We start from the raw sequence: 67,154 nt of genomic DNA, 5'->3' as shown, positions 1-67,154 counted from the left end.
AGCGCCAGTCAGAAGGTAGATTAGTCCACCTCCTAGCACGAGGGAGGCTCCACACCTGTGACCTTACCCTCCCTATCCCAGCGCCAGTCAGAAGGTAGATTAGTCCACCTCCTAGCACGAGGTAGGCTCCACACCTGTGACCTTACCCTCCCTATCCCAGCGCCAGTCAGAAGGTAGATTAGTCCACCTCCTAGCACGAGGGAGGCTCCACACCTGTGACCTTACCCTCCCTATCCCAGCGCCAGTCAGAAGGTAGATTAGAACAGAGGTAGATTTGACATGGGATTAGATAAGAATGGTCGATATGGTTGGAAAACAAACGTTGTAACTGGGATTGGAACTGACAAGATGGTTGGTTTCAGCCTGTGTATATTTGGTATTATAATTCTTCAAGTTTTATGGCTAAAACATCCATGCAGTTATGTACAGTGGTGTTTTAAATGATGTACAGTGAATTTTAGAGCAGAAGGTGTTACTGTACCAAAGCCTACTGCTGTGTATCATAATGTGATCTTGCAGACATGGATTCAGCTTTGCTCTAACTTCATTAAAGGAGCACCATTCAGCTGTATTCTAACTTTATTAAGGAGCACCATTCAGCTGTGATCTAACTTCATTAAGGAGCACCATTCAGCTGTGATCTAACTTCATTAAGGAGCACCATTCAGCTGTGATCTAACTTTATTAAGGAGCACCATTCAGCTGTGATCTAACTTCATTAAGGAGCACCATTCAGCTGTGATCTAACTTCATTAAAGGAGCACCATTCAGCTGTGATCTAACTTTATTAAAGGAGCACCATTCAGCTGTGATCTAACTTCATTAAGGAGCACCATTCAGCTGTGATCTAACTTTACTAAAGGAGCACCATTCAGTTGTGATCTAACTTCATTAAGGAGCACCATTCACCTTTGACCTAACTTTATTAAAGGAGCACCATTCAGCTGTGATCTACTTCATTAAGGAGCACCATTCAGCTTTGCTCTAACTTCATTAAGGAGCACCATTCACCTTTGACCTGACTTCATTAAGGAGCACCATTCAGCTGTGATCTAACTTCATTAAGGAGCACCATTCAGCTGTGATCTATCTTCATTAATTAATAACTTCTTATGGCTGCAGTCCCGGTAACTGGACCGATATGACAACAGCCAGTCCAAGTGCAGGGCGCCAAATTCAAAACAACAGAAATCTCATAATTAAAATTCCTCAGACATTCATGTGTCTTATATCATTTTAAAGGTAATCTTGTTGTTAATCCCACCAAAGTGTCCGATTTCAAATAGGCTTTTCAGCGAAAGCACTACAAACGATTGTTAGGTCACCACAAAACCACAATAAATCACAGCCATTTTTTCCAGCTAAAGATAGCTTCACAAAAACCAGAATAGAGATAAAATGAATCACTAACCTTTGATTATTTTCATCAGATGACACTCACAGGACTTCATGTTACACAATACATGCATGTTTTGTTTGATTCAATTCATATTTATATAAAAAAATCTGAGTTTACATTGAGGCGACTAGATTCACTAAATGCAAAAACATCAAGTGACTTTGCATAGCGCATCGTTTCAACAGAAATACTCATCATAAATATAGATGATAATACAAGTTATACACATTGAATTATAGATATACCTCTCCTTAATGCAACCGCTATGTCAGATTTCAAAAAAGCTTTACGGAAAAAGAAATGCACGCTATAATCTGAGACGGCGCTCAAAAATAGCATACCACAGCTGCAAAGATGGCGTCACCATAAACACAAAAATACATGATAAATATTCCATTACCTTTGATGATCTACATCAGAAAGCACACCAGGAATCCCAGGTCCACAATAAATGTTTGTTTTGTTTGAAAAAATCCATTATTTATGTCCAAATACCTTCTTTTGTTAGCGCGTCTGGTTTACATATCCAAACGCTAATTCTGGTCAGCGTTATATCGGACAAAAACTTAAAAATGTGATATTACCGGTCGAAGAAACATTTCAAACTAAGTACTGAATCAATCATTAGGATGTTTTTAACATATAGCTTCAATAAAGTTCCAACCGGAGTATTCTTTGTTCTCTTCGTGAGCAATAAAACGTCAGTGGCTCCCATGAAGAAAAAGCATGATCAGGAAATGGCTGCTTGATGGACACCTGACTGATTCTGCTCTCATTCTCTCCCACAACATCATAGAAGTCTCCTTGAAATGTCTATTGATGGTTGACATCTAGTGGAACCCCTAGGCAGTGCAACATCATTAATAGCTCGAGTGGATTTCTTTAGGGACTCTGGTGAATACACACAGGCTCAGATTTCTGACTTCCTGTTTTGATTTCAACTCAGGATTTTGCCTGCCAATATGAGTTCTGTTAATCTCACATACATAATTCAAACAGTTTTAGAAACTTTAGAGTGTTTTCTATCCAATACTAATAATAATATGCAAATATTAGGAACTATGACTGAGGAGCAGGCCGTTTGGTATGGGCACCTTTCATCCAAGCTACTCAATACTGCCCCTTCAGCCATAAGTTTTAAAGGAGCACCATTCAGCTTAATCACGATTAAGGATTATTTAAGATCTACTACACAATGAAGTTATTCATAATGGTCAGAATATTTGTATTTTGTTCAAATGCTAGTGCAGAATATTTATTATAAAAACATTTTATTTTAAATGTTGCGTGCTGCCAGAAGATGAGTCGTTTCTCATGCTCCTGGTAGGATTGCAGCTGCTTCTTCTTCATAGTATTAATGTGTAGGTTGAAGTCCAAAGTAAACACATTCTGCTTCTACATAAACCTCCTAATTATTTTGATCAGTCAAATCTCCCTCGTCATCTTCTTCTCCTCCTTTCGTAGGTCCACGCAGCCCCGTTGTTTTCCTGCAGTCGACCAGCCGCACAGACACCCTCTTCAGACCCAGCAGTCTTTTACTTTGATCAGTCAAATCTCCCTCTTCCTCCTTGTCTCCTCGTCTTGTAGTTCCACTCAGCCCCGTTGTTTTCCTGCAGTCGACCAACCGCACAGACACCCTCTTCAGACCCATCAGTAAGGCGCTACCAGGAGAGGCACGACCCGGGGATTCCGGGAGGGCGGAGGGGTGCGGGCTAGCGTTGTCCTGGAAACCACAGGAGGGGACGAATGTTTAACGATAATTCACATTCCATACAGCCCACTGGACACTCACCACAGAATTTACTGCATCTCAATGCTTCTATGATGTGCTTCTGCGCATGAGCTTAGGTAGCCAACGTCGCCATGATATCGTCTATAAGCACGATCAGGGATTTCTAGTGGAGAAGCAGTTTCTACATATCTTCATACGAAACCATCTTTGATGATACTGTAGCCAAACAAAAGGTTGGTTGTAATTAGAGTCATTTTCGAGCGGCCATTTAGGGGTATTCTACTGACTGTAGCACTGTGGGACAAAACGGAGCTCTAAAGTGGTCCTGAGTTATACAATAAGCTAGTTGACGTTCGCGTTTCTACTGCGAGATTTGAGAGGAGACAAACAGATTCCGTTCAGTCCGCCGTCCTGATGAGCCCTTCCCAGCTACCTAGTTTATAGTTGTGGGTAGCAACGTCCGCCAGAATTTGAAACTTGTCTGTGGAAGTTGGGATTTGGGGGCGTGTTCAGAATCATTCCGTTTTTAATCGGAGTAATTGTTAGCATTTATTTATTTTAATAGACGTTATTTCCATAGTTTTACATTTTCTGTGAAAATCATTAAAATAAATGCACTTCACCCTGGCCTGATATTGGCTACAGTATCTAACTACTTCCCTCCCTCTCCTTACTGCGGTCAGCAGGAGAACAATGTCACTGTCGTGTTACCGGCTTGCAACGCAAACTCTCCCGACTGAGCAGTAGACTATCACGGTGATATCCAGATGGTTTACTACCAATATTACAAGTTATTTCTCATGTAAGCTGCTTTCAAGCACCTCCAAACAGGCCCATTGCGCTACTGATTCACACCGGCTTGCCATTACATTAGCTAATTGGTCATGGTGACACCCAGATGGTTACTACCACAAGCTATTTCTCCCTCACCCATCAAAATAAACATAACTTTCTGTGACAAGTTTTAACTAGCGCCATGCTGCTGCTGTTATTGTTGTTGCCAGCTAGCGAGCAGAAACTAGCTTGCGGGGGAAGGGCTCTTCAGGACGCCTGACTGAACCCGAATCCAATCGTCTCGACGACTTTTTAGCTGCACGACATACGTCATTAATTTGGGCCAGCAGGCGTGTCCGTATAGCCTCTCCCTTTCCCACTAGATGTCCAAGCTGCAAAGTCATTAATTTGGGCCAGCAGGCGTGTCCGTTTAGCCTCTCCCTTTCCCACTAGATGGCCAAGCTGCAAAGTCAAAGGGTAGATCATAGAAATGTATGAAAACAAACATTTGTGTTTTGGTCTTAAAAAGGTGCTACACATTTTCTTTTGCATTCTAATTTCTGAAAACGTCCTTCGTATATCTGCAGTAATAGTGGAATGATTGTGTTTCACAGTATTACTTACCCGCCAGTGTTGTGATTGGCTGTGATATTCGCCTATTAATTTCTCCCACCCGTCCTGCATCTGTTGTCAAAATGGGAAAGCTGTTTTGTGTTTGTGTTATATAGTGGAAATCGGGTCAAGCGCCCAATGTGTAGAAAAAGTTATTTCCTGGTTGGTAAAATTCAACACTGTTTGCTCAATTTCAGTTTGTGCGTGAATACAAGCACTGAATAACGTAGGGAATCATTACACCATCGAAATCGCTGTGAAATATATTTTCAATAGCAGATGTTTGAAGCTGGTGGACCAAAACCGAAAGGAAAAGGCTCAAGAGCAAGTCTCGGCCATGTTACAGGTGAAAAGGGAGGAGATTTGTTTTGAATGAAGCCTCGTGCTGTTGTAATTCGCCTAACTTCCACATAGGGGATACATTAGGTGTAGCGCCTTTAATTAAAGGTTAGGGTTAGCAGTGTGGTTAAGGCTTTTTTCTGATTTTAAGAAAATAAATAGTTGACCTAAATGGGGCTTCTGTCTTTGCCACTAGGCCAGACAGTGAGTGAGCATCTGTTCCACATTCCAGGGGTATAAGCTAAATGCCGAGATAACTAGTAAATCGGACGGATGCATAAAATGGCGATTAATGATAAGATAGCTACCCTACCTATGGATGATTATTTTGACACTGCAACTTTTCATTTAAGTAAATCTATCGTCAGAACAGAACCCACAACAGAATAAACGAGTAACATTGCTAGATAGCAAGCAAGCTAACTCACCTGATCCATGGCTATATTTAGCTATGTAGCTACTAGCAAGTCTGTCCGACGTTCCACGTATCAAATAACTACCGTGCGTAGCTAGATCCTTCACGACGTTCAGTTAGTTGTCCTGGGTTTTGTAGTTTGAGCTGTACTTTGTAGTTTGAGAGCTGAGTCCTCCGGTAGAGAAGGTTATACTTTTTTAGCGAGGCAATAGCGTCTGCTTTGACACTCTGCCCCCCCCCCCCGCCCCCGCCAGAGCAGTCGAGAATAGATTTATATAAATAAACCCAACATAGGTCTAAGATGACTTCCCTTTCCCCACCCTGGAATACGGCTCATTTTTATTCGTGTAAAAGCTCAGATTTTATCGATCACCGTTTTGTGGAGCTTTTCAGATTAATTTAATAATAAATAATACAGATCATTCTAATAATTAAAAAAAAGAAAGTTGCAAAAAAAAATGTATTGACTCGTCTTCCAGTGTATTGCTACATTAGAAACATGTGAACATATTGTTAGAACAGCCCTCAGGCATCATTCAACCAGGAGTAGATGGAAAAACGTCTACCAACCTATCCCCCCCCCACACACCCATATATTTACCTATTTAGTTCCACATAATAAAACCCAGTGATAGAGAATTGTAGTTTCTGAAAGTTCAATCAGTAAGGCTGGTCTGAATGCTTTAACCTAATACAGTAACGGTAATCACTACTTTGATTATTATTATTTGACCCTGCTGGTCATTTATGAACATTTGATCATCTTGGCCATGTTCTGTTATAATCTCCACCCAGCACAGCCAGAAGAGGACTGGCCACCCCTCATAGCCTGGTTCCTCTCTAGGTTTCTTCCTAGGTTTTGGCCTTTCTAGGGAGTTTTACCTAGCCACCGTGCTTCTACACCTGCATTGCTTGCTGTTTGGGGTTTTAGGCCGGGTTTCTGTACAGCACTTTGATATATCAGCTGATGTAAGAAGGGCTATATAAATACATTTGATTTGATTTGTTCCATGAAATGGAGTATCAGCCAAGTCAGTGACGCCCACAGATTACAGTTATGGAGAGTTTGCAAAATATATCAGCGTCGTAGATCTTATTGTGGAACTGTAACTGTGGTAAATCACCTTCCCTGTCAGTCTATTGTGTGTATTGGACATTCCTATTGACCAACCACCCCGCTTTGATGTTGTTAGAAGGTCTATTTGCCTGATTTTGAGAGAAGCTGGCTAATGCACCACTAACATTGAACCTGGTTGGTAAGCTTTAGCTACCTGCAGATTCAAGCACGGTGTATGGTATTATGAGTTGGGTGTATGGTATTATGAGTTGGGTGTATGGTATTATGAGTTGGGATTATGGTTCAGTGTTTAGCTAGCTAGCTAACTACATGCATAAACAAAAGAATCCACTATGCAAGTAACCATTTCACTGTACCGTTTACACCTTCTGTATCCTGCGCATGTGACAAATAAACATAGATTTAATTTGACATAGTGTGTGTTTACCAGAGATGGTAACGTGAAGAACAAGATAATTTGCACCAAAATCAGATTAGGATATAGGCCAAGGACTAGATAAAGGGTATTTTTACTTCTACTTTTTGTTATTACTTTGAACACTTTTAGTCTTGAAATCTTTGGTAGTTTACTACACTACTGTATTCACTCTGTTTAGCACATGGCCTCACATGTGAATCCTTAAAGAGAGATGGGTGGGGCTAAGGCTTAAGAGCGTGTGAACGATGCTGAGTGGGCGGAGACAAAGAAGAGCTCTCCAGTAGGTGTAACAAAACATTCAAGGGCCATTTTCTCAAAAGTGGGGTTAGAAGTAAATAAACTTTCAAAGCAGAATTACTTTCCCATTGTTCCTCAACTGCAGTGTATGATATACCATTCTGTAGCTCTGAGTCTTTACTTTTATCCGATGTGAAAAAAATAAATAATAATAATTCAAATGTTACTACATAAGACCAAATCCAGGTGGTGGGTCACTTATATGGATGTAGAAACTGCAGATGGCCCATCTCCCCTAAAGCACTATTCATCTGTGCCGCTCCCCTGTTGTGATTCACTTCTGGTTTCATGAGCAAATTTCCTAGAAGCTTTAATAAACTCCTTTGAAAATAAAGGTCTCTGTTCAATCAGATCCGCTTTAGCCGATGTCTGCATACCGGTTGTTTTGACGGTGGACATTGGAATCGCATGAACAGAAATCCCATGCAGCCTTATTTACAAGTTCGAAACACTGGAATGTGAGATGTAATCTACACCTCGATTAGGTTGATACAAATCCTCAAATATTATTTGATTTTTTTCCATTTGAGCTTAATTATTTCTCAGACTGGTCTCATAGATTAGATGCAACATTGTAAACTTAAAACCTAGGACACTCAAATGAGTATATGTTATGTTTCGTATGGTTACATGAGACAGATGGTTACTTAAGGCAAAGACAAAAGGATGCATAACGTCTAGCATTCCAAAGGTTGTGCGTTCGAATCTCATCACGTACAACCTTAGCATTGTAGCTAATTAGCAATTTTGCAACTACTTAGCATGTTAGCTAACCCTTCCTCTAACCTTCACCTAACCCCCAACTCCTAGAGCGAGCTAATGTTAGCTACAACACATTGGAATTCGTCACATCTCATACGTTTTGCAATATTCATAACATATTGTATGAAATGGATGCTGGACATCCACAAATTAATCCACCATACGTAACATATCATACTAAATGGAGTGTCTTAGATTTACGTAAAGAATAATACGAAACGAAACACACGCTATCATACTAAATGGAGTGTCTTAGATTTACGTACAGAATAATACGAAACGCTCTGAGACCATGTTGTTATTTCTATATAACCTACACGTTCTCATTCTTAACTTCTAAAGCAAGTGGGGCGGTTGTGGCTTTCGTGACAACGGTCGCAAGAGTAGCTGCTCACCGATTTGAGGCTCCAACGCAGTTCCACATCAAATCAACCTTCTCCACTACCACATCCGCTATGTGGGTGTCTGCTATCACCAGTTAAGACTTGTTCTGATTGAATGAAAGTAATAAATTAGAAAAGCAGATGGTGCATAACCCCGCCCTAACAGGTGTTCTACTCCCCTAGCCAGCACCTCTCCTAAACAGGTGTTCTACTCCCCTAGCCAGCACCTCTCCTAAACAGGTGTTCTACTCCTCTAGCCAGCACCTCTCCTAAACAGGTGTTCTACTCCCCTAGCCAGCACCTCTCCTAAACAGGTGTTCTACTCCCCTAGCCAGCACCTCTCCTTAACAGGTGTTCTACTCTGCTAGCCAGCATCTCTCCTAAACAGGTGTTCTACTCTGCTAGCCAGCACCTCTCCTAAACAGGTGTGCGTTTCTTTCGCCTCCAGCTGTTATCGCCACAAGACAGTTCAATGGAAATACACCAAACTTTCTAAATGTCTACAAAAAATGAAAACCTATCTGTCATAAAAAAATCATATCAAAATAACCAGAAATGTTTTGCCTTACATCTTACAGATAATAATGTCCTCTACCCCGAAGTAGACGCTGAATAGGAATACACATTATTAATAAATACTGTTATGAACAGGTAGTGTGTTAATTTTTTGGGGTACTCTATTGTTGTAAACTCGCTCTTTTTCACATCCAATGTTTTTAATCTAGATGAGACCATACTATTCCTTTCAAGCCACACTGTATGAACAATCTTCCAAGTGGGGGACCCACGATGCAGATGTCAACCATGGAGCACATGCAAACATAACCGGATTATCTGTAGAGGAATGACGCACGCACCCACCCACCCACACCCCCCCACACACACACACACAGAGAGAGAGAGCCAAGAGTTTGAAAATAACAATTTAATCACAGAAAGCATACAAATGGAATCTGATGTGCTCTATATGTGCTCTATACTCAAGACATGAATTCATGTCTTGGGATTTGTTTTAAAACACACCAATTCTTTTTCAGTAGGCTTTATCCAATTAGATTTCATATGGCATAACAAAAAGCACACATTTTCTGTAACAAATTTGAGACAAATTTGAACACTGTGTATGTGTTCTCTCATGAATTCTAAGTATGTGTGATGCACTAGATCTCGTTCCACACTGGGAGCAGTGGTAAGGCGTCTCCCCTGTTCTCTTCTCCCCTGTGTTTGTTACCTCATGGTCCTTCAGGTTCCCTAACTGGGTAAATATCTTTCCACACTGGAAACATTGATATTGTTTCTCTCTGGTGTGGATTCTTTCATGTTCTGTCAGTTGCCTTAATTAACAAGGTAAATCTCATTCCACAGTAGGATCAGTGGAAAGGCTACTCTACAGAGTTTGTTGGCGCATGTTAATTTTATTCTACAGTGGGAGAATTTCCAAAAGGCTTCACGCTTGTGTGTACTTTCTCATGCTGTTTCAGTTTGCCTAATTTCTTAAAACTCTTTCCACACTGGGAGCAGTGGTAAGGCTTCTCCCCCGTGTGTGCTCGCTCATGTGTTTTCAGGCTCCCTAGCTGGTTAAAACTCTTTCCACACTGGGAACATTGATAGGGCTTCTCTCCTGAGTGTATTCTCTCATGTGTTTTCAAGTTACATGACATGGTGAAATTCTTTCCGCACTGTGAGCAATGGTAAGGCTTCTCCCCTGTGTGTGTTCTTTCATGGTATTTCAGGTATGCGGACTGGGAAAAACTATTTTGACACTGGGAGCATTGGTAAGGCTTCTCTCCGGTGTGTATTCTCTCATGTCGTTTCAGGCCGTTTAACCGGCTAAATCTCTTCCCACAGTCTGAGCAGTGGTAAGGCTTTTCTCCAGAGTGTAAACCTATATGTCTTTTCAAGGAATCTGATGAGGTAAAACTATTTCCACACTGGGAGCATTGGAATGGTTTTTCTCCTGTGTGTACACTCTTATGCAATTTAAGATGCGATGACCGGATGAATCTCTTTCCACACTGGGAGCATTGGAATGACTTCTCTCCTGAGTGTATTCTCTCATGTGATTTCAGGGAACCTGACGAGGAAAATCTATTTCCACACTGGGAGCATTGGAACGGCTTCTCTCCTGAGTGTATTCTCTCATGTGATTTCAGGGAACCTGATGAGGAAAATCTCTTTTCACATTGAAAGCAGTGATGTGGTCTTGCTGATTTGGACATCACTGGTTCTGGTTCCTCGGAGGGACACGTTCCACTTTCAGAGTAAGGGTCTAGTCTCTCTCCTGCCAAAGACAAACAGAGTATTTTTCAGTTTAACAGAGAATTTCCAGTGGGCTCTCTGTTACTTTTGAAGTAATGACCATTTTACATGTAGAAATTGACATTATAGGCCATTAACCAATCACAGCCCTCCTTTATGATTGCACATTCAGTAAACCACCAGCAGAGGGAGGTTCCTTTGAATCCATTTTCCCATTCACTGTGTTGGTGGTGCTTTATACAATTGATCGTAACTTCAAAAGTAGCAGAGAGCCTACTCTGGAAATGTACATTTACATCCTTTGGCAGACGCTCTTATCCAGAGCGACTCACAGTTCATCTTAAGATCTCTCGGTGAGACAACCACATGTCAGTGACAGGAAGTAAATGTTTTCCTCAATAAAGATGTTCTCAGCAAAGTTAGCGCTAGTAGGAAAAGGCAAGTTGGGGGGAGGAGAGGATAAGACTGACTGAGATGTCTTATTTAAAGCTGCAATATGTCACTTTTTGGGTGATCCTGGGGGGGGGGGGGTGAACACGACCAAATTCACATAGAAATGCACCTTATAGATCTGTCATTCTCATTGAAAACAAGTCTTTACATCCTTAGAGATTGAAAGTGTTAGGTTCAAACTCTTGTGTATGTCAAATGTAATTATTTAGTGGACTGTAAAAATGTGTACTCCTAACCTCTGACCTAACCAATTCAGTAACCTTCTGGTTAGTGTACACCCTGTACTGAAGTCCACTGCACTCCACTGTTATGTTCTGTACTCCACTCCACTGTTATGTTCTGTACTGCACTCCACTGTTCTGTTCTGTACTCCACTCTACTGTTATGTTCTGTACTGCACTCCACTGTTATGTTCTGTACTGCACTCCACTGTTATGTTCTGTACTGCACTCTACTGTTATGTTCTGTACTGCACTCTACTGTTATGTTCTGTACTGCACTGTTATGTTCTGTACTGCACTGTTATGTTCTGTACTGCACTCCACTGTTATGTTCTGTACTGCACTCTACTGTTCTGTTCTGTACTGCACTCTACTGTATTGTTCTGTACTGCACTGTTATGTTCTGTACTGCACTCTACTGTTATGTTCTGTACTGCACTCTACTGCTCTGTTCTGTACTGCACTCTACTGTTATGTTCTGTACTGCACTCTACTGTTCTGTTCTGCGCTGCACTCTGCTGTTCTGTTCTGCGCTGCACTCTGCTGCTCTGTTCTGCGCTGCACTCTGCTGCTCTGTTCTGCGCTGCACTCTGCTGCTCTGTTCTGCGCTGCACTCTGCTGCTCTGTTCTGCGCTGCACTCTGCTGCTCTGTACTGCGCTGCACTCTGCTGCTCTGTACTGCGCTGCACTCTGCTGCTCTGTTCTGCGCTGCACTCTGCTGCTCTGTTCTGCGCTGCACTCTGCTGCTCTGTACTGCGCTGCACTCTGCTGCTCTGTACTGCGCTGCACTCTGCTGCTCTGTACTGCGCTGCACTCTGCTGCTCTGTACTGCGCTGCACTCTGCTGCTCTGTTCTGCGCTGCACTCTGCTGCTCTGTTCTGCGCTGCACTCTGCTGCTCTGTTCTGCGCTGCACTCTGCTGCTCTGTTCTGCGCTGCACTCTGCTGCTCTGTTCTGCGCTGCACTCTGCTGCTCTGTACTGCGCTGCACTCTGCTGCTCTGTTCTGCGCTGCACTCTGCTGCTCTGTTCTGCGCGGCACTCCGCTGTTCTGTTCTGTTCTGCACTCCACTGTTATGTTCTGTACTGCACTCTACTGTTATGTTCTGTACTGCACTCCGCTGTTCTGTTCTGTACTGCACTCTACTGTTCTGTTCTGTACTGCACTCTACTGTTATGTTCTGTACTGCACTCTACTGTTATGTTCTGTGCTGCACTCTACTGTTCTGTTCTGTACTGCACTCCACTGTTCTGTTCTGTGCTGCACTCTACTGTTCTGTTCTGTACTGCACTCTGCTGTTCTGTTCTGTACTGCACTCCACTGTTCTGTTCTGTGCTGCACTCTACTGTTCTGTTCTGTACTGCACTCTACTGTTCTGTTCTGTACTGCACTCCACTGTTCTGTTCTGTGCTGCACTCTACTGTTCTGTTCTGTAATGCACTCTACTGTTCTGTTCTGTACTGCACTCTACTGTTATGTTCTGTACTGCACTCTACTGTTCTGTTCTGCACTCCACTGTTATGTTCTGTACTGCACTCTACTGTTCTGTTCTGTACTGCACTCCACTGTTCTGTTCTGTGCTGCACTCTACTGTTCTGTTCTGTACTGCACTCTACTGTTCTGTTCTGCACTCCACTGTTATGTTCTGTACTGCACTCTACTGTTCTGTTCTGTACTGCACTCTACTGTTATGTTCTGTACTGCACTCTACTGTTCTGTTCTGTACTGCACTCCACTGTTCTGTTCTGTGCTGCACTCCACTGTTCTGTTCTGTACTGCACTCTACTGTTCTGTTCTGTACTGCACTCTACTGTTATGTTCTGTACTGCACTCTACTGTTCTGTTCTGTACTGCACTCTGCTGTTCTGTTCTGTACTGCACTCCACTGTTCTGTTCTGTGCTGCACTCTACTGTTCTGTTCTGTACTGCACTCCACTGTTCTGTTCTGCACTCCACTGTTATGTTCTGTGCTGCACTCTACTGTTCTGTTCTGTACTGCACTCTACTGTTCTGTTCTGTACTCTACTGTTATGTTCTGCACTCTACTGTTCTGTTCTGCACTCTACTGTTCTGTTCTGCACTCTACTGTTCTGTACTGCACTCTACTGTTCTGTACGGCACTCCGCTGTTCTGTTCTGTTCTGCACTCTACTGTTCTGTTCTGCACTCTACTGTTCTGTTCTGCACTCTACTGTTCTGTTCTGCACTCTACTGTTATGTTCTGCACTCTACTGTTCTGTACTGTACTCTACTGTTCTGTACTGCACTCCACTGTTCTGTTCTGCACTCTACTGTTCTGTACTGCACTCTACTGTTATGTTCTGTACTGCACTCCACTGTATTGTTCTGTACTGCACTCTACTGTTCTGTACTGTACTCTACTGTTCTGTTCTGTACTGCACTCTACTGTTCTGTTCTGTGCTGCACTCTACTGTTCTGTTCTGTACTGCACTCTACTGTTCTGTTCTGTACTGTACTGCACTCTACTGTTCTGTTCTGCACTCTACTGTTCTGTTCTGTACTCTACTGTTCTGTACTGCACTCCACTGTTCTGTTCTGCACTCTACTGTTCTGTACTGCACTCTACTGTTCTGTACTGCACTCCACTGTTCTGTACTCTACTGTTCTGCACTCTACTGTTCTGTACTGTACTGCACTCTACTGTTCTGTTCTGTACTGCACTCTACTGTTCTGTTCTGTACTGCACTTTACTGTTATGTTCTGTACTGCACTGTTCTGTTCTGCACTCCACTGTTCTGTTCTGCACTCCACTGTTCTGTTCTGCACTCCACTGTTCTGTACTCTACTGTTCTGCACTCTACTGTTCTGTACTCTACTGTTCTGCACTCCACTGTTCTGTACTCTACTGTTCTGCACTCTACTGTTCTGCACTCTACTGTTCTGTACTGTACTGCACTCTACTGTTCTGTTCTGTTCTGCACTCTACTGTTCTGTTCTGCACTCTACTGTTCTGTTCTGCACTCCACTGTTCTGTTCTGCACTCCACTGTTCTGTACTCTACTGTTCTGCACTCTACTGTTCTGTACTCTACTGTTCTGCACTCTACTGTTCTGTACTCTACTGTTCTGCACTCTACTGTTCTGTACTGTTCTGCACTCTACTGTTCTGTACTGTTCTGCACTCTACTGTTCTGTTCTGCACTCTACTGTTCTGTTCTGCACTCCACTGTTCTGTACTCTACTGTTCTGCACTCTACTGTTCTGCACTCTACTGTTCTGTACTGTACTGCACTCTACTGTTCTGTTCTGTTCTGCACTCTACTGTTCTGTTCTGCACTCTACTGTTCTGTTCTGCACTCCACTGTTCTGTTCTGCACTCCACTGTTCTGTACTCTACTGTTCTGCACTCTACTGTTCTGTACTGTACTGCACTCTACTGTTCTGTACTGCACTCCACTGTTCTGTTCTGCACTCCACTGTTCTGTACTGCACTCTACTGTTCTGTTCTGCACTCTACTGTTCTGTTCTGCACTCTACTGTTCTGTTCTGCACTCCACTGTTCTGTTCTGCACTCCACTGTTATGTTCTGTACTGCACTCCACTGTTCTGTACTCTACTGTTCTGCACTGCACTCTACTGTTCTGTACTCTACTGTTCTGCACTCTACTGTTCTGTACTCCACTCTACTGTTCTGTACTGCACTCTACTGTTCTGTTCTGCACTCTACTGTTCTGTACTGCACTCTACTGTTCTGTTCTGTACTCTACTGTTCTGTACTGCACTCTACTGTTATGTTCTGTGCTCTACTGTTCTGTTCTGTACTCTACTGTTCTGTTCTGCACTCCACTGTTCTGTTCTGTACTCTACTGTTCTGTTCTGTACTCTACTGTTCTGTACTGCACTCCACTGTTCTGTTCTGTTCTGTACTCTACTGTTCTGTTCTGTACTCTACTGTTCTGTACTGCACTCTACTGTTATGTTCTGTACTGCACTCCACTGTTATGTTCTGTACTGCACTCTACTGTTATGTTCTGTACTGCACTCTACTGTTATGTACTGTACTGCACTCTACTGTTATGTTCTGTACTGCACTCTACTGTTATGTTCTGTACTGCACTCCACTGTTATGTTCTGTACTGCACTCTACTGTTATGTTCTGTACTGCACTCCACTGTTATGTTCTGTACTGCACTCTACTGTTATGTTCTGTACTGCACTCCACTTATGTTCTGTACTGCACTCTACTGTTCTGTTCTGTACTGCACTCTACTGTTATGTTCTGTACTGCACTCCACTGTTATGTTCTGTACTGCACTCTACTGTTATGTTCTGTACTGCACTCTACTGTATTGTTCTGTACTGCACTCTACTGTTCTGTTCTGTACTCTACTGTTCTGTTCTGTACTCTACTGTTCTGTTCTGCACTCCACTGTTCTGTTCTGCACTCTACTGTTCTGTTCTGTACTGCACTCCACTGTTCTGTTCTGTACTGCACTCTACTGTTCTGTTCTGTACTGCACTCCACTGTTCTGTTCTGTACTGCACTCTACTGTTATGTTCTGTACTGCACTCCACTGTTCTGTTCTGTACTGCACTCTACTGTTAAGTTCTGTGCTGCACTCTACTGTTCTGTTCTGTACTGCACTCTACTGTTATGTTCTGTACTCCACTCTACTGTTATGTTCTGTACTGCACTCTACTGTTATGTTCTGTACTGCACTCCACTGTTCTGTACTGCGCTCTACTGTTCTGTACTGCACTCTACTGTTATGTTCTGTACTGCACTCTACTGTTAAGTTCTGTACTGCACTCTACTGTTATGTTCTGTACTGCACTCCACTGTTCTGTACTGCACTCCACTGTTCTGTACTGCACTCTACTGTTATGTTCTGTACTGCACTCTACTGTTAAGTTCTGTACTGCACTCTACTGTTATGTTCTGTACTGCACTCTACTGTTAAGGTATGTTCTGTACTGCACTCTACTGTTATGTTCTGTACTGCACTCTACTGTTAAGTTCTGTACTGCACTCTACTGTTCTGTACTGCACTCTACTGTTATGTTCTGTACTGCACTCTACTGTTCTGTACTGCACTCTACTGTTATGTTCTGTACTGCACTCTACTGTTCTGTACTGCACTCCACTGTTATGTTCTGTACTGCACTCCACTGTTCTGTACTGCACTCTACTGTTATGTTCTGTACTGCACTCTACTGTTATGTTCTGTACTGCACTCTACTGTTATGTTCTGTACTGCACTCTACTGTTAAGGTATGTTCTGTACTGCACTCTACTGTTATGTTCTGTACTGCACTCTACTGTTAAGTTCTGTACTGCACTCTACTGTTATGTTCTGTACTGCACTCTACTGTTAAGGTATGTTCTGTACTGCACTCCACTGTTATGTTCTGTACTGTACTGCACTCCACTGTTATGTTCTGTACTGCACTCTACTGTTATGTTCTGTACTGTACTGCACTCCACTGTTATGTTCTGTACTGCACTCTACTGTTATGTTCTGTACTGCACTCCACTGTTATGTTCTGTACTCTACTGTTATGTTCTGTACTGCACTCTACTGTTATGTTCTGTACTGTACTGCACTCCACTGTTATGTTCTGTACTGCACTCTACTGTTCTGTACTGTACTGCACTCTACTGTTATGTTCTGTACTGCACTCCACTGTTATGTTCTGTACTGCACTCTACTGTTATGTACTGTACTGCACTCCACTGTTCTGTTCTGTACTGCACTCTACTGTTCTGTACTGCACTCCACTGTTATGTTCTGTGCTGCACTCTACTGTTATGTACTGTACTGCACTCCACTGTTATGTTCTGTACTGCACTCTACTGTTATGTTCTGTACTGCACTCCACTGTTCTGTTCTGTACTGCACTCTACTGTTATGTTCTGTACTGCACTCCACTGTTATGTTCTGTACTGCACTCTACTGTTATGTTCTGTACTGTTCTGTTCTGAACTCTACTGTTCTGTTCTGTTCTGCACTCCACTGTTCTGTTCTGTACTGAACTCTACTGTTATGTTCTGTTCTGTACTCCACTGTTATGTTCTGTACTGCACTCTACTGTTATGTTCTGTACTGCACTCCACTGTTCTGTTCTGTACTGCACTCCACTGTTATGTTCTGTACTGCACTCCACTGTTATGTTCTGTACTGCACTCTACTGTTATGTTCTGTACTGCACTCTACTGTTATGTACTGCACTCTACTGTTATGTACTGTACTGCACTCCACTGTTATGTTCTGTACTGCACTCTACTGTTATGTTCTGTACTGCACTCTACTGTTATGTTCTGTACTGCACTCTACTGTTATGTTCTGTACTGCACTCCACTGTTATGTTCTGTACTGCACTCTACTGTTATGTTCTGTACTGCACTCTACTGTTATGTTCTGTACTGCACTCTACTGTTATGTTCTGTACTCTACTGTTATGTTCTGTACTGCACTCCACTGTTATGTTCTGTACTGCACTCTACTGTTATGTTCTGTACTGCACTCTACTGTTATGTACTGCACTCTACTGTTATGTTCTGTACTGCACTCTACTGTTATGTTCTGTACTGCACTCTACTGTTCTGTTCTGTACTGCACTCCACTGTTCTGTTCTGTTATGTTCTGTACTGCACTCTACTGTTATGTTCTGTACTCTACTGTTATGTTCTGTACTGTTCTGTTCTGAACTCTACTGTTATGTTCTGTACTCCACTGTTCTGTTCTGTACTGCACTCCACTGTTCTGTTCTGTACTGCACTCTACTGTTATGTTCTGTACTCTACTGTTATGTTCTGTACTGTTCTGTTCTGAACTCTACTGTTATGTTCTGTACTCCACTGTTATGTTCTGTACTGCACTCCACTGTTATGTTCTGTGCTGCACTCTACTGTTATGTTCTGTACTGTTCTGTTCTGAACTCTACTGTTATGTTCTGTACTGCACTCTACTGTTATGTTCTGTACTGTTCTGTTCTGAACTCTACTGTTATGTTCTGTACTCCACTGTTATGTTCTGTACTGCACTCCACTGTTATGTTCTGTACTGCACTCTACTGTTATGTTCTGTACTGTTCTGTTCTGAACTCTACTGTTATGTTCTGTACTCCACTGTTATGTTCTGTACTGCACTCCACTGTTATGTTCTGTGCTGCACTCTACTGTTATGTTCTGTACTGCACTCTACTGTTCTGTTCTGTACTCTACTGTTCTGTTCTGTACTCTACTGTTCTGTTCTGCACTCCACTGTTCTGTTCTGCACTCTACTGTTCTGTTCTGTACTGCACTCCACTGTTCTGTTCTGTACTGCACTCTACTGTTCTGTTCTGTACTGCACTCTACTGTTATGTTCTGTACTGCACTCTACTGTTATGTTCTGTACTGCACTCCACTGTTATGTTCTGTGCTGCACTCTACTGTTCTGTTCTGTACTGCACTCTACTGTTATGTTCTGTACTGCACTCTACTGTTAAGTTCTGTACTGCACTCTACTGTTATGTTCTGTACTGCACTCCACTGTTATGTTCTGTACTGCACTCTACTGTTAAGGTATGTTCTGTACTGCACTCCACTGTTATGTTCTGTTCTGCACTCCACTGTTCTGTTCTGCACTCCACTGTTCTGTTCTGCACTCCACTGTTCTGTTCTGCACTCCACTGTTCTGTTCTGCACTCCACTGTTCTGTTCTGCACTCCACTGTTCTGTACTGCACTCCACTGTTCTGTTCTGCACTCCACTGTTCTGTTCTGCACTCCACTGTTCTGTTCTGCACTCCACTGTTCTGTACTGTACTCCACTGTTATGTTCTGCACTCTACTGTTCTGTACTGCACTCCACTGTTATGTTCTGTACTGCACTCCACTGTTATGTTCTGTACTGCACTCCACTGTTATGTTCTGTACTGCACTCTACTGTTAAGGTATGTTCTGTACTGCACTCCACTGTTATGTTCTGTACTCCACTGTTCTGTACTGCACTCTACTGTTAAGGTATGTTCTGTACTGCACTCTACTGTTATGTTCTGTACTCCACTGTTCTGTACTGCACTCTACTGTTAAGGTATGTTCTGTACTGCACTCTACTGTTATGTTCTGTACTGCACTCCACTGTTATGTTCTGTACTGCACTCTACTGTTAAGGTATGTTCTGTACTGCACTCTACTGTTATGTTCTGTACTCCACTGTTCTGTACTGCACTCTACTGTTAAGGTATGTTCTGTACTGCACTCCACTGTTATGTTCTGTACTGCACTCTACTGTTAAGGTATGTTCTGTACTGCACTCCACTGTTCTGTACTGCACTCTACTGTTAAGGTATGTTCTGTTCTGCACTCCACTGTTCTGTACTGCACTCCACTGTTCTGTTCTGCACTCCACTGTTCTGTTCTGCACTCCACTGTTCTGTTCTGCACTCCACTGTTCTGTACTGCACTCCACTGTTCTGTTCTGCACTCCACTGTTCTGTACTGCACTCTACTGTTCTGTTCTGCACTCCACTGTTATGTTCTGTACTGCACTCTACTGTTCTGTTCTGCACTCCACTGTTCTGTTCTGCACTCTACTGTTCTGTTCTGCACTCCACTGTTATGTTCTGTACTGCACTCTACTGTTCTGTACTGCACTCCACTGTTCTGTACTGCACTCCACTGTTCTGTTCTGCACTCTACTGTTCTGTTCTGCACTCCACTGTTATGTTCTGTACTGCACTCTACTGTTCTGTTCTGCACTCCACTGTTATGTTCTGTACTGCACTCTACTGTTCTGTTCTGCACTCCACTGTTCTGTACTGCACTCCACTGTTCTGTTCTGCACTCCACTGTTCTGTACTGCACTCTACTGTTCTGTTCTGCACTCCACTGTTATGTTCTGTACTGCACTCCACTGTTATGTTCTGTTCTGCACTCCACTGTTCTGTACTGCACTCCACTGTTCTGTTCTGCACTCCACTGTTCTGTTCTGCACTCCACTGTTCTGTTCTGCACTCCACTGTTCTGTTCTGCACTCCACTGTTCTGTTCTGCACTCCACTGTTCTGTACTGCACTCCACTGTTCTGTTCTGCACTCCACTGTTCTGTTCTGCACTCCACTGTTCTGTTCTGCACTCCACTGTTCTGTTCTGCACTCCACTGTTATGTTCTGTACTGCACTCCACTGTTCTGTTCTGCACTCCACTGTTATGTTCTGTTCTGCACTCCACTGTTCTGTTCTGCACTCCACTGTTCTGTACTGCACTCCACTGTTCTGTTCTGCACTCCACTGTTCTGTTCTGCACTCCACTGTTCTGTTCTGCACTCCACTGTTCTGTTCTGCACTCCACTGTTCTGTACTGCACTCTACTGTTCTGTTCTGCACTCCACTGTTATGTTCTGTACTGCACTCTACTGTTAAGGTATGTTCTGTACTGCACTCCACTGTTATGTTCTGTTCTGCACTCCACTGTTCTGTTCTGCACTCCACTGTTCTGTTCTGCACTCCACTGTTAAGTTCTGTTCTGTACTCTACTGTTATGTTCTGTACTGCACTCTACTGTTCTGTTCTGCACTCCACTGTTATGTTCTGTTCTGCACTCCACTGTTCTGTTCTGCACTCCACTGTTCTGTACTGCACTCCACTGTTCTGTTCTGCACTCCACTGTTCTGTTCTGCACTCTACTGTTAAGTTCTGTTCTGTACTCTACTGTTATGTTCTGTACTGCACTCCACTGTTATGTTCTGTGCTGCACTCCACTGTTCTGTTCTGTACTGCACTGTTATGTTATGTTCTGTACTGCACTCCACTGTTATGTTCTGTACTGTACTGCACTCCACTGTTATGTTCTGTACTGCACTCTACTGTTATGTTCTGTACTGTACTGCACTCCACTGTTATGTTCTGTACTGCACTCCACTGTTATGTTCTGTACTCTACTGTTATGTTCTGTACTGCACTCTACTGTTCTGTTCTGTACTGCACTCTACTGTTCTGTACTGCACTCTACTGTTATGTTCTGTACTGCACTCCACTGTTATGTTCTGTACTGCACTCTACTGTTATGTACTGTACTGCACTCCACTGTTCTGTTCTGTACTGCACTCTACTGTTCTGTACTGCACTCCACTGTTCTGTTCTGTACTGCACTCTACTGTTATGTTCTGTACTGCACTCTACTGTTATGTACTGTACTGCACTCTACTGTTCTGTTCTGTACTGCACTCCACTGTTCTGTTCTGTACTGCACTCCACTGTTCTGTTCTGTACTGCACTCTACTGTTATGTTCTGTACTGCACTCTACTGTTATGTACTGTACTGCACTCCACTGTTCTGTTCTGTACTGCACTCCACTGTTCTGTTCTGTACTGCACTCTACTGTTATGTTCTGTACTGCACTCTACTGTTATGTACTGTACTGCACTCCACTGTTCTGTTCTGTACTGCACTCTACTGTTATGTTCTGTACTGCACTCTACTGTTATGTACTGTACTGCACTCCACTGTTCTGTTCTGTACTGCACTCTACTGTTATGTACTGTACTGCACTCTACTGTTCTGTTCTGTTCTGCACTCCACTGTTATGTTCTGTACTGCACTCTACTGTTATGTACTGTACTGCACTCTACTGTTCTGTACTGCACTCCACTGTTCTGTTCTGTACTGCACTCTACTGTTATGTTCTGTACTGCACTCTACTGTTATGTTCTGTACTGCACTCTACTGTTATGTTCTGTACTGCACTCCACTGTTATGTTCTGTACTGCACTCCACTGTTATGTTCTGTACTGCACTCTACTGTTATGTTCTGTACTGCACTCTACTGTTATGTTCTGTACTGCACTCCACTGTTATGTTCTGTACTGCACTCCACTGTTATGTTCTGTACTGCACTCTACTGTTATGTACTGTACTGCACTCCACTGTTCTGTTCTGCACTCTACTGTTCTGTACTGTACTGCACTCTACTGTTATGTTCTGTACTGTTCTGTTCTGAACTCTACTGTTATGTTCTGTACTCCACTGTTATGTTCTGTGCTGCACTCTACTGTTCTGTTCTGTACTGTTCTGTTCTGAACTCTACTGTTCTGTTCTGTTCTGCACTCCACTGTTCTGTTCTGTACTGAACTCTACTGTTATGTTCTGTTCTGTACTCCACTGTTCTGTTCTGTACTGCACTCTACTGTTATGTTCTGTACTGCACTCTACTGTTATGTACTGTACTGCACTCCACTGTTCTGTTCTGTACTGCACTCCACTGTTCTGTTCTGCACTCCACTGTTATGTTCTGTACTGCACTCCACTGTTATGTTCTGTACTGCACTCTACTGTTATGTTCTGTACTGTTCTGTTCTGAACTCTACTGTTATGTTCTGTACTCCACTGTTATGTTCTGTACTGCACTCTACTGTTATGTTCTGTACTGTACTGCAATCCACTGTTATGTTCTGTACTCCACTGTTATGTTCTGTACTGCACTCCACTGTTCTGTTCTGTACTGCACTCTACTGTTATGTTCTGTACTGCACTCCACTGTTATGTTCTGTTCTGCGCTCTACTGTTATGTTCTGTACTGCACTCTACTGTTATGTACTGTACTGCACTCCACTGTTATGTTCTGTACTGCACTCCACTGTTCTGTACTGCACTCTACTGTTCTGTACTGCACTCTACTGTTCTGTACTGCACTCTACTGTTATGTTCTGTACTGCACTCCACTGTTCTGTTCTGTACTGCACTCTACAGTTATGTTCTGTACTGCACTCCACTGTTCTGTTCTGTACTGCACTCTACTGTTCTGTTCTGTACTGCACTCTACTGTTATGTTCTGTACTCCACTGTTATGTTCTGTACTGCACTCCACTGTTCTGTTCTGTACTGCACTCTACTGTTATGTTCTGTACTGCACTCCACTGTTATGTTCTGTACTGCACTCTACTGTTATGTACTGTACTGCACTCCACTGTTCTGTTCTGTACTGCACTCTACAGTTATGTTCTGTACTGCACTCCACTGTTCTGTTCTGTACTGCACTCCACTGTTCTGTACTGCACTCTACTGTTATGTTCTGTACTGCACTCTACTGTTATGTTCTGTACTGCACTCCACTGTTATGTTCTGTACTGCACTCTACTGTTATGTTCTGTACTGCACTCCACTGTTATGTTCTGTACTGCACTCCACTGTTATGTTCTGTACTGCACTCTACTGTTATGTTCTGTACTGCACTCCACTGTTCTGTTCTGTACTGCACTCTACTGTTATGTACTGTACTGCACTCCACTGTTCTGTTCTGTACTGCACTCTACAGTTATGTTCTGTACTGCACTCCACTGTTCTGTTCTGTACTGCACTCCACTGTTCTGTACTGCACTCTACTGTTATGTTCTGTACTGCACTCTACTGTTATGTTCTGTACTGCACTCCACTGTTATGTTCTGTACTGCACTCCACTGTTATGTTCTGTACTGCACTCTACTGTTATGTTCTGTACTGCACTCCACTGTTATGTTCTGTACTGCACTCCACTGTTCTGTTCTGTACTGCACTCCACTGTTCTGTACTGCACTCTACTGTTATGTTCTGCACTGCACTCCACTGTTCTGTTCTGTACTGCACTCTACTGTTCTGTACTGCACTCTACTGTTCTGTACTGCACTCTACTGTTATGTTCTGTACTGCACTCCACTGTTCTGTTCTGTACTGCACTCTACTGTTCTGTACTGCACTCTACTGTTCTGTACTGCACTCTACTGTTATGTTCTGTACTGCACTCCACTGTTATGTTCTGTACTGCACTCTACTGTTATGTTCTGTACTGCACTCCACTGTTATGTTCTGTACTGCACTCTACTGTTCTGTACTGCACTCTACTGTTCTGTACTGCACTCTACTGTTCTGTACTGCACTCTACTGTTCTGTACTGCACTCTACTGTTCTGTACTGCACTCTACTGTTATGTTCTGTACTGCACTCTACTGTTATGTTCTGTACTGCACTCTACTGTTCTGTTCTGTACTGCACTCCACTGTTCTGTACTCTACTGTTATGTTCTGTACTGCGCTCTACTGTTATGTTCTGTACTGCACTCCACTGTTCTGTTCTGTACTGCACTCTACTGTTATGTTCTGTACTGCACTCCACTGTTATGTTCTGTACTGCACTCTACTGTTATGTTCTGTACTGCACTCCACTGTTCTGTTCTGTACTGCACTCCACTGTTCTGCGCTCTACTGTTATGTTCTGTACTGCACTCCACTGTTCTGTTCTGTACTGCACTCTACTGTTATGTTCTGTACTGCACTCCACTGTTCTGTTCTGTACTGCACTCTACTGTTCTGTTCTGTACTGCACTCTACTGTTATGTTCTGTACTCCACTCTACTGTTATGTTCTGTTCTGCACTCTACTGTTCTGCACTCTACTGTTATGTTCTGTGCTGCACTCCACTGTTCTGTTCTGTACTGCACTCTACTGTTCTGTTCTGTACTGCACTCCACTTATGTTCTGTACTGCACTCTACTGTTATGTTCTGTGCTGCACTCCACTGTTATGTTCTGTACTGCACTCCACTGTTCTGTTCTGTACTGCACTCTACTGTTATGTTATGTACTGCACTCTACTGTTATGTTATGTACTGCACTCTACTGTTCTGTTCTGTACTGCACTCCACTGTTATGTTCTGTACTGCACTCTACTGTTATGTTCTGTACTGCACTCCACTTATGTTCTGTACTGCACTCTACTGTTATGTTCTGTACTGCACTCCACTGTTCTGTTCTGTACTGCACTCTACTGTTATGTTATGTACTGCACTCTACTGTTATGTTATGTACTGCACTCCACTGTTCTGTTCTGTACTGCACTCTGCTGTTCTGTTCTGTACTGCACTCTACTGTTATGTTCTGTACTGCACTCCACTGTTATGTTCTGTACTGCACTCTACTGTTATGTTCTGTACTGCACTCTACTGTTATGTTCTGTACTGCACTCCACTGTTATGTTCTGTACTGCACTCTACTGTTATGTTCTGTACTGCACTCCACTGTTATGTTCTGTACTGCACTCTACTGTTATGTTCTGTACTGCACTCCACTGTTCTGTTCTGTACTGCACTCTACTGTTATGTTATGTACTGCACTCTACTGTTCTGTTCTGTACTGCACTCCACTGTTATGTTCTGTACTGCACTCTACTGTTATGTTCTGTACTGCACTCCACTTATGTTCTGTACTGCACTCTACTGTTATGTTCTGTACTGCACTCCACTGTTCTGTTCTGTACTGCACTCTACTGTTATGTTATGTACTGCACTCTACTGTTATGTTATGTACTGCACTCCACTGTTCTGTTCTGTACTGCACTCTGCTGTTCTGTTCTGTACTGCACTCTACTGTTATGTTCTGTACTGCACTCCACTGTTATGTTCTGTACTGCACTCTACTGTTATGTTCTGTACTGCACTCTACTGTTATGTTCTGTACTGCACTCTACTGTTATGTTCTGTACTGCACTCTACTGTTATGTTCTGTACTGCACTCTACTGTTATGTTCTGTACTGCACTCCACTGTTATGTTCTGTACTGCACTCTACTGTTCTGCACTCTACTGTTCTGTACTGCACTCCACTGTTATGTTCTGTACTGCGCTCTACAGTTATGTACTGCACTCTACTGTTATGTTCTGTGCTGCACTCTACTGTTATGTTCTGTACTGCACTCTACTGTTATGTTCTGTGCTGCACTCTACTGCTCTGTTCTGTACTGCACTCTACTGTTATGTTCTGTACTGCGCTCTACAGTTATGTACTGCACTCTACTGTTATGTTCTGTGCTGCACTCTACTGTTATGTTCTGTACTGCACTCTACTGTTATGTTCTGTGCTGCACTCCACTGTTATGTTCTGTACTGCACTCTACTGTTCTGCACTCTACTGTTCTGTACTGCACTCCACTGTTATGTTCTGTACTGCGCTCTACAGTTATGTACTGCACTCTACTGTTATGTTCTGTGCTGCACTCTACTGCTCTGTTCTGTACTGCACTCTACTGTTATGTTCTGTGCTGCACTCTACTGCTCTGTTCTGTACTGCACTCTACAGTTCTGTTCTGTACTGCACTCTACTGTTCGGTACTCTACTGTTATGTTCTGTACTGCACTCTACTGTTCTGTTCTGTACTGCACTCTACTGTTCTGTTCTGTACTGCACTCTACTGTTCTGTTCTGTACTGCACTCTACTGTTCTGTTCTGTACTGCACTCTACTGTTATGTACTGTACTGCACTCTACTGTTATGTTCTGTACTGCACTCTACTGTTATGTTCTGTTCTGCACTCCACTGTTATGTTCTGTACTGCACTCTACTGTTATGTACTGTACTGCACTCTACTGTTATGTACTGCGCTCTACAGTTATGTTCTGTACTGTACTCCACTGTTCTGTTCTGTACTGTACTCCACTGTTATGTTCTGTACTGCACTCTACTGTTCTGTACTGTACTGCACTCCACTGTTATGTACTGTACTGCACTCTACTGTTATGTTCTGTACTGCACTCCACTGTTATGTTCTGTACTGCACTCCACTGTTATGTTCTGTACTGCACTCTACTGTTCTGTTCTGTACTGCACTCCACTGTTATGTTCTGTACTGCACTCTACTTTTATGTTCTGTACTGCACTCTACAGTTATGTTCTGTACTGCACTCTACAGTTATGTTCTACACTCTACTTTTATGTACTGTACTGCACTCTACTGTTATGTACTGCGCTCTACAGTTATGTTCTGTACTGCACTCCACTGTTCTGTTCTGTACTGCACTCTACTGTTATGTTCTGTACTGCACTCCACTGTTATGTTCTGTACTGCACTCTACAGTTATGTTCTGTACTGCACTCTACAGTTATGTTCTGTACTGCACTCTACTGTTCTGTACTGCACTCTACTGTACTGTTATGTACTGCGCTCTACAGTTATGTTCTGTACTGCACTCCACTGTTATGTTCTGTACTGCACTCTACTGTTATGTTCTGTACTGCACTCCACTGTTATGTTCTGTACTGCACTCTACAGTTATGTTCTGTACTGCACTCTACAGTTATGTTCTGTACTGCACTCTACTGTTCTGTACTGCACTCTACAGTTATGTTCTGTACTGCACTCTACTGTTCTGTACTGCACTCTACTGTTCTGTACTGCACTCTACTGTTCTGTACTGCACTCTACTGTTCTGTTCTGCACTCCACTGTTCTGTTCTGCACTCCACTGTTATGTTCTGTGCTGCACTCTACTGTTCTGTGCTGTACTCTACTGTTCTGTTCTGTACTGCACTCTACTGTTCTGTTCTGTACTGCACTCTACAGTTATGTTCTGTACTGTACTCTACTGTTCTGTTCTGTACTGCACTCTACTGTTATGTTCTGCACTCCACTGTTCTGTACTGTACTCTACTGTTCTGTTCTGTTCTGCACTCCACTGTTATGTTCTGTTCTGCACTCTACTGTTCTGTTCTGTTCTGCACTCCACTGTTATGTTCTGCACTCCACTGTTCTGTGCTGTACTCCACTGTTCTGTTCTGTACTGCACTCTACAGTTATGTTCTGTACTGCACTCTACTGTTCTGTACTGCACTCTACTGTTCTGTACTGCACTCCACTGTTATGTTCTGTACTGCACTCTACTGTTCTGTTCTGCACTCCACTGTTCTGTTCTGCACTCCACTGTTCTGTTCTGTGCTGCACTCTACTGTTCTGTGCTGTACTCTACTGTTCTGTTCTGTACTGCACTCTACTGTTATGTTCTGTACTGCACTCTACTGTTATGTTCTGTGCTGCACTCTACTGTTCTGTGCTGTACTCTACTGTTCTGTTCTGTACTGCACTCTACTGTTATGTTCTGTACTGCACTCTACTGTTACGTTCTGTACTGCACTCTACTGTTATGTTCTGTGCTGCACTCTACTGTTCTGTTCTGTACTGCACTCTACTGTTCTGTTCTGTGCTGCACTCTACTGTTCTGTGCTGTACTCTACTGTTCTGTTCTGTACTGCACTCTACTGTTATGTTCTGCACTCCACTGTTCTGTTCTGCACTCCACTGTTATGTTCTGTTCTGCACTCTACTGTTCTGTTCTGCACTCCACTGTTATGTTCTGCACTCCACTGTTCTGTTCTGCACTCCACTGTTCTGTTCTGCACTCTACTGTTCTGTTCTGTGCTGCACTCTACTGTTCTGTGCTGTACTCTACTGTTCTGTTCTGTGCTGCACTCTACTGTTCTGTGCTGTACTCTACTGTTCTGTTCTGTTCTGCACTCCACTGTATTGTTCTGTACTGCACTCCACTGTTATGTTCTGTACTGCACTCTACAGTTATGTTCTGTACTGCACTCCACTGTTATGTTCTGTACTGCACTCTACTGTTATGTTCTGTACTGCACTCTACTGTTATGTTCTGTACTGCACTCCACTGTTATGTTCTGTACTGCACTCCACTGTTATGTTCTGTACTGCACTCTACTGTTATGTTCTGTACTGCACTCTACTGTTATGTTCTGTACTGCACTGTTATGTTCTGTACTCTACTGTTATGTTCTGTACTGCACTCTACTGTTATGTTCTGTACTGCACTCCACTGTTATGTTCTGTACTGCACTCTACTGTTATGTTCTGTACTGCACTCCACTGTTATGTTCTGTACTGCACTCTACTGTTATGTTCTGTACTGCACTCTACTGTTATGTTCTGTACTGCACTCTACTGTTATGTTCTGTACTGCACTGTTATGTTCTGTACTCTACTGTTATGTTCTGTACTGCACTCTACTGTTATGTTCTGTACTGCACTCTACTGTTATGTTCTGTACTGCACTCTACTGTTATGTTCTGTACTGCACTGTTATGTTCTGTACTCTACTGTTATGTTCTGTACTGCACTCTACTGTTATGTTCTGTACTGCACTCTACTGTTATGTTCTGTACTGCACTCTACTGTTATGTTCTGTACTGCACTGTTATGTTCTGTACTCTACTGTTATGTTCTGTACTGCACTCTACTGTTATGTTCTGTACTGCACTCTACTGTTAAGTTCTGTGCTGCACTCCACTGTTCTGTTCTGTACTGCACTCTACTGTTCTGTTCTGTAATGCACTCTACTGTTATGTTCTGTACTGCACTCCACTGTTATGTTCTGTGCTGCACTCCACTGTTCTGTTCTGTACTGCACTCTACTGTTCTGTTCTGTAATGCACTCTACTGTTATGTTCTGTACTGCACTCTACTGTTATGTTCTGTACTGCACTCTACTGTTATGTTCTGTACTGCACTCTACTGTTATGTTCTGTACTGCACTCTACTGTTATGTTCTGTACTGCACTCTACTGTTCTGTTCTGTAATGCACTCCACTTATGTTCTGTACTGCACTCTACTGTTCTGCACTCTACTGTTATGTTCTGTACTGCACTCTACTGTTCTGTTCTGTAATGCACTCTACTGTTATGTTCTGTACTGCACTCTACTGTTATGTTCTGTACTGCACTCTACTGTTATGTTCTGTACTGCGCTCCACTGTTATGTTCTGTGCTGCACTCTACTGCTCTGTTCTGTACTGCACTCTACAGTTCTGTTCTGTACTGCACTCTACTGTTCTGTACTCTACTGTTATGTTCTGTACTGCACTCTACTGTTCTGTTCTGTACTGCACTCTACTGTTCTGTTCTGTACTGCACTCTACTGTTCTGTTCTGTACTGCACTCTACTGTTCTGTTCTGTACTGCACTCTACTGTTCTGTTCTGTACTGCACTCTACTGTTCTGTTCTGTACTGCACTCTACTGTTCTGTTCTGTACTGCACTCTACTGTTCTGTTCTGTACTGCACTCTACTGCTCTGTTCTGTACTGCACTCTACTGTTCTGTTCTGTACTGCACTCTACTGTTCTGTTCTGTACTGCACTCTACTGTTCTGTTCTGTACTGCACTCTACTGTTCTGTTCTGTACTGCACTCTACTGTTCTGTTCTGTACTGCACTCTACTGTTCTGTTCTGTACTGCACTCTACTGTTCTGTTCTGTACTGCACTCTACTGTTATGTTCTGTACTGCGCTCTACTGTTATGTTCTGTACTGCACTCCACTGTTATGTTCTGTACTGCACTCTACTGTTCTGTCCTGTACTCCACTCTACTGTTATGTTCTGTACTGCACTCTACTGTTATGTTCTGTACTGCACTCCACTGTTATGTTCTGTACTGCACTCCACTGTTATGTTCTGTACTGCACTCCACTGTTATGTTCTGTACTGCACTCTACTGTTATGTTCTGTACTGCACTCTACTGTTCTGTTCTGTACTGCACTCTACTGCTCTGTTCTGTACTGCACTCTACTGTTCTGTTCTGTACTGCACTCCACTGTTATGTTCTGTACTGCACTCTACTGTTATGTTCTGTACTCCACTGTTATGTTCTGTACTGCACTCCACTGTTATGTTCTGTACTGCACTCCACTGTTATGTTCTGTACTGCACTCTACTGTTATGTTCTGTACTCCACTGTTATGTTCTGTACTGCACTCCACTGTTATGTTCTGTACTGCACTCTACTGTTATGTTCTGTACTGCACTCCACTGTTATGTTCTGTACTGTACTCCACTGTTATGTTCTGTACTGCACTCTACTGTTATGTTCTGTACTCCACTGTTATGTTCTGTACTGCACTCCACTGTTCTGTACTGCACTCCACTGTTATGTTCTGTACTGCACTCCACTGTTATGTTCTGTACTGCACTCTACTGTTATGTTCTACACTCTACTGTTCTGTTCTGTACTGCACTCCACTGTTATGTTCTACACTCTACTGTTCTGTTCTGTACTGCACTCCACTGTTATGTTCTGTACTGCACTCCACTGTTCTGTTCTGTACTGCACTCTACTGTTAAGTTCTGTACTGCACTCCACTGTTATGTTCTGTACTGCACTCTACTGTTATGTTCTGTTCTGTACTCCACTGTTATGTTCTGTACTGCACTCCACTGTTATGTTCTGTACTGCACTCTACTGTTATGTTCTGTTCTGTACTCCACTGTTATGTTCTGTACTGCACTCCACTGTTAAGTTCTGTACTGCACTCTACTGTTATGTTCTGTTCTGTACTCTACTGTTATGTTCTGTACTGCACTCTACTGTTATGTTCTGTACTGCACTCTACTGTTAAGTTCTGTACTGCACTCTACTGTTCTGTACTGCACTCTACTGTTAAGTTCTGTACTGCACTCTACTGTTCTGTACTGCACTCTACTGTTATGTTCTGTACTGCACTCTACTGTTATGTTCTGTACTGCACTCTACTGTTCTGTTCTGTACTGCACTCTACTGTTCTGTACTGTACTGCACTCTACTGTTATGTTCTGTACTGCACTCTACTGTTCTGTTCTGTACTGCACTCTACTGTTATGTTCTGTACTGCACTCTACTGTTCTGTACTGCACTCTACTGTTCTGTACTGCACTCCACTGTTATGTTCTGTACTGCACTCTACTGTTCTGTTCTGTACTGCACTCTACTGTTCTGTTCTGTACTGCACTCTACTGTTCTGTTCTGTACTGCACTCTACTGTTATGTTCTGTACTGCACTCTACTGTTCTGTACTGCACTCTACTGTTCTGTACTGCACTCCACTGTTATGTTCTGTACTGCACTCTACTGTTCTGTTCTGTACTGCACTCTACTGTTATGTACTGTACTGCACTCTACTGTTATGTACTGCGCTCTACAGTTATGTTCTGTACTGTACTCCACTGTTCTGTTCTGTACTGTACTCCACTGTTCTGTTCTGTACTGCACTCTACTGTTCTGTTCTGTACTGCACTCTACTGTTATGTTCTGTACTGCACTCTACTGTTATGTTCTGTACTGCACTCCACTGTTATGTTCTGTACTGCACTCCACTGTTCTGTTCTGTACTGCACTCCACTGTTCTGTTCTGTACTGCACTCTACTGTTCTGTACTGCACTCTACTGTTATGTTCTGCGCTCTACTGTTATGTTCTGTACTGCACTCTACTGTTATGTACTGTACTGCACTCCACTGTTATGTTCTGTACTGCACTCTACAGTTATGTTCTACACTCTACTTTTATGTTCTGTACTGCACTCTACAGTTATGTTCTGTACTGCACTCTACAGTTATGTTCTACACTCTACTTTTATGTACTGTACTGCACTCTACAGTTATGTTCTGTGCTGCACTCCACTGTTATGTTCTGTACTGCACTCTACTGTTATGTTCTGTACTGCACTCCACTGTTATGTTCTGTACTGCACTCTACTGTTATGTTCTGTACTGCACTCCACTGTTATGTTCTGTACTGCACTCTACTGTTCTGTTCTGTACTGCACTCTACTGTTATGTTCTGTACTCCACTGTTATGTTCTGTACTGCACTCCACTGTTATGTTCTGTGCTGCACTCCACTGTTATGTTCTGTACTGCAGTCCACTGTTATGTTCTGTACTGCACTCCACTCTACTGTTCTGTACTGCACTCTACTGTTATGTTCTGTACTGCACTCTACTGTTCTGTACTGCACTCCACTGTTATGTTCTGTACTGCACTCCACTGTTATGTTCTGTACTGCACTCCACTGTTATGTTCTGTACTGCACTCTACAGTTATGTTCTGTACTGCACTCTACTGTTCTGTTCTGTACTGCACTCTACTGTATTGTTCTGTACTGCACTCTACTGTTCTGTTCTGTACTGCACTCTACTGTATTGTTCTGTACTGCACTCTACTGTATTGTTCTGTACTGCACTCTACTGTTCTGTTCTGTACTGCACTCTACTGTTCTGTTCTGTACTGCACTCTACTGTATTGTTCTGTACTGCACTCTACTGTTCTGTTCTGTACTGCACTCTACTGTATTGTTCTGTACTGCACTCTACAGTTATGTTCTGTACTGCACTCTACTGTTCTGTACTGTACTGCACTCTACTGTTCTGTTCTGTACTGCACTCTACTGTATTGTTCTGTACTGCACTCTACTGTTCTGTTCTGTACTGCACTCTACTGTATTGTTCTGTACTGCACTCTACAGTTATGTTCTGTACTGCACTCCACTGTTATGTTCTGTACTGCACTCCACTGTTCTGTTCTGTACTGCACTCCACTGTTATGTTCTGTACTGCACTCTACTGTTCTGTACTGCACTCTACAGTTATGTTCTGTACTGCACTCTACTGTTCTGTACTGCACTCCACTGTTATGTTCTGTACTGCACTCCACTGTTCTGTTCTGTACTGTACTCCACTGTTCTGTTCTGTACTGCACTCTACTGTATTGTTCTGTACTGCACTCTACAGTTATGTTCTGTACTGCACTCTACAGTTATGTTCTGTACTGCACTCTACTGTTCTGTACTGCACTCTACTGTTATGTTCTGTACTGCACTCCACAGTTATGTTCTGTACTGCACTCTACTGTTCTGTACTGCACTCTACAGTTATGTTCTGTACTGCACTCTACAGTTATGTTCTGTACTGCACTCTACTGTTCTGTACTGCACTCTACTGTTATGTTCTGTACTGCACTCCACTGTTATGTTCTGTACTGCACTCCACTGTTCTGTTCTGCACTCCACTGTTCTGTTCTGCACTCTACTGTTCTGTTCTGCACTCCACTGTTCTGTTCTGCACTCCACTGTTCTGTTCTGCACTCCACTGTTCTGTTCTGCACTCCACTGTTCTGTTCTGTTCTGCACTCTACTGTTCTGTTCTGCACTCCACTGTTCTGTTCTGCACTCTACTGTTCTGTTCTGCACTCTACTGTTCTGTACTGCACTCCACTGTTCTGTTCTGCACTCCACTGTTCTGTTCTGTTCTGCACTCCACTGTTCTGTTCTGCACTCCACTGTTCTGTTCTGCACTCCACTGTTCTGTTCTGCACTCCACTGTTCTGTTCTGCACTCCACTGTTCTGTTCTGCACTCCACTGTTCTGTTCTGCACTCCACTGTTCTGTTCTGCACTCTACTGTTCTGTTCTGCACTCTACTGTTCTGTTCTGCACTCCACTGTTCTGTTCTGCACTCCACTGTTCTGTTCTGCACTCCACTGTTCTGTTCTGCACTCCACTGTTCTGTTCTGCACTCCACTGTTCTGTTCTGCACTCCACTGTTCTGTTCTGCACTCTACTGTTCTGTTCTGCACTCCACTGTTCTGTTCTGCACTCTACTGTTCTGTTCTGCACTCCACTGTTATGTTCTGTACTGCACTCTACTGTTATGTACTGTACTGCACTCCACTGTTCTGTTCTGTACTGCACTCCACTGTTCTGTTCTGCACTCTACTGTTCTGTTCTGCACTCTACTGTTCTGTTCTGCACTCCACTGTTATGTTCTGTACTGCACTCCACTGTTCTGTTCTGCACTCCACTGTTCTGTTCTGCACTCCACTGTTCTGTTCTGCACTCCACTGTTCTGTTCTGCACTCCACTGTTCTGTTCTGCACTCCACTGTTCTGTTCTGCACTCCACTGTTCTGTTCTGCACTCCACTGTTCTGTTCTGCACTCCACTGTTCTGTTCTGCACTCCACTGTTCTGTTCTGTACTGCACTCCACTGTTCTGTTCTGCACTCCACTGTTCTGTTCTGCACTCCACTGTTCTGTTCTGCACTCCACTGTTCTGTTCTGTACTGCACTCCACTGTTCTGTTCTGCACTCTACTGTTCTGTTCTGCACTCTACTGTTCTGTTCTGCACTCCACTGTTCTGTTCTGTACTGCACTCCACTGTTCTGTTCTGCACTCCACTGTTCTGTTCTGCACTCCACTGTTCTGTTCTGCACTCCACTGTTCTGTTCTGCACTCCACTGTTCTGTTCTGCACTCCACTGTTCTGTTCTGCACTCCACTGTTCTGTTCTGCACTCCACTGTTCTGTTCTGCACTCCACTGTTCTGTTCTGCACTCCACTGTTCTGTTCTGCACTCCACTGTTCTGTACTGCACTCCACTGTTCTGTTCTGCACTCCACTGTTCTGTTCTGCACTCCACTGTTCTGTTCTGCACTCCACTGTTCTGTACTGCACTCCACTGTTCTGTTCTGCACTCCACTGTTCTGTTCTGCACTCCACTGTTCTGTTCTGCACTCCACTGTTCTGTTCTGCACTCTACTGTTCTGTTCTGCACTCCACTGTTCTGTTCTGCACTCTACTGTTCTGTTCTGCACTCCACTGTTATGTTCTGTACTGCACTCTACTGTTATGTTCTGTACTGCACTCCACTGTTCTGTTCTGTACTGCACTCCACTGTTATGTTCTGTTCTGCACTCCACTGTTATGTTCTGTACTGCACTCTACTGTTATGTTCTGTACTGCACTCTACTGTTATGTTCTGTACTGCACTCCACTGTTCTGTTCTGTGCTGCACTGTTATGTTCTGCACTCTACTGTTCTGTACTGCACTCTACTGTTATGTTCTGTACTGCACTCCACTGTTCTGTTCTGTGCTGCACTGTTATGTTCTGCACTCTATTGTTCTGTACTGCACTCCACTGTTATGTTCTGTACTGCACTCCACTGTTATGTTCTGTACTGCACTCTACAGTTATGTTCTGTACTGCACTCTACTGTTATGTTCTGTACTGCACTCTACTGTTATGTTCTGTACTGCACTCCACTGTTATGTTCTGTACTGCACTCTACTGTTATGTTCTGTACTGCACTCTACTGTTATGTTCTGTACTGCACTGTTATGTTCTGTACTCTACTGTTATGTTCTGTACTGCACTCTACTGTTATGTTCTGTACTGCACTCTACTGTTATGTTCTGTACTGCACTCCACTGTTCTGTTCTGTACTGCACTCTACTGTTATGTTCTGTACTGCACTCTACTGTTATGTTCTGTACTGCACTGTTATGTTCTGTACTCTACTGTTATGTTCTGTACTGCACTCTACTGTTATGTTCTGTACTGCACTCTACTGTTATGTTCTGTACTGCACTCTACTGTTATGTTCTGTACTGCACTCTACTGTTATGTTCTGTACTGCACTCCACTGTTATGTTCTGTACTGCACTCCACTGTTCTGTTCTGTTCTGCACTCTACTGTTCTGTTCTGTACTGCACTCTACTGTTCTGTACTGCACTGTTCTGTTCTGAACTCTACTGTTCTGTTCTGTACTGCACTCCACTGTTATGTTCTGTACTGCACTGTTATGTTCTGTACTGTACTCCACTGTTATGTTCTGTACTGTACTCTACTGTTATGTTCTGTACTGCACTCCACTGTTATGTTCTGTACTGCACTGTTATGTTCTGTACTGCACTCCACTGTTATGTTCTGTACTCCACTGTTATGTTCTGTACTGTACTCTACTGTTATGTTCTGTACTGCACTCCACTGTTATGTTCTGTACTCCACTGTTATGTTCTGTACTCCACTGTATTGTTCTGTTCTGTACTCCACTGTTATGTTCTGTACTGCACTTCACTGTTATGTTCTGTACTGCACTCCACTGTTCTGTTCTGTACTGCACTCCACTGTTCTGTTCTGTACTGCACTCCACTGTTCTGTTCTGTACTGCACTCTACTGTTATGTTCTGTACTCCACTGTTATGTTCTGTACTGCACTCCACTGTTATGTTCTGTACTGCACTCCACTGTTCTGTTCTGCACTGCACTCCACTGTTATGTTCTGTACTGCACTCTACTGTTCTGTTCTGTACTGTTCTGTTCTGAACTCTACTGTTATGTTCTGTTCTCTACTGTTCTGTTCTGTTCTCTACTGTTCTGTTCTCTACTGTTCTATTCTCTACTGTTCTCTACTGTTCTGTTCTCTACTCTACTGTTCTGTTCTGTACTGAACTCTACTGTTCTGTTCTGTTCTCTACTGTTCTGTTCTCTACTGTTCTGTTCTCTACTGTTCTGTTCTCTACTGTTCTGTTCTCTACTGTTCTGTTCTCTACTCTACTGTTCTCTACTGTTCTGTTCTCTACTGTTCTGTTCTCTACTGTCCTGTTCTCTACTCTACTGTTCTGTTCTCTACTCTACTGTTCTGTTCTCTACTGTTCTGTTCTCTACTGTTCTGTTCTCTACTCTTCTGTTCTCTACTCTTCTGTTCTCTACTCTTCTGTTCTCTACTGTTCTCTACTCTACTGTTCTGTTCTCTACTCTACTGTTCTGTTCTCTACTCTACTGTTCTGTTCTCTACTGTTCTGTTCTCTACTCTACTGTTCTGTTCTCTACTCTACTGTTCTGTTCTCTACTCTACTGTTCTGTACTGTCCTTTGATGTCCAACTTCAGATTTGGTCCGGACCAACCAAATTTGGTCTTGTTTGGGGGCAGAGCTCATTAAAATAATAGCCAGTGTATAGAACAATACCCGAATATGCAAAGTAGGATAGTGCATATTTCTACCTTTGTGTACCTATTCAGGATGCATCACCACGAAGAGAGAACCCACTTCACTTACTGTACTTCAATAACCAAAACAGATGTTTTTCAAAGTCAGTGTATCATGTCATAGATGACACCTCATTCTTTCTGCAGACTTCGTTGATTCTTAATTCGGAGTGAATATTTAACAGAGTTTTTTGAATTTTCCCCAACATGAGGGAGATGGAACCAACATTCTGTAACCAAACTTTGCATCTGCACAATTCCTCCAGTAATATTATTATTTTTTTTGTTGTCAAATGTTAAAAGTAGTGATTGTGCATAGAGTGGAAAGGTTTGTTCAGCTTTGAAATATTTTGTTTTGTTTTGTTTGGCATACATTTAAAGTAAGAAATCTGAGTCTCGCGATTTCATACCTTTAACAATTACCACTACAGAACAAATTATTGAAAGTGTAGAACTTCCGTAGAATGCCCATTTAAAGAGGCAATCTGCAGTTGCTACGTCCACTTTTTTGGACTTCTACATTAATTATATGTACCCATTTATTCTTGAAAATATAAGTTATTAATACCTCATAAGTTAGTTCAACTGTCATACCCCATCAGAACCTACTACTACTACTATACAATCAAAACAAGGTTAAAACTATAATTTTAGATGATCAGTCTTTGCATCCATAGTTCTGTCTATGAATTTGAGAGTGGTTACATTTCATCAGCCCCATCCCTCAGATTTTTACAGAAACAGGGACGGGGATCTCGCTTTGATATTGTTTCAACTGCAGATTTCCCCTTCAAAACCACTCATTTGGATCAACAACTGCAGATTTCCCCTTCAAAACCACACATTAGTTCAACAACTGCAGCGCTTGTGCCCATGTTTTTAAGACAGTACTCACTGGTGTTAATCAGATCTCCATTCTGCTCTTCTTCCTCCTCCAATGTGACAGTGATCTCCCCATCCTCTTCTTTCACTGTGACAGTCATCGCCTCTTCCTCCCCTTTCACTCCGAAAACGTCATCCTCTTCCTTCACAGTAACATCCTCCTCTTTCACTCTGAAAGCTTCTTCTTCTTTCAATGTAACAGCTTCATTTTTTTTAACTGTGACAGCCTCCTCTCCCTCCTCCTCTTTCACGAGAGCTTCTTTCTCTGTCCAGCAGACCTGCTCTTCTTTAGCAAGGGACAAGCTCATGGTCGAATATGTTAGCTAGCTAGTTAGCATTAGCGAATAGCCCACTAACGTTACTAGGCTAAGTTAATAAGTAATCTTACAGACAACGTAAATATGACATTTTATGAAGTATAGTAAATAAGCAGTTAGTGTGTTTAAAACACGGAGGTTAATATACACCAAAAATGGTCAATGAGCTCCAATGTGACGGTTTTATGTTGGCTAGCTAGCTGTGAAGATGGCTGAATCAGTAGCAGTGTTGTAGCTGTTGTTGAAGAAGCGTCCCGCACCGTCCATTAGATTATACGTCACGCAAGAGGCAGCAGCTGAAAGACTCAATTGCCATCTGCTGAGTCATGAGGGTAACGCAATTTAACAAAAATAATATTCTTGCAATTAATTAAAAACTAGGCAGGTTTTCATTTACCCAGGATAATTCGAAAAGCAATGTCGCAAAAAGAAAATCATTGCGACCTGTGTAACAGATCCGGCAGGAGAAATCTTCAAAAGATACCATTTTAGTCTCAGTTAAGCAGGGCTGGAATTGTCTTTTGTATAACTTTCTTTATTGCAACAAAAAAGTGATGGATGATGGAACATGTGCAGTTGGGGCTGTAACACAGGATTATAAACTGTATGTTGCATCTAGTATAACATCCAGCTCAGAGTTACACCCAGCCTTCGGCTCAGAGTTACACCCAGCATCCGGCTCAGAGTTACATCCAGCATCCGGCTCAGAGTTACACCCAGCATCCGGCTCAGAGTTACATCCAGCATCCGGCTCAGAGTTACACCCAGCCTCCGGCTCAGAGTTACACCCAGCCTTCGGCTCAGAGTTACACCCAGCATCCGGCTCAGAGTTACATCCAGCATCCGGCTCAGAGTTACACCCAGCATCCGGCTCAGAGTTACATCCAGCATCCGGCTCAGAGTTACACCCAGCATCCGGCTCAGAGTTACATCCAGCATCCGGCTCAGAGTTACACCCAGCATCCGGCTCAGAGTTACACCCAGCCTCCGGCTCAGAGTTACACCCAGCCTTCGGCTCAGAGTTACACCCAGCATCCGGCTCAGAGTTACATCCAGCATCCGGCTCAGAGTTACACCCAGCATCCGGCTCAGAGTTACATCCAGCATCCGGCTCAGAGTTACACCCAGCATCCGGCTCAGAGTTACACCCAGCCTCCGGCTCAGAGTTACACCCAGCCTTCGGCTCAGAGTTACACCCAGCATCCGGCTCAGAGTTACACCCAGCATCCGGCTCAGAGTTACACCCAGCATCCGGCTCAGAGTTACACCCAGCCTTTGGCTCAGAGTTACACCCAGCATCCGGCTCAGAGTTACACCCAGCCTCCGGCTCAGAGTTACACCCAGCCTCCGGCTCAGAGTTACACCCAGCATCCGGCTCAGAGTTACACCCAGCATCCGGCTCAGAGTTACACCCAGCATCCGGCTCAGAGTTACACCCAGCATCCGGCTCAGAGTTACACCCAGCATCCGGCTCAGAGTTACACCCAGCCTCCGGCTCAGAGTTACACCCAGCATCCGGCTCAGAGTTACATCCAGCATTCGGCTCAGAGTTACAGAGCCTTCAGAAAGATTTATACCCCTTGACTTATTCCACATTTTGTTGTGTTAAAGCCTGAATTCAACATGGATTAAATAAATACAAATTCTCATTGATCTAAACACAATACCCCATAATGACAAAGTGATGTCATATGTTTGCAAATTTATTGAAAATGCAATATAGAAATATCTCATTTACATAAGTATTCACACCACGGATTCAATGCATGCTGGAATCACCTTTGGCAGTGATTACAGCTGTGAGTCTTTCTGGATACGTCTCTAAGAGCTTTGCACAAATGGATTGTACAATATTTGCACATTATTATTTCATAAAATTCTTCAAGCTGTCAAGTTGCTGGCTTTGTGTTTTAGGTTATATACCCTGGGTGGTGTATCCATACACCCAGTCACTACAAAGATACAGACGTCCTTCCTAATTCAGTTGCCAGAGAAACAGGAAACTGCTCAGGGATTTCACCATGAGGCCAATGGTGACTTTAAGACAGTTACAGAGTGTAATGGCAGTGAAAGGAGAAAACTGAGGATGGATCAACAACATTGAAGTTACTCCACAATACTAACCTGACAGAGTGAAAAGAAGGAAGAATACAAATATTAATCAAAAAGTTAGCAAAAAGGCACTAAAGTAAAACTGAAAAAAATGTGGCAAAGAAATGTACTTTATGTCCTGAATACAAAGTGTTATGTCTGGGGAAATTAACAAAACACATCCCTGAGTACCATTCTTCATATTGTCAAGCAGGGTGGTGGCTGCATCATATTATGGGTATGCTTGTCATTGGCAATGAATATGAAGTTTTTTTCAAATTAAAATAAACAGGAAAAAAAAAGATGTGTTCACTTTGTCATTATGATGTGTTGTGTGTAGATGGGTGAAACAAAAATCAATTGAATTCAGGCTGTAGCAAAACAAAATGTGGAACAAGTCAAGGGGTTTGAATACTGTCTGAAGGCACTGTAATAATAAGGATGCATTTGATCCAGCAACGTCTTGTTGTTGGTTCCCACTCTTTGTAGCTGTAACAATACAGTTCAGAACATCATACAGTATTCAAGTGTAGAACTTCAGTAGAATGCCCCTTTGACCTTTTAACCTTCGGACCCTTAAACCCTTTTCTAAACCGGCTGGTAAATCATGTGTTAACAGTGAATTTACAAGTGGATATGACAAAAAAATCTTAACTTGAACTTGATTGATCGACTCCCCCAGTCCTCCTGCAGCAATTTACATCATTTGTATATCCTTGATAAAAAAATGTATTTGGACTTTTATTTAACTAGTCAAGTCAGTTAAGAACAAATTCTTATTTACATTGACAGCCTTCTTTTGGGTTTCTGCAGTTCAGTGTTGTGGCAGTAAATCAGTCACCAAATAGTTCAAATGTAAAAAAAAATATCATGCTCCATGGTGTCAAATAATCACTATTCAGATTAAAAGTAATCTATCAAGTAAACCCTATAATTACAATAAAAAAACTGCACTTCATCTATTTTCTCAACCCGTAGTCTGAACATGTGGGAAACATGGTGGAAGAAGCTAGATGATTTGACATTTAAAGAGGCATTCCAAAGGATTGGAAACTACCTCGTCATTTTTTTAAACCACCTGTTTTGGCCTCAACGTGTCAATGCATGGCTCATAGACCGACATGCATTATAACCCACCTGCAGTCCCAGCCGAGAAAGGCACAGAATCCTTACATGTTTACCTGCCACCAGGTACCCCATCGTTCATGTAATTTACTGAGTGTGCGGACTGCTTGGCGACATGCGCTTACCATTAGTCAAATGAGACACTCGTGTTTGTTTGAGGCAGACGCTTAGTATTTTGAGAATTACTTTCACCAAACAACCCAGTCTCGTAACGTTGGCTGTTCATTAATGTGAAGACTGTTATATTATCAAATCAATTCTCTATGTGTAATTAAACTAATCACGGAATAGAAATTACCTAGGAAGTCAGGGGCACCACGGGAAAATGTTGTTTATTAAAGAGTTACAATTTCCCGAATTGGACTCTTCAGATATTTTCATATCTTATCGATTAGTCACTTATTTATGTATTATTACCTCAGTCATATTCAAAATTTCGCAAAACCCTTGGATATCTGCACGAACCCTAGCATAAATTATGAATCAGCGATATTCAAATTGGCATAATTATTTATTTACTAACTAACCGCATCAGAATTACATAAACACACACAGGATAGGTTATACATTGGTCACATGATACACTGAAAAGTCCCTTGGGGACTAAACCGATATGACGGCTTGGTAGACAAAGGAAAGGGGTGGGGACAGATAAAGACTGGGGAAAACAAAGTGGACCCATGTACATACAGTTGATAACCACGCTCATGGAAATGCTAACCCTTTTTGCACATGAATAGCCACTCATTCGAAAATAAATTACAATTTACATATTTACGAGTGTATAGCTTTGTTGTCACTCTCTGTGATCGCCGGTCCGTCTGCTGGATAGTCGACAGAAAGTCTCTGGTTTGTCCACCAGAGATCAAAGTCTTTTGTAGTTGTAGCTTGTTATAATGGGTACGTCAGGCGTACCAATGGTTGTTCGATAGTGAAATGTTCTCCAGAATGGATCTTTCAGAGTACCATTCATCGTTCGATCAGTCGCGTTTACCAGACTAAAGTACTCAAACAAACAAAACAGAGTTTTGTAGAGATTTTCTTCTTAACCATTTGTAACGTAGGGACGTCCTCTGGTCTGTATTTAAATTGCCAACCATGTCACTACTGCTCCATGCTCTATGGTCTCAATGGTTGATTATTCAGGTCACAGCTAAAACCACTTCACACACCGGCAGCAACCCGGGGATGTTTTTGTTCGAATGTCAATTTTGTCCGAAGTGGGTTTTATACTGGAGTAGAGAAGGGGCATTCCATGACGCCAATGTAAATGTCTGTGCTCACGGTGGGGCGTGGCCACTGCCTGATCAAACGTTACTATGAAAAACAATTCTCATTTAGACCACTAAAATCAAATTATCTTTTCAAAAGTATTCTTATGCTTAATCATTTATTTTTTTACAACATTCAGATGCAAAACCCATAGTTGAGAAGTGTATACAAACAAACATACAGTAATGTGGGTCTCCTGTCTTTCATGAGGTCACCAAATGAAACAAATTCGACATTCCTTGATTTCCCACCGACCATTCGAATCGTCATAAAACTGTGGAGAGAGAGAGAGCGAGAGGGGGGGTTATGATCCCCCCCCAAGGGCACGTCATGACACCATGACGTCATGACAGCATGATTTCCTTTGTTTGATCAAAATGATCCAGAAGAATAAGACCCAACGTTGCCATGATAACCCCGATAGCAGGGCATCACTGCCTGGTATGGCAATTGCTCGGCCTCCGACCGCAAGGCACTACATAGAGTAGTGCGTATGGCCCAGTATATCACTGGGGCGCAGCTTCCTGCCATCCAGGACCTCTATACCAGGCGGTGTCAGAGGAAGGCCCAAAAATTGTCAAAGACTCCAGGCACCCTGGGTCATAGACTGTTCTCTCTGCTAGCTAACTTAACTACCTAGCCAGCTTAACTAGCTAGCTTAACTACCTAGCCAGCTAGCTAGTTTAATTACCTAGCCAACTACCTAGCTAAACTGCCTGTGTTTATGTGAAATCTCTCTTTTCACACTGGGAGCAGATGTAAGGCAACTCCCCAGTGTGTGGTCCATGGTCTTTCAGGTTCCCTAACTAGGTAAATATCTTTCCACACTGGGAGCAGTGGAAAAGCTATTTTCCTGTGTGTGTCATCTCATGTGTTTTCAGTCTCCTTAACCTGGTAAAACCCTTTCCACAATGAGAGCATTGAAATTGATTTTCTCCTGTGTGTATTCTTGTGTGCTCTTTCAGATGTGATGACTGAATAAATCTCTTTCCACACTGGGAACATTGGAAAGGCCTCTCTACAGAGTGTGTTCTCTCATGTTTTTTCAGGTCCCCTGGTGAGAAGAATGTATTTTCACACTGGGAGCATTGATATGGTTTCTCTTCAGTGTGTGTTCTTTCATGCACTTTTAGATACCCTGATCGTCCAAAACCTTTCCCACAATGAGAGCATTGATAAGGCTTCTCCTCCCCTGTATGTATTCTCTCATGCTTTTTCAGGCCCCTTAACGTAACAAACCCCTTTCCACACTGGGAGCAGGTGTGAGGCTTTTCTTCTGTGTGTGTCCACTGATGTGTTTTTAAAGTCCATAACTGAGTAAAACTCTTGCCACACAGGGAGCAGTGGAAAGGCTTCTCTCCTTTGTGTATTCTCTTATGTTTGATCAGGCCCCCTAACTGAGTAAAACTCTTTCCACACAAGGAGCAGTTGAAAGGCTTCTCTCCTGTATGTGTCCTCTCATGAGTTTTCAGGTTCCCTATCCAGGTAAAATTCTTTCCACAATGGGAGCACTGGAATGGCTTTTCTCCAGAGTGTATTCTTTCATGTTCTTTCTGGCTCCCTAACTGGGCAAAACTCTTTCCACAATAGGAGCAGAGGAAGGGCTTTTCTCCTGTGTGCATTCTCTTATGCATTTTCAGGTGCCATGTTTGGGTAAAACTCTTTCCACAATCGGAGCAGTCGTGAGGCTTCTCTCCTGTGTGCCTTCTCTCATGCATGTTCAAGTGCCATAAACGGGTAAAACTCTTTCCACACTGAGAGCAGTGGAAAGGCTTTTCTCCTGTGTGTGTCCTTTCATGTCTTTTCAGGCTATATAACCTGGTAAAACTCTGTCCACAATTGGAGCAGTGGAAGGGCTTTTCTCCTGTGTGTGTCTTCTCATGTCTTTTCACGTGTAATAACCGGGTAAAACTCATTCCACACTGGGAGCAGTGGTGTCGTCTCGCTGATGTCTCTGGCTCTGGTTCCTCTGAGTCTGGTCTTTCTCCTGCCAAAGACAAACCCAGAGTGTTTATTTAAATAGAGACCTCAATTAAACCTCCATATAATACAACTGTCTTGCTATGAAGTTTAATCTAAATCATATCCCTCAATAACCTGGGGCCAGTAAAAAAAATAGGATTTAAAAAAAACTAAATTATGTCGAGTTCCAACTCGAATCTTGCCGTCATGGAATGTCATGTTTATAGGCTGAGCAGAGCTCTATAATAATAGATAATGTCATGTTTACAGGCTGAGCAGAGCTCTATAATAATAGATAATGTCATGGTTACAGGCTGAGCAGAGCTCTATAATAATAGATAATGTCATGGTTACAGGCTGAGCAGAGCTCTATAATAATAGATAATGTCATGGTTACAGGCTGAGCAGAGCTCTATAATAATAGATAATGTCATGTTTACAGGCTGAGCAGAGCTCTATAATAATAGATAATGTCATGGTTACAGGCTGAGCAGAGCTCTATAATAATAGATCATGTCATGGTTACAGGCTGAGCAGAGCTCTATAATAATAGATAATGTCATGGTTACAGACTGAGCAGAGCTCTATAATAATAGATAATGTCATGGTTACAGGCTGAGCAGAGCTCTATAATAATAGATAATGTCATGGTTACAGGCTGAGCAGAGCTCTATAATAATAGATAATGTCATGGTTACAGGCTGAGCAGAGCTCTATAATAATAGATAATGTCATGGTTACAGGCTGAGCAGAGCTCTATAATAATAGATAATGTCATGGTTACAGGCTGAGCAGAGCTCTATAATAATAGATAATGTCATGGTTACAGGCTGAGCAGAGCTCTATAATAATAGAGGACCACAGTATTTCAATCAATGTCATAGGCTGCATTTGATCCATTGATAATAATGTTTTGTTGGTGGCCCCACTCTTTGATGGTAAACATCTTACATTGTGGCTTTAAAGGGATATTGTGAGATTCTGGCAACTAGCGTTAGTGCAATGACTGGAAGTCATATCCTGGTTAGAATTGGCTACTGAAACTACCTCTAACTTCCTTCACATCATCCGCTGAGACATATAAATGGTATCCACGAGTTCATCTGACTCTGGGAAAGTAGATAAAAATGGATCCCTTTAACAATTCCTATACTGGACAAAAAATATGAATAGGAACACTTGTTTTTTATGAAGCTGAACATGACAGAATGCAACGTTTTTGTAAAATCATATATTTAATTTTTATACAAATTATACTTCTCAAAAGGCAACGAATTGGTGGTATGGCCCAGTAGGCAATGTAAACCAACCATAGCCCTCCATTTACTTGTATCATTAAACATCTTGCAAATCACCAGCAGAAGGTGAACTTTTTTAAGTTAATTAATTTGAATTTTCACATTCATTCTGTTGGTAAAGCTTACAAATGGAATCATACGTGTAAAAGTAGCAGAGATCCCACTCTGTAACATTGATATGCCCGTATAGTATATTATGTTCAACAATATATATTTTTTAAATGTGCTATATCAAACCTGTTATATTTTCAGTGTGTATTTCTATTTTTCAATATTCATAAATAACACTACACATATTCTCGTAAAGCTTCATATTACCATTGCTTTTCTTTGTATCACCTACAGATGAAACATTATGGAGTCTTAAAGGAGGCCTAGGTAAGGCCAAAATCTCACAAATATTGTAACTTCAAGTAATTATTTCTCAATTATGCTTTAAGATACAAATGCCAAATATATGTCAACAATCCTTCCTCCAACGAACTCTTCTATGGAATAAATGTTGTGAAAAATACAGAGTAGACCAGGTCTCAAAAAAGCCACTCTGGAAATTCAATGTAATGTACTAGAAGAGTATATTCTTTAAAAAACAATATGTCTATTATTTAACAAAATCAAAAAGGGTACTTCTGAGCCTACTAATATGTTGAATAAATGAATGTGAAAAATTCATTGCATTTCTGAATCTAGACATACTACATATTTTAGGGCCCATTATAAGGAGAATAATGACACCAAGATGTTGTCTGTATCATGTCTGGTTTACAGATCCCAGGTCTGACAGTATAATGACACGATGTTGTCTGTATCATGTCTGGTTTACAGATCCCAGGTCTGACAGTATAATGACACGATGTTGTCTGCATCATGTCTGGTTTACAGATCCCAGGTCTGACAGTATAATGACACGATGTTGTCTGCATCATGTCTGGTTTACAGATCCCAGGTCTGACAGTATAATGACAAGATGTTGTCTGTATCATGTCTGGTTTACAGATCCCAGGTCTGACAGTATAATGACACCAACATGTTGTCTGTATCATGTCTGGTTCACAGATCTACTAGTGTTTACCTCCATATTATAAGTTGTGTTGTCCCCTGTGGTTTGATCTACTAGTGTTTACCTCCATATTATACATTGGTGTTGGTTTTTAGTTTGGTTTGCCTTTTCTGGGACAAATTTAGTGGGCACTTATGTTGGGTGTCTATTAGGACCCTGATTCTTGTTGCTTTTTCAACTTCCAGCTGACACTCCCATGACTGTCTTTGAGAACCCCTCCTAAAAGCCTACCTGTTTCCTACTGGTTGTCCAGGGCCTTATTAGTTAGTTCCCCATTTCTGTTGAGTGGTGATATTTTTTTCCCTATCCTTTGAAGCAGATTGTAGTCTAATCCAGTGGGACACGGGACTTTAAAGATACTCAGTCCGGCTTTAAAACGTACTCTTGAAAGTTGTAATAGTAAAATACACAAAGTGCAATATAGAAATTGGGTCCTGCACCATCAGTTCCTCTTGTCATGTCAGTCATTACATACCTTAGAAAGCTATTTATATTTAGTCAGAAATGTCCAGATCAACGAGCCCATGTCAGCTAACATATTTTTATATCACCCCCCCCCCCCCATATATTTTTGTAATTTTCTAATCATTTGAATGCACATTAGACATGGCAAAATGTATAGAATTGCAAGAAAATGTGCTTTAAAACTGCTACATTTTCTTTGCCCCCCATGACAACATGTGTACTTTGAAACCTGCAAAATTCTCTACACCAAACAAGAGGGGTGTGAACAGTTTGTGTCAAGAACAGTGCTCGTGCCCATAAAAAGACATGGCGTGTGTGCGCAGGGAGGGGGCGCGGGATGTCCCCCCACCCCCCTCGAGTGAACATTTTTGGGAATCCCTGGTCTAATCCACACACACCGTTGTTCTTACTTGATGACATTGAATCTGAATCTCCCTCTTCTCCTTCTCTCACAGTTCCACTCAGCCCTGGAGTTTTCCTGCAGTTCACCAGCCGCACAGACACCCTCTTCAGACCCCACATTAAGGCACTACCGGGAGAGGCACAACCTGGGGACTCGGGGAGAGGGGAGGGGAGAGATGGGTCCTGAAGACCACAAAAATAAAGAGAATCAATTTAGGGTGGGAAAAACTCTCCTACCTGACAAGGAATTTAAAATTCTTAAGTCTTTGCAGTCTTTCCCTTGAATCCTCTCATTCTCTGGACCTCCTGCTATAAATGCACTGGAGAAGAATCCTTGAATCCTCTCATTCTCTGGACCTCCTGCTATAAATGCACTGGAGAAGAATCCTTGAATCCTCTCATTCTCTGGACCTCCTGCTATAAATGCACTGGAGGAGAATCCTTGAATCCTCTCATTCTCTGGACCTCCTGCTATAAATGCACTGGAGGAGAATCCTTGAATCCTCTCATTCTCTGGACCTCCTGCTATAAATGCATTGGAGGAGAATCCTTGAATCCTCTCATTCTCTGGACCTCCTGCTATAAATGCACTGGAGGAGAAAGTCCAAGAGGAGGAACCTCTATTTACCAAGTACATTTACATACAGTGAGCTCCAACAGTATTGGGACAGTGACACATGCTGTTGTTGTTTTGTTTTTGTAGTACAGCACTTTGGATTTGAAATTATACAATGACCATGAGGTTAAAGTGCAGACTGTCATGTCTAATTTGAGGGTATTTTCATCCATATTGGGTGAACCGTTTAGAGATTACACAACTTTTTGTACAGTGTCCCCCTGATTTTAGGGGACCAAAAGTATTGGGACAAGTTCACTTTTATGTGTATTAAAGAAGTAAAAAGTGTTGTATTTTGTCCCATATCCCTAGCACACAATGATTACATCAAGCGTATGACTCTACAAACTTGTTGGATGCATTTTCTGTTTTGTTTTGGTAGTGTTTCAGATACTTTTGTGCCAAATATAATGGTAAATAGTGTATTGTGTCATTTTGGAGTCACTTCTATTGTAAATAAGAATATAACATGTTTCTAAACACTTCTACATTAATGTGGATGCCACCATGATTACGGATAATCCTGAATGAATGGTGAATAATGACGAGTGAGAAAGTTACAGAGGCTAAAAAAATATCAACCGAAAAGGCACATAGTTAGTTTTCATGAATTTATACTATAAGCCTATATCCTATACTCACACCACCCTCCCTCTGCGCTGGCTTGTACTTCTCTGGAGCCGACTCCGCCTCCATTCTGTTGCTAGGAAACCAATCGTTGTCCTTCACGTCCCGTTCTCCGTTGCAGTGAATGGCGTCGACATCACCACCACCAAACTGTCTGGGACTCATGGCTGCCACACTAGATTCTTCCTGTATTTGTCTGATGTCCTCTTTCAACGTAGAGCTCTGGGGGCGCCAGAAAAGAGCATATTGCCTTGTTTTGGGCTCTGTAAAGGGAAGAGTTTGACTATCGGTAAAAAAAAACAGAGGGTGTAGCTTGCTCTCAACCGTCATACGATTTCAGACATATCACTCACTCATCATCCTAGGATCTTCTGTCGGAGAGCAATTGACGAGCGAACTCTGAATAAAAACTACACTAAAATGGAGGTCACCAGAATGCCTCTTTAAAACCACATATTGGTTCAACAACTGCATAGTTTGTGCCCCTGTTTTTAAGACAGTACTCACTTGTGTTCATCGGATCTTCAGTCTCCTCCTCTTTCACTCCAAACGGTTGCTCCTCTTCTTTCACTGTGACAGCCTCGATCCCCTCTTCCCTTTTCACAACAAACGGTATTTTCTCTTCTTTCACATCCTCTTCTTCTTTCAACGTGATAGCCTCCATTTTATATTTTTTCATTCTGAATGTTTCTTCCTCTCCTTTCACTGTAATATCATCATCTTCCTCTTTTACGACAACATTCAGCCTAAGAGCTTCTTTCTCCATCCAGCAGACCTCTTTCATAGCAGGGGGGGAGTAACTTTGTGAGTTCATGGTCGGGGATGTTAGCTAGCTAGCATTATCGACTACCTTGGTGCTAGGCTCCGTAGCAAATTTAGCAAGCGAATTAAGTTTAAATCAACTAGTACATTCGTTAACAGAGCTGTGTTTAAAACACTGGGATTCGTGTAGTTACACAATTATTCAGAGCTTCAATGTTTCGAATTCATGTTGGCTAGCATGCTACGGAGGTGGTTGAATCAGTAGCTCTGTTGTTGTTGAAGAAACATCCGGTGCCGTCCACAGGATTATACGTCACGCAAGAAGCGCCACCTAAAATACTTACATCGCCATCTGTTGACTGGAGTGCGTAACACAGTTTAGAATAAATATTCACTGCATTATTTATTCTGGCAAACAATGTCTGAATGACATAACAAATAATTCCAAATAAGCAAATATGTTTTCTCTTTTGTTACAGCCAATACATTCCTCTAAGTCCTGGATATGAATATGTGCATACTGAATACATACTGAATATATACTAAATATATACTGAATACATATTGAATATATTCTGAATACATACTGAATATATACTGAATATATACTGAATAAATATATACGGAATAAAGTGTATCGTGAAATGCTTACTTACAAGCCCTTAACCAATAATGCAGTTCAAGAAGATTTAAGAAAATATTTACCAAATAAACTAAAGTAAAAAATTATAAAATAGTAACACAATAAAATAACAGTAACGAGGCTATATACAGGGGGTCAATGTGCGAGGGTACAGGTTAGTCGAGGTAATTTAGGTAGGGGTGAAGTGAGTATGTAGGTAGGGGTGAAGTGAGTATGCATAGATAATCAACAGTGAGTAGCAGCAGTGTACAAAACAAATGGAGGGGGTCAATGTAAATAGTCCGGTGGCCATTTGAGTAATTGTTCAGCATTCTTATGGCTTGGTGGTAGAAGCTGTTAAGGAGCCTTTTGGTCCGAGACTTGGCACTCCGGTACCACTTGCCATGTGGTGGCAGGAAGCTCAGCCTCAGTGATGTACTGGGCCATACGCACTACCCTCTGTATCTCATTTTTTATTTAACTAAGCAAGTCAGTTAAGAACAAATTCTTATTTACAATGACGGCCTACCGGGGAACAGTAGGTTAACGGCCTACCGGGGAACAGTGGGTTAACTGCCTTGTTCAGGGGCAGAACGGCAGATTTTTACCTTGTCAGCTCGGGGATTCGATCTAACAAGCTTTCGGTTACTGGCCCAACGCTCTAACCACTAGGCTACCTACCGCCTGCGATTGAGATTGTGTCATCTGTGGATCTGTTGGGGCGATATGCAAATTGGAGTGGGTTTAGGGTATCCAGGAGGATGCTGCTGATGTGAGCCATGACCAGCCTTTCAAAGCACTTCATGGTTACCGACGTGAGTGCTACGGGTGCTGAGTAGTTGCCATACCAGGCAGTTGCCATACCGCTCCACTACAGCCCCGTCAATGTTAATGCAGGCCTGTTTGGCCCACCTTTTCCTGTAGTCCACAATTAGCTCCTTTGTCTTGCTCACATTGAGGGAGAGGTTGGTGTCCATCATTGCCGGTGATCAGGCCTACCACTGTTGTTTCGTCAGCAAACTTAATGATGGTGTTGGAGTCGTATTTGGCCACTCAGTCGTGCATGAACAGGGAGTACAGGAGGGGACTAAGTACACACCGCTGAGGGGCCCCAGTGTTGAGGATCAGCGTGGCAGACGTGTTGTCGCCTACCCTTACCACCTGGGGGCAGCCCGTCAGGAAGTCCAGGATACAGTTTGCAGAGGGAGGTGTTTAGCCCCAGGGTCCTTAGCTTTGTGATGAGCTTCATGGGCACTATGGTGTTGAACACTGAGTTGTAGTCAATAAACAGCATTCTCAATAGGTGTTTCTTTAGTCCAGGTGGGAAAGGGCAGTGTGGAGTGCGATTGAGATTGCGTCATCTGTGGATCTGTTGGGGCGATATGCAAATTGGAGTGGGTTTAGGGTATCCAGGAGGATGCTGTTGATGTGAGCCATGACCAGCCTTTCAAAGCACTTCATGGTTACCGATGTGAGTGCTACGGGGCGGTAAAAATTTAGGCTGGTTACCTTCGCTTCCTTGGGCACAGAGACTATGAATATATACTGTTATAATAGGAATTGAATAGGAATTGTTTTCTCTCTGTTATTTGTTCACATCTAGATGTGAACATACTGGGTCCATACTTGTGAACATTAGACAAATGGTAATTCTCCATCTCAAAATCTGCATCAGCCAATTAAAATCCTCAACATAGTTACACATGATGTTGCTGTTCTGAAGCTGTTCCAGAAGCTGTTTTTGGTCATAAGTAATGATGGCGGAGACATTATGTACAAAACAAGTAAAGATCAGCGTAAAAACCCACAAAAAAGTAGCAGAATTAGTCAGGAGACCGTAAAATGGCCTCTATCCACTGCAGCATCATCTTTTCATAAAAACCTGAAAAGATGTCTGGAAAGATTTAGAATGGGCCCTCAATACAGAGGGTGGTGAGGACTGCCCAGTACATCATGCTCCCTGCCATCCAGGACCTCTATACCAGGTGGTGTCAGAGGAAGGCCCAGTACATCATGCTCCATGCCATCCAGGACCTCAATACCAGGTGGTGTCAGAGGAAGGCCCAGTACATCATGCTCCCTGCAATTCAGGACCTCTATACCAGGTGGTGTCAGAGGAAGGCCCAGTACATCATGCTCCCTGCCATCCAGGACATCTATACCAGGTGGTGTCAGAGGAAGGCCCAGTACATCATGCTCCCTGCCACCCAGGACCTCTATACCAGGTGGTGTCAGAGGAAGGCCCAGTACATCATGCTCCCTGCCACCCAGGACCTCTATACCAGGTGGTGTCAGAGGAAGGCCCGGGAAATTGTCAAAGACCCCACCGACCCAAGCCATAGACTGTTCACTCTGCTACCGCACGGCAAGCGGTTCTGCTACTCTGTTTATCATCTATCCTGCCTAGTCAATTTTACCCCTACCTACATATACATATTACCTCAATTACCTGGTACCCCTGCACATTGGTACTGGTACTAACTGTATATAGCCTCATTACTACCTGGTACCCATGCACATTGACTCAATACTGGTACTCCTTGTATATAGCCTCATTACTACCTGGTGCCCCTGCACGTTGACTCAGTACTGGTACTCCTTGTATATAGCCTCATTACTACCTGGTACCCCTGCACATTGACTCAGTAGTCCTTGTATATAGCCTCATTACTACCTGGTGCCCCTGCACGTTGACTCAGTACTGGTAGTCCTTGTATATAGCCTCATTAGTACCTATAGGCTCGTTACTGTTATTTTTTGTGTTACTATTTTCTATTTGCAAATGTTCTTACTTTTTAACTCTGCATTATTGGGAAAGGGCTCGTCAGTAACCATTTCATGGTAAAGGCCTGTTGTATTCGGTGCATGTGTCAAATACAATTTGATTTGATGTTTACATAGTTGGACGTGATCGAACACTTTTTCATGAAAGCATCCTGGGGCACAAGTTAAGGTCAGCGACATCATGAACTCGACCAAGTACCAGGATAATTTAGCCAAAAACCTGGTTGCCATCTGCCAGTAAGCTGAAACTTAGCCACAAGTATACTGAACAAAAATATAAACGCTTCACGCAACAATTTCAAAGATCTCACTGAGTTACAGTTCATATAAGGAAATCAGTCAATTTAAATAAATACATTAAGCCCTAGTCTATGGATTTCGCATGACTGGGAAACAGATAACTTTTAAAAAATGAGCCTCACAATGGGACTCAGGATCTCGTCACGGTATCTCTGTGGGTGCAGCAATGGCTGGGCCTGGGAGGGCATAGGCCCACCCACTTGGCAGCCAGGCCCACCCACTGGGGAGCCAGGCCCAGCCAATCAGAATGAGTTTTTACCCCACAAAAGGGCTTTATTACAGACAGAAATACTCCTCAGCACCCCCACACCCTCAGACGATCCCACAGGTGAAGAAGCCGGATGTGGAGTACCTGGGCTGGCGTGGTTACACGTGGTCTGCAGTTGTGAGGCCGGTTGGACGTACTGCCGAATGCTGTAAAACAACGTTGGAGGCAGCTTATGGTAGAGAAATTAACATTCAATTCTGGCAACAACTCTGGTTGGCATTCCTGCAGTCAGTGTGCCATTTTCACGCTACCTGTGTTGTGTGACAAAACTGCAGATTTTAAAGTGGCCTTTTATTGTACCCGGCACTTGTTGCACCTGTGTAATGATCATGCTGTTAAATAATCAGCTTCTTGAAATGCCACACCTGTCAGGTGGATGGATTATCTTGGCAAAGGAGAAATGCTCACTAACAAGGATATAAACAAATTTGTGCACACAATTTGAGAGAAATAAGCTTTTTGTGCATATGGAACATTTCTGGGATTTTTTATTTCAGCTCATGAAACATGGGACCAACACTTTACATGTTGCATATTATAATTTGGTTCGGTGTAGATCTTCCAGCAAGGCAATTACCCCAAACACACATCACAATGCACAATTAAATGATTAATTGTCTACAAAAATCGACATTTTGCAATGGCAATCTCAGTCTCTGGACTTGAACCCCATTGAAAACCTGTGGTTTGAATTGAAGAAGCCAGTCCGTAAGCTCAGACTGAAGCATATCAAGGATCTGGAAAGATTCTGTATGGAGGAATGGTCTAAGATCCCTCCCAGTGTGTTCTAGAACTCATCAAACATCTGGTAGGATTCTGTATGGAATATTTGCTTTGCAATTCACTACCCAGCAGAGGGATCCTAGAGGAACTGCTGAATTTATCCTGAAATCATGTTAATCACGACAGTTTAACACAGGTGGAGGCCAATTAACATGGTGTGTGATTTTGAAGGTGATCGATTACACCTGAGCTAATTTAGGATCGCTATTACAAGGTGGACACTTATCCGACCAAGTTACTTCAACTTAAATGTTTTTATTGATTTTAAATAAAAATCTAAAATATTGTTTTCAATTGGAAGTTGCGTGGTAGTAAATGTAGATCAATGGAGAAAAAATGTATATTTGAATGCATTTTAATTACAAATCAAAACAAATCAAATTTTATTTGTCACATGCGCCGAATACAACAGTAAAATGCAGTGAAATACAGTGAAATACTTACTTACGAGCCCCTAACCGACAGTGCAGTTTTAAAAAATACAGCTAAGAATAAGAGATAAAAGTAACAAGTAATTAAAGAGTAGTAACAAGTAATTAAAGAGTAACAAATAATTAAAGGGGAGTAACAAGTAATTCAAGAGAATTCCAGGCTATAAGGCAACAAAAGGTGAATAATTGGAAAGGCTTTGCAGACTCTCTATAGGTACTATACGTATAATACAATGGACTCTGTGTTTTCTGTTGGACTCACAGGGCTACGTTTATTCTATATGCTATTTTCTCCATTGTTTATATTTGAGTTGGTGGCTCACTCTGATATTTGTGTCTTACAGAGTGTGACTTTGAGGGAATACTATCTTCACATCTTACAGTGTGTGACTTTAAGGGAATACTGTGTTCACATCTAACAGAGTGTGACTTAAAGGGAATACTATGTTCAGGGATTTTGGATTTAAAGGGGCAATCTGCAGTTGCAACATCCATTATTGGACTGATACATTAATGATATGTACCCATTGATTCTTCAAGAATATAACTGAATTGTAAAGGTGGCATCCTATGGACTTATACATTAATATGTATCTATTGATTCTTGACTAATATAACTGACTTGTAAGGCTGTTATAGAAGCAAAGCGGGGGCAACGCCATCTGCCCCTTTAAAGCCACACTCTGTTAGATACAAATGTCAGTGAGCCACCAAAGCAAATATCAACAATGGAGAAAATAGCATATAGCACTTGATTATGTGTAGTGCTGGAGGAATGACACACACAGATATAAACACACACAAAAAGAAAACACAACCAGAGTTTGAAAATTATAATTTAATCACAGAGCATCTACATTCAATCATACAAACTCTACTTTCAAGCTGACATACTCCATATTCAGTTAATGTGTTTAAATAAAAAACGTAAAAATGTATTTTGGAATGCGCTTTACACAATTTGATTTCATGTGGCTTTAACAAAAGCACAATTTCTCAGTCAAAAATATGAGACAAGTGTGGGAGCAGTATGTGTGTTCTCTCATGAACTTTAAGTCCATTTGATGTGTTATATTCCTTTCCACACTGGGAACAGTGGTACGGCTTCTCCCCTGTGTGTGTTACCTCATGGTCTTTCAGGTGCCCTAACTGGGTAAATATCTTCCCACACTGGGAGCATTCATAACGTTTCTCTCCGCTGTGGATTCTTTCATGCTTTTTCAGTTGCTGAAACAAGGTAAATTTCATTCCACAGTGGGAGCAGTGAAATGTCTTCTCCCGTGTATGTCTTTTCTCATGCCTTTTCAAGTACTGTAAATTCCTAAAACTCTTTTCACAATGTGAACAGCAGAACATCTTTTCTACGGAATGTGTTTGCTCATGGTTTTTCAGGGACCCTGATGTGGAAAAACTCTTTCCACACTGGGAGCAGGGGTAAGGCTTCTCTCCTGTGTGTGTCCTCTCATGTGATTTCAGGTCCCATAACCGGGGGAAACTCTTTTCACACTGGGAGCATTGGTGGGGCTTCTCTCCTGTATGTTTTCTTACATGATCTTTCAGGGTCCCTAAAGAGGTAAATCTATTTCCACATTGAGTGCAGTGGTAAGGCTTCTCTCCTGTGTGTATTCTTTCATGTGATTTCAGGCTTCCTAACCTAGAAAAACTCTTTCCACACTGGGAGCAGTGGTGTCGTCTTGCTGGTTTGGACATCTCAGGGTCTTGTTCCCCTGAAGGACTCTTCCCGCTGTCAGAATGAAAGTCTAGTCTCTCTCCTGCCAAAGACAGACAGTATTTAGTAAACAGGGAGACCTGGGCCCATATTCACAGAGCGTCTCATAGTGGGAATGCTGATCTGTCCATACGATCTCATTCATTGTTATATAAAAGTCAATACTGATGCTAGTTCAGCACGCTTTATGGATACGAGCCCTGAATAAAACATCCACATTATCAAACTGTCTTCTCTGAGGTTTAATCCATACTAAATCCCTCAATAACCTGAGGCCATTTGAAAAAATACATTTGATCCAGAATAATCAAATGAGCAATATATGATCCTGTATGGTCTTAATTCTGTCCACTGAAAAGGCAAGATTTCAACCAAATGTCATGAAATCAGACACGAGTTGGTTGCAATTAAAGGATATATGATGCGGTATCATAGAGAGTTCAATCAGATCAGTCTGTCTTACCTTGTAGCTAAAATATGAAGGACCTAATAACACCATAGATATTTTAAATCAGATCAGTCTGTCTTACCTCGTAGCTAAAATATGAAGGACCTAATAACACCATAGATATTTTAAATCAGATCAGTCTGTCTTACCTCGTAGCTAAAATATGAAGGACCTAATAACACCATAGATATTTTAAATCAGATCAGTCTGTCTTACCTCGTAGCTAAAATATGAAGGACCTAATAACACCATAGATATTTTAAATCAGATCAGTCTGTCTTACCTCGTAGCTAAAATATGAAGGACCTAATAACACCATAGATATTTTAAATCAGATCAGTCTGTCTTACCTCGTAGCTAAAATATGAAGGACCTAATAACACCATAGATATTTTAAAAACAAACGACGCAGAATTTCAAACCTGTTTGCAAGATTTCAAATAAGATCAAAATCAAATCTTTTGTCTTGATCAATGACCAAGATATGTCTGTCTCATGGTAGGGTGGGGTATGCCTGGCAGAAAGGGTCAACTTTGATCTGATTCTAGACATATCACTCTCATCATCCTATGACCTTCATTGAAGAGGTATTGATGAGCGAACTCCAAATATCAAACCAATAACATAATGCAGGGGGTCTCCAGCAGGTCATAGCTCGACAAACAATAACGAAAGTAAATGCAGTTTTTCATGTGTTCCACCGCAAACAGTCATAAACAAATCTCACAAGTACTTACAAAGCATTGCATGGGTTTGCTCCTACCTATCTTTCCGATTTGGTCCTGCCGTACATACCTACAGTCACAAGATGAAGGCCTCCTTGCTGTCCCTAGAATTTCTAAGCAAACAGCTGGAGGCAGTGCTTTCTCCTATAGACTAAAATTTTTATTGAATGGTCTGCCTATCCATGTGAGAGACACAGACTCGGTCTTTAAGTCTCTATTGAAGACTCATCTCTTCAGTAGGTCCTATGATTGAGTGTAGTCTGGCCCAGGAGTGTGAAGGTGAACGGAAAGGCACTGGAGCAACGAACCGCCCTTGCTGCCTCTGCCTGGCCGGTTCCCCTCTCTCCACTGGGATTCTCTGCCTCTAACCCTACTACAGGGGCTGAGTCACTGGCTTACTGGTGCTCTTCCATGCCATTCCTAGGAGGGGTGCGTAACTTGAGTGGGTTGAGTCACTGACGTGATCTTCCTGTCCGGGTTGGCGCCCACCCTTGGGTTGTGCCGTGACGGAGATCTTTGTGGGTTATACTCAGCCTTGTCTCAGGATGGTAAGTTGGTGGTTGAAGATATCCCTCTAGTGGTGTGGGGGCTGTGCTTCGGCAAAGTGGGTGGGGTTATATCCTGCCTGTTTGGCCCTGTCTGGGGGTATCGTCAGACGGGGCCACAGTGTCTCCTGACCCCTCCTGTCTCAGCCTCCAGTATTTATGCTGCACTAGTTTATGTGTCAGGGACTAGGGTCAGTCTGTTAAATCTGGAGTATTTCTCCTGTCTTATCCAATGTCAAATTCACACAGGACATCCAATGTCCTGTGTGAATTTAAGTATGCTCTCTCTAATTCTCTCTCTCGGAGGACCTGAGCCCTAGGACCATGCCTCAGGACTACCTGGCCTGATGACTCCTTGCTGTCCCCAGTCCACCTGGTCATGCTGCTGCTCCAGTTTCAACTGTTCTGCCTGCGGCTATGGAACCCTGACCTGTTCACCTGACGTGCTACCTGTCCCAGACCTGCTGTTTTCAACTCTCTAGAGACAGCAGGAGCGGTAGAGATCCTCTGAATGATCGGCTATGAAAAGCCAACTGACTCCTGAGGTGCTGATCTGTTGCACCCTCGACAACCAATGTGATTATTATTATTTGACCCTGCTGGTCATCTATGAACATTTGAACATCTTGGCCATGTTCTCTTATAATCTCCACCCGACACAGCCAGAAGAGGACTGGCCACCCCTCATAGCCTGGTTCCTCTCTAGGTTTCTTCCTAGGTTTAGGCCTTTCTAGGGATTTTTTCCTAGCCACCGTGCTTCTACACCTACATTGCTTACTGTTTGGGGTTTTAGGCTGGGTTTCTGTACAGCACTTTGTGACATCATCTGATGTAAGAAGGGCTTTAAAAATAAATTTGATTGATTGATTGGTTGGTGACCCAACTGAGGTTTGTGACTACTATGATTTCTTGAAGTAGCAGAAACAGCAAGCTCCCAGCTACTATCTAAACAACACAACATTGACATTATCCCCACCCCTGATTAGACACTATTGGCTTAAAAAGCCAAACCTTAGACAATATCTGCCAATTCATTTCCAGAAATATTGTCCTTCTGTCTGTGTGGTGCGTGTGTTTGTTTATCACTTTGTCTGAAGCCAGTTGATGTCATAACGGTCTTGTGGGTTGATGGAAATACTTTCCCCAAAATCTTCTAAATTAAATGTTAACTGCAAAGTAGGCTTACCTGGCAGAAGTATATCCCGAGGAAGTGTAACTTGCCTACCTGGTTAAAAAAAGGTGGGGAGATTTGTTTTATTTTTTATCTATTATTTGTTATTTGCATAACTTTGTCATGAAATGAGCAGCAGCAGTACAGAACCATCACTAGACCGGCTCATTAGATGGAACATTCCTCACTCGCTCGACAGGCAATTAAAGGGCCAGATGAACAATTAAAAGGGATGTCAGTTTTTTCCAGACTTAAAAAAAGTATTATAATGTGATTTAACCATTGACATATTCTCAGAAAATCCAGTTTCGTTGTTTCTCTATAAAACAATTTTGAATGAAAAAACGAAATCTAAAACCAGAAAAGTAAAACAGAAAACATAATTTGGGAAAGTAATAAACAAAATCACAGATTTTATAGGGGCCCCCCCCTCAGGGTTGTTTATTAACCATTATTTCACCAGGTATATTGACAGAAAACATAGTGCACTACAATCTCTTGTACACTAAGGACCTGGGGGAAGAGTTGGCAACATAGTGTACAAGAAAAAGTAGTGTACTATGTTGTCAACTCTTCCCCAGGTCCTTAGTGTACAAGAGAAAGTAGTGTACTAAAGACACGGAAGAGTTGCAGTTTCCCCAGTGTTTTTGAGCACGCACCGCTCCTGGACAGGAGAATGGAAGTTCCCCCAGTGATTTTACCCACACACCGCTCCTGGACAGGAGAATGGAAGTTCCCCCAGTGATTTTACCCACACACCGCTCCTGGACAGGAGAATGGAAGTTCCCCCAGTGATTATACCCACACACCACTCCTGGACAGGAGAATGGAAGTTCCCCCAGTGATTTTACCCACACACCGCTCCTGGACAGGAGAATGGAAGTTCCCCCAGTGATTTTACCCACACACCACTCCTGGACAGGAGAATGGAAGTTCCCCCAGTGATTTTACCCACACACCACTCCTGGACAGGAGAATGGAAGTTCCCCCAGTGATTTTACCCACGCACCGCTCCTGGACAGGAGAATGGAAGTTTCCCCAGTGGTTTTACCCACACACCGCTCCTGGACAGGAGAATGGAAGTTCCCCCAGTGATTTTACCCACGCACTGCTCCTGGACAGGAGAATGGAAGTTTCCCCAGTGATTTTACCCACGCACCGCTCCTGGACAGGAGAATGGAAGTTCCCCCAGTGATTTTACCCACGCACTGCTCCTGGACAGGAGAATGGAAGTTTCCCCAGTGATTTTACCCACACACCGCTCCTGGACAGGAGAATGGAAGTTTCCCCAGTGATTTTACCCACACACCGCTCCTGGACAGGAGAATGGAAGTTCCCCCAGTGATTTTACCCACGCACTGCTCCTGGACAGGAGAATGGAAGTTTCCCCAGTGATTTTACCCACGCACCGCTCCTGGACAGGAGAATGGAAGTTCCCCCAGTGATTTTACCCACGCACTGCTCCTGGACAGGAGAATGGAAGTTTCCCCAGTGATTTTACCCACACACCGCTCCTGGACAGGAGAATGGAAGTTTCCCCAGTGATTTTACCCACACACCGCTCCTGGACAGGAGAAGGGCAGCTTCCCCAGTGGTTTTACCCACGTGAGAAGAATGTGCCTAATTGAAAGCTAGAAAAAAATTAAGACTGTACTCACTGGTGTTCATCAGATCTCCAGTCTCGTCTTCCTCCTCCTCCTCCAATGTGACAGTAATCTCCCCATCTTCCTTCATTTCAAAAAGTTGCTCTTCTTCTTTCACTGTGACAGTCACCACCTCCTCCTCTTTCACTACAAACACGGCACCCTCCTCTTTCTGTTCATCCCCCTCCTCTTTCACTCTGAAAGCTTCTTCCTCTTCTTTCACTGTAACATCCTCTTCATCTTTCAATGTTGAAGCGTCCTCTTCCTTCATTGTAACATCCTGTTCTTCTTTCACTGTGATAGCTTCCTCCACGTCCTCTTCTTTTACAGTAAATTCTTCTTCTTTCACGTAAATGTTCAGCCCTGGAGTTTCTTTCTCCGTCGAACAGACCTCATTTTCTTTAGCAGGGGGAGAGTAGCTTAGTGTGCTCATGGTCGGGAACGTGAGCTAGCTAGCTATTTAGCATTAGCGACTAGCCTAGTGCTGGGCTAACTTAACAAGCCAGATAGCTGACAACGTAAATATGATCTTAAATGGATTAACTAGTACGTACATATACAGTGTGTTTAAAACACTGTGATTAATATACACAAAATTAGTCCAAAGAGCTTCAATGTGTCATGTTTGCTAGCGAGTTACCGAGATGTTCGTTGAAGAAACCTCCCGTCCCGTCCACTAGATTTTACGTCACTCAAGAAACATCACCTGAAAGACTCCCATCGCCATCTGCTGTCTGGAGTTGGAAACGCAGTTTAACAAACAAAAATAATTCTGGCAAACAACGTCAAAACAAATAATTGTAAAAATAACCAGACGTGTTTTCTCTTAGTTCTTACAGTTAATAATTTGCTCTAGGCAGACGTAGAATCTGAATCGTATGGTTGCTAGTGGAGCGCGGGTCAGCTTATTGTTCACCCGCAATTGATAATAACTAATCCGAAACCGCCCGACTCCATGGGAAAAAGTGTTAAATCTGAGGCACCTACACGACTCTGACCCGCTAATATTAGGAAATACGCCGTAGACTACAGTCAGATTTTTTTTAAATTGACAGGGAGCGCATGAATTTTTTGTTGTTCCCTGATCGAGATGTTTCTGCTTATAATTCTCGACATTTCGGACTCTATTTGTTAGGCTAGTCAACTTGTCTATAATTAGATACATCAATTAAAATACAATCACATACACATATTTAGCAGATGTTATTGCGGGTGTAGCGAAATGCTTGTGTACATAGCTCCAACAGTATATTTGTATCTAACAATTCACACATCTAAAAGTAAAATAATAGAATTAAGAAATATATAAATATTAGGAAGAGCAATGTCAGAGTGGCATTGACTAAATACAGTAGAATAGAATATGGGACATACATATGAGATGAGTAAAGCAGCATGTAAACATTATTAGAAGTGACTCGTGCTCCATTATTGAAGTGGCCAGTGATTCCATGTCTATGTATATAGGGAAGCAGCTTCTAAGGGTTTGAGTAGCCAGGTGGTAGCTGGCAAGTGATGGCTGTTTAACAGTCTGATGGCCTTGAGATAGAAGCTGTTTTTCAGTCTCTCAGTCCAGCTTTGATGCACCTGTACTGACCTCTCCTTCTGGATGATAGCGGGGTGAACAGGCTTTGATGCACCTGTACTGACCTCGCCTTCTGGATGATAGCGAGGTGAACAGGCTTTGATGCACCTGTACTGACCTCTCCTTCTGGATGATAGCGGGGTGAATAGGCCGTGGCTCGGGTGATGGATGTCCTTGATGATATTTTAGTCCTTCCTGTGACATCGGGTGCTGTAGGTGTCCTGGAGGGCAGGCAGTGTGCCCCTGGTGACGCATTGGGTAGACTGCACCACCCTCTGGAGAGCCCTGGGGTTGCGGGAGGTGCAGTTGCCGTACCAGGTGGTGATGCAGCCTGACAGGATGCTCTCAATTGTGTATCTGTAATAGTTTCTGAGGGTCCTTGTGGCCAAGACACATTATTTCAGCCTCCTGAGGTTGAAGAGGTGCTGTTGTGCCTTCTTCACCACACTGTCTGTGTGGGTCGACCATTTCAGATTGTCAGTGATGTGTACGCAGAGGAACTTGAAGCTTTCCACCTTCTCCACTGCAGTCCCGTCGATGTGGATAGGGGCATGCTCCCTCTGCTGTTTCCTGAAGTCCACGATCAGCTCCTTCGTTTTGTTGACGTTGAGGGAGAGGTTATTTTCCTTGCACCACTCCACCAGGGCCCTCACCTCCTCCCTGTAGGCTGCCTCATCATTGTTGGTAATCAGGCCTACTACTGTTGTGTCGCCTGCAAACTTGATGATTGAGTTGGAGGCGTGCATAGCCACGCAGTCATGGGTGAACAGGAAGTACAGTAGGGGGCTGAGCACACACCCTTGTGAGTCCGCTGTGTTGAGGATCAGCAAAGTGGAGGGGTTGTTTCCTACCTTCACAACCTGGGGGGCGGCCTGTCAGGAAGTCCAGAACCTAGTTGCACAGGGCGGGGTTCAGACCCAGGGCCCGAGCTTAATAATGAGCTTGGAGGGCACTATGGTGTTGAATGCTGAGCTATAGTCAATGAACAGCATTCTTACATAGGTATTCCTCTTGTCCAGATGGGACAGGGCAGTGTGCAGTCCCATGGCGATTGCATCATCTGTGGATCTATTGGGTCTGTAAGCAAATTGAAGTGGGTCTAAGGTGTCAGGTCAGGTAGAGGTCGTATGATCCTTAACTAGCCTCCCAAAGCACTTCATGATGACATGATTGCTTTCTTGGGTACAGCAACAATGGTGGACATCTTGAAGCAAGTGGAAACAGCAGACTGGGATAGAGAGAGATTGAATATGTCCGTAAACACTCCAGCCAGCTGGTCTGCGTATGCTTTGAGGACGCGACTAGGGGGTGCCGTCTGGACCGGCAGCCTTGCGAGGGTTAACACGCTTAAATGTCTTACTCACGTCGGCCACGGAGGACGAGAGCCCGTCAGTGGCACAGTGTTATCCTCAAAGCGGCTTCTATTCTGTCATTATATGTTGCCTTAGAAGACTAAATGAACCCGTGCTCACTAGAATAATGTCATACATCGATAGAGTGAATGCTGAAAATCTAGTTGTAATCAGTAAAGTTCTCTCTGTCATCTCTGCTTCTTTCACGGATCAAAGACGTTTAGGGACTTGGGAGAAAATGCAACAAAACATTTAATTTAAAATTGGGAAAGACTTTCTGTGCAACATTTCCAAATGTCATCAGTTTGACGCGTTGTAAGGAAATTGAAAGTTGTGAAAACGACCCAAAATGTTTCTGATAAGATTGAAGTGTGGCTAGGATGGATATTTTATGTGCTTGAAATACTGATCAGCTTTGATCATGTTGATAAAAGACAGCACCTCTACCGCTGGTATCTAACTGCTCATTCGCATTCTCTCAAGATGCTGAAAGAAATACATCATATTTCTCCACTCTTGTTCCCGATTAAGAATTTTGCCTACATTTGGTGTATCATTTTCCTGCACGACATGCTAATTCTGCAGGAGGTAATATTAAGGCTGTGTGAGAGGTTATAGGCCTACAGTCTATAATTTAACACATCTGAACAGAAGGCTACAGTTCCCTTGATGTGCCGTAGCCCTATTTGAAGCCCCCATCTTGTGACTGTCGAATTTGTGTATTACCTCACAATCACCACACTGCTTTCATCCTCTTTTATCACTTCACCCAGCCTGGTCTCATAGACTAAACGTTACATAATTAATGTAAATCTGAGACTATCAAATTTGGTCTTAAAACACAAATGTCTAGAAACCCAAAGGTTGCGAGTTCGAATATCATCATGGACCACTTTAGAATTTTAGCTAAATAGCAACTTTTCAACTGCTTACTACTTTTTGTAGATACTTTGGAATGACTTAGCATGTTAGCTAACCCTTCCCCTCAACCTAACCTTCACCTTACTCCTAAACGTATTAATACAAATGCCATATGGCTTCAGTTTATCGTATGAGTTATTGTGCCACAAAAAAAAAAAAAAAACGGACCTGGGTCCCTATAAATGTGGCCGATGTGAAATGGCTAGCTAGTTAGCGGTGGTGCGCGCTAATAGTGCTTCAATCGGTGATGTCACTCGCTCTGAGACCTAGAAGTGGTTGTTCCCCTTGCCCTGCAAGGGCCGTGGCTTTTGTGGCACGATGGGTAACGATGCTTCGTAAGTGACTGTGGTAGATGTGTGCAGAGGGTCCCTGGTTCGAGCCAAGGTTGGGGCGAGGAGAGGGACGGAAGCTATACTGTTACATAAAGACGTTTTTGAAGGTGATTCCTGTTGCATTAAACGTGTGACTGTATTTTGGGTCACCGCATATCCCACTTTGATGCATTAGATTGTATCCATTAAGCTTCACATGTTGGCCCAGTTGATCAACAGGGAATAGCGTTATGTCCAGGAGGTCCAATAAATTCTCTGCAAGGTATGTCTGAGATTCCCATAGATTGGAAAGCTGTAGCTCACCAATGTAATGTTTGGATTCAGTCTTGTCTCAGGGGAAGGGTTGAGTCCTCACCAATGTAATGTTTGCATTCAGTCTTGTGTCAGGTGAAGTGTTGAGTCCTCACCAATGTAATGTTTGGATTCAGTCTTGTGTCAGGGGAAGCGTAGAGTTCTTACCTTTGGTCTGATAATTTCCCAATGTTCTCCAAATTGTTGTCTTTTAACACCCCGGCCGTCCTGTCTTTTAATTGCTACCATGGTCATATGTTTTTTATATTTCTTCTGTTAGAAACATTTACATCTGGCCCACACAGGACAATTTCCACCAGTCTAAAGGGTTGAACCAACTCGTATTTTTCCCCCAGAACAATCACATGAAGTTATCTATTCTTTTTTTAAAAAATGTATCAATTTGATGTAAAAGTACCATGCCAAAAATGCCTATCTTCTCCCTTGGCTTAAACTGTAGCCTAGTTGCATTACCTAGAGCAGTGGTTACTAACCTGTGGACCACGATGGTACTGCAGGTGATCAGCTAATGGTATTTTCTGAAGATTGTTTTACCAGTTGGGAGTGTACAAAACATGAAGGACACCTTCCAACCCCCCCCCCCCCCCTTCAGCCCTCAGAACAGCCTCAATTTGTCAGGGCGTTGACTTTAAAAGGTGTCGAAAGCGTTCCACAGGGGTGCTGGCCCATGTTGACTCCACAGGGATGCTGGCCCATGTTGACTCCACAGGGGTGCTGGCCCGTGTTGACTCCACAGGGGTGCTGGCCCGTGTTGACTCCACAGGGGTGCTGGCCCGTGTTGACTCCACAGGGGTGCTGGCCCGTGTTGACTCCACAGGGGTTCTGGCCCATGTTGACTCCACAGGGATGCTGGCCC

At 42.8% G+C, this 67,154-nt stretch overlaps 3 protein-coding genes across 6 annotated transcripts; all 3 read right to left on the bottom strand.

Moving 5' to 3' along the window:
• Positions 1-9,119: 9,119 nt before the first annotated feature.
• Positions 9,120-38,931, bottom strand: LOC129843497 (zinc finger protein 239-like). Of its 2 annotated transcripts, XM_055912250.1 has the most exons (3): positions 38,364-38,931; positions 10,368-10,490; positions 9,120-10,283 (listed from the first exon to the last, which is right to left on the bottom strand). In XM_055912250.1, the coding sequence occupies exons 1-3, from the start codon at positions 38,656-38,658 to the stop codon at positions 9,625-9,627; spliced, it is 1,077 nt and encodes a 358-aa protein (XP_055768225.1). In that variant the 5' UTR covers positions 38,659-38,931; the 3' UTR covers positions 9,120-9,624. The 2 variants fall into 2 exon arrangements, with proteins under 2 accessions (XP_055768225.1, XP_055768224.1); XM_055912249.1 differs by having other exon boundaries at positions 9,120-10,490.
• Positions 38,932-40,354: 1,423 nt separating this feature from the next.
• Positions 40,355-50,663, bottom strand: LOC129843487 (zinc finger protein 883-like). 2 transcript variants are annotated; one of them, XM_055912227.1, is made up of 4 exons: positions 50,093-50,663; positions 49,601-49,848; positions 48,339-48,525; positions 40,355-45,142 (listed from the first exon to the last, which is right to left on the bottom strand). In XM_055912227.1, exons 1-4 carry the CDS (start codon positions 50,397-50,399, stop codon positions 44,001-44,003), a joined length of 1,884 nt encoding a protein of 627 aa, XP_055768202.1. In that variant the 5' UTR covers positions 50,400-50,663; the 3' UTR covers positions 40,355-44,000. The 2 variants fall into 2 exon arrangements, with proteins under 2 accessions (XP_055768202.1, XP_055768204.1); XM_055912229.1 differs by having other exon boundaries at positions 48,351-48,525; positions 50,093-50,662.
• Positions 50,664-56,358: 5,695 nt separating this feature from the next.
• On the bottom strand, positions 56,359-62,488 carry LOC129843491 (zinc finger protein 771-like). 2 transcript variants are annotated; one of them, XM_055912233.1, is made up of 3 exons: positions 61,812-62,488; positions 60,169-60,207; positions 56,359-57,307 (listed from the first exon to the last, which is right to left on the bottom strand). In XM_055912233.1, the coding sequence occupies exons 1-3, from the start codon at positions 62,227-62,229 to the stop codon at positions 56,532-56,534; spliced, it is 1,233 nt and encodes a 410-aa protein (XP_055768208.1). In that variant the 5' UTR covers positions 62,230-62,488; the 3' UTR covers positions 56,359-56,531. The 2 variants fall into 2 exon arrangements, with proteins under 2 accessions (XP_055768208.1, XP_055768209.1); XM_055912234.1 differs by lacking the exon at positions 60,169-60,207.
• Positions 62,489-67,154: the final 4,666 nt, after the last annotated feature.

The sequence above is a fragment of the Salvelinus fontinalis genome, unplaced genomic scaffold (assembly GCF_029448725.1).
Source record: "Salvelinus fontinalis isolate EN_2023a unplaced genomic scaffold, ASM2944872v1 scaffold_0144, whole genome shotgun sequence".
Taxonomy (NCBI): Eukaryota; Metazoa; Chordata; class Actinopteri; order Salmoniformes; family Salmonidae; genus Salvelinus; species Salvelinus fontinalis.
This window is presented reverse-complemented; position numbering and strand designations above follow the sequence as displayed.

Excerpts from the sequence above, each read along its gene's own strand:
- LOC129843487 (XM_055912227.1), bottom strand. The coding sequence starts at position 50,399 with ATGAACTCACAAAGTTACTCCCCCCCTGCTATGAAAGAGGTCTGCTGG. Across the intron at positions 48,526-49,600 it reads CAGCGCAGAGGGAGGGTGGT|GACCCATCTCTCCCCTCCCC; the intron begins GTGAGTATAGGA and ends TGTGGTCTTCAG. Across the intron at positions 45,143-48,338 it reads GTCATCAAGTAAGAACAACG|GAGAAAGACCAGACTCAGAG; the intron begins GTGTGTGTGGAT and ends TGTCTTTGGCAG.
- LOC129843497 (XM_055912249.1), bottom strand. The coding sequence starts at position 38,658 with ATGAGCTTGTCCCTTGCTAAAGAAGAGCAGGTCTGCTGGACAGAGAAA. Across the intron at positions 10,491-38,363 it reads TGGAGATCTGATTAACACCA|GAGAGAGACTAGACCCTTAC; the intron begins GTGAGTACTGTC and ends TGTCTTTGGCAG.
- LOC129843491 (XM_055912233.1), bottom strand. The coding sequence starts at position 62,229 with ATGAGCACACTAAGCTACTCTCCCCCTGCTAAAGAAAATGAGGTCTGT. Across the intron at positions 60,208-61,811 it reads TGGAGATCTGATGAACACCA|GTAGGCAAGTTACACTTCCT; the intron begins GTGAGTACAGTC and ends TTTTTTAACCAG. Across the intron at positions 57,308-60,168 it reads TCGGGATATACTTCTGCCAG|GAGAGAGACTAGACTTTCAT; the intron begins GTAAGCCTACTT and ends TGTCTTTGGCAG.